Genomic DNA, 71857 nt, shown 5'->3' on the forward strand with positions numbered 1-71857 from the left:
AATTTGCTCTAAAACCTCCTCTAATGACACCACAGTTTGGGACAGTTCCTGAGATCTATCACCCAAAAAGAATGGTTCCGGTTGGGGAATCTCCCTCACATCCTCAACAGTGAAGACCAATGCAAAGAATTCATTTAGTTTCTCTGCAATGGCCTTATCGTCTCTGAGTGCTTCTTTAGCATCTCGATCATTTAGTGGCCCCAGTGGTTGTTTAGCAGGCTTTCTGCTTCTGATGTATTTGAAAGGTTTTTTTGCTATTGCTTTTGGAGTCTTTGGCTAGCTGTTCTTGAAATTCTTTTTTGGTCTTTCTAAATATATTTTTAAACTTCATTTGCCAGAGTTTATGCTCTTTTCTATTTTCCTCATTAGGATTTATCTTCCACTTTTTAAAGGATGCCTTTTTGCCTCTCACTGCCTCTTTTACTTTGTTGTTTAACCATGGTGGCTCTTTTTCAGTTCTCCTACTATATTTTTTAAATTGGGGTATACATTTCAGTTTAGCCTCTATTATGGTGTCTTTAAAAAGTTTCCACGCAGCTTGCAGGGATTTTACTTTTGATACTGTATCTTTTAATTTCTGTTTCACTAACCTCCTCATTTTTGTGTAGTTCCCCTTTCTGAAATTAACAGCTACAGTGTAGTCTGTCACACTTACCCCTTAGGCCAGAATTTTCAGAAGAACTCAGTTCCCATTTAGACACCAGACTAAATGGTGCCCAGTAAGAATTTCATCTGATAATAAAAAAAGCCTCATGATTCCCTCTAAGTGAGGGAACCAACATAACTCAACGCTAAAGATGACCAGAAAAAAAATTCACCATTAAATCTATCTAGAGTGTGTCTACTTGCCTGCCATGACTGCAGTATCTGAGCCAGAAGTGTTCAAAAATGTTCCATCAAAATGTTTTCCAATAGAAAATTGCAGGTTTCACTGAAAAAAAATTCAAAAAAGTCTCTACTGTTCTTGCAATTTTTCAGTTTTTTGTTAAAAAAATGAAATCTGGAAAAAGAAACATTTTGGCTGAAAATTGAATTTTTAAATGTAATTTAATAGTTTCTGGCAATTTTCAGACAAAAATGTCCAGCTTCAGAATTGTTTTGAGAAAAAGTCAAAATTTTCAGAAAGTACAAATATGTCCAACTACCTCTGTTTTAACCCCTACCTCTTTACTGTATTTATCCTCACCCCATCCTCATAAGGCAGGGCCGTGTTGTTATACCCATGTTACAGATGAGAACTGAGGCCCAGAGAGAGTGATTTCCCAAGATCACACAGGAAATCTGTGGCAAAGCAGGGATCTCAGCTGAGTCTTCCAGGTTAGAATCATAGAATATCAGGGTTGGAAGGGACCTCAGGAGGTCATCTAGTCCAACCCTCTGCTCAAAGCAGGACCACTTCCCAACTAAATCATCCCAGTCAAAGCTTTGTCAAGCCTGACCTTAAAAACCTCTAAGGAAGGAGATTCCATCACCTCCCTAGGTAACCCATTCCAGTGCTTCACAACCCTCCTAGTGAAAAAGTTTTTCCTAGTATCCAACCTAAACCTTCCCCACTGCAACTTAAGATCATCACTCCTTGTTCTGCCATCTGCTACCACTGAGAACAGTCCAGATCCATCCTCTTTGGAACCCCCTTTCAGGTAGTTGAAAGCAGCTATCAAATCCCTCCTCATTCTTCTCTTTGGCAGACTAAACAATCTCAGTTCCCTCAACCTCGCCTCATAAATCATGTGCTCCAGCCCCCTAGTCATTTTTGTTGCCTTCTGCTGGACTCTTTCCAATTTTTCCACATCCTTCTTGTAGTGTGGAGCCCAAAACTGGACATAATACTCCAGATGAGGCCTCGCCAATGTTGAATAGAGAGGAATGATCACATCTCTTGATCTGCTGGCAATGCTCCTGCTTCTACAGCCCAAATGCTGTTAGCCTTCTTGGAAACAAGGGCATACTGTTGACGGATATTCAGCTTCTCGTCCACTGTAACCCCTAGGTTCTTTTCTGCAAAACTGCTGCCTAGCCATTCAGTCCCTAATGTGCAGCAGTGCATGGGATTTGAATGACTGGCATATCCTTCCTCAGTCATTGCAACATGAGTAAGGGTCTAGGACTCAGTACACTTGAGTTCTGTTCCTCTGAGCAGCTGTGTGACCTCAGGCCAGTCATTTCCCCTCTCTGTGCAATCTGGAAAATGTGACTGATGATACTGACCCTGCTTGATAAATCACTTTGAAATCGACTGCTAAATTTTATTTTGTCTACATGTACATGGTGACCAGACAGAGAGCACAGAAGAATACTTGAAGATTAAAGTTGGGTGGAAAATTGGTATCCTGTCCTGCAAGACTTGTCAAGATTTTGAGAGAGACAAGGTAGGTGAGGTAACACCTGTTATTGGAGCAACTTCTGCTGGTGGAAACCACAAGCTTTTATACTTCTCAGAGCTCTTCCTTGGGTCTGGAGAAGAGAACCAGAGTGTCCAAGCTTAGTACAAGAGGGGACATATTGTTACACTAAGGAGAGCACACAAGTTGTAAGAGACCACTTAAAACGAAGTGGATAATTAACATGAAGTAGGTGATTATGGACGCAGACTCCAAAGGAGCTACAGCCAATTTACACATGCTGGGCAACTAATATGAATTACAGGTTTTCAAAATGTCATGCAACCTTGCATCTGCAGCCCAATGAGCCTTTTAGTTTAGTGCTGTTCACAGTAAGAGGAAAAACAATGTAAATATTGAGAAAGAAATAAAGGAAGAAAGGAACAAAGAAGGAAAGAAAGAAAGAAAGATTCTGGGCCGTTCATCCCAACAGAAGCTGAAGATCAGATACAGAAAATCTTAGCAATGCTGAATTCCTCCAAAATTCTATCCCGAGTAGAAATGAATCTCTCCATCACCATTAAAAGTTTCACTTGTAATTAATCCCAAGGGGCAAAGAGCTAAGAAAGTGCAGACAGGTTAAGAGCTTTGGAATCAGTTTCTGATCAGTTTCACAGGCAAAGAATATGGTTTTGAAACTATGTAGTGGGCCAGATCCCCAGCTGTTGTAAACGAGCATACCTCCATTCAAATCACAGGATCAGATTCCCAGTTGGAGTAAATAGTCCCAACTACTCTGAAGTCAATGGAACTGTATAATTTTCCACTGGATTTGTACCTGGCCCTTAGTTTTTAGTCTTTGCCTCTGGGTACCTCCTAGTGATCTGCTTGAAGCAACTGGGTCAGCCTGAGCAGCAGGTACCTCTGGTGGCTGCATCCCAGGAGATGCTGGTGCAATGCAAGAGACAAAAATATCTCTCTTCTCCCAGAGGTAATTATGTGGGGTTAATGAAGGAAGAGGGTATTTTAGGTATTGAGGCTCGGGTCCCACTGGCCTCTTAGCTATTACAAGTTACATGTCTGTGCTATATATTTTATTTCTGCAAACACCTTGAGGGTACCCTTTCAGACTCTGCCCTGCCTTGTTTTTAGTCAAGGGTTCTTCCAGGGTTGCTGACATCATGAGAGATCCAGGGTGGATGCTGTTTCACCTCTGTGGGGTTAGGATCAGCGAGTGCAGGTTGTCAGGGCGATTTGCTCCAGAGGTGAGATCAGAGCTGGGATCACAGCACTGGAGACCAGATTCAGCTATTTAGCCCCAGAGCAGGGACATTCTGGGCTGTGACCATGTCTGAAGCCTGCACAAGCTGGGATCATCTCTAGAGGTGGAAGGGGCTTTCAGTCCCTGATCCCATTTAGTCCATTGCCTCTCAGCCACGCCTACCTGGGGAGGGGAGTAGGGAGTGCCCATCTGTGGAATAGATCCTGATCTGCTAGGAACTGCAGAGAGAGCCAGCAACTCAGGACACACAGCAAGGGGACAGCAAAGGGCTGCTGGATAAGACAGTGATTGATAGATAGATAGATAGATAATGTTCAAACAATTCTGATGCCTGCGAATCGACCGCATCACAAGCTGAGTCAAATTCCACAACGACCAGCACAGTAAGTTTGCTATTTCAATTGCATATTTTGGGGCTATTAATATTTAAGAACATAAATGTGAAATTACAATCTGAACTGTTAAGTCTGTTCTACATTACCATGCTAAGTCAATCCGAGATACACTACTTATGTTACATAAACAATGTAACTTCAGTTGACGTAGCTTAAATCCACTTACCACGGTGTCCACACTAAGCTATGTCAAAGGGAGACATTCTCCCCTTGACGTATCTTCCACCTATCGTTGAGGTGGATTACCGATGTCGACGGGAAAGCGCTCTCCCATTGATGTAGTGTGTCTTCACCAGACCCGGTACATCGATGCCGCTGCATCACTTAAGAACTTTGATAAATTCTACTGGGTACCTGTGTCCATCTTTAGGTGCCTAAATCCTTTTGCAATCCTGCCCCACAGAACTTACAGAAGCTGGGCTGGAGTTAAGATACCCTGCAAGAGATCCTAGGGCCTGTGTTATGCAGATATCAGACTAGAGGATTATATTTATATTTTGGCTTGAAAATCCATGAATTCATGACATTTTGCCTCTGGACCTCTGCTTCTGAGCTGTTTAGGCCCCAGGGAGTGAGTCCCTGCAAGCCCTTAGAAAATAGACACAGATAGACAGCCTTCTACCGCGTCAGCCCTCTAATGTCAGGGAAGCTCAAAGTCAGCTACACACAGCACATCTACAGACAGCATCAGGTTTCAATCTAGTTCTCTCAGTTCATTCTCAGAGTGAGGGGTGAAAGGGCTCTTACATAGCTGTGTCTTTGGCTTCTAGATACTACAGTGGTAGGGAAATGGAGATAGAAAAATAATGATCAAAGAATCCTGGTGCTGGAAGATCGAATATATCTCAAGTTGGGGAAAAATCCACAGTGAGCAGCACAGTTAATTCACTATTTCAATTAAATATAGTTGTGGTTTAAGATACAGAGTAAGTGTAAGATACTAAACATAGATTATCATTTGGACCCTTTAAGGCTTTTGCCGTCAATTAAGTCAGAGAGCTAGAGCCAGTCAGAGAAAAAATCAGTGCAAAACTTTGACTTTGAATCAGATACCCCAAATCAGAAAAAAATCAGGATTTGGAAACCAAACATATATTTGTTTTTAGCAAAATACTAGTGTAAAGTGAAAATGTTACGTTGCCAACAAAAGAAAATTGTGGTTTTCAGTTTAAAAAAACTTGTTTCAAGTATAGCAGAAATTTTACCTGGACATTTTTAAAAAACAAAAATAGGCAGGAAATCTCCGACCGCCCCTATTTGGAAATTGGGCTTTAAACAAAGTTGGGAACCATTATTCTTATATTTAATAATACATCCATTTCAAACCTGTTTCTTCTATTGCAACTGTGTTTATTTCTGTTTCAAAGGAATAGTTATGGAAAGGTAAAAAATCCAGCACAGCAGCAAAAACAGGATAACAACAAAGCCTGCAGATTGTGTTTTGTACACTATAGCACCTGTAAACTGTAAACTCAGAGTCAGCTTTGCACCAGCCACCTGAAGCCTGTCTATCTCAACCCTGCCCAAGGACACAGAGGAAATGAAGGGGAGAGCATCAAGACCTCCTGCTCTAGCCTCAAATCCTCTGTCCCACACTGCTGCCACCTGAACACCAAAGCTGTAAACAGGTGCACAGAACATACACATAGTAAAACACAGCCCCTCCCTAACCAAGATCATAGTCCTAGTAGACAAGGCAGTGAAAGTGGGGGAGAGGAAACAGAGGCACGGAAAGGGGAAGCGACTTGCCCAAGGTCACCCAGAAGGTCAGTGGCAAAGACAAGAACATAACCCAGGTCTCCTGATTGCCACTGACCTGCACAGCGCAGATATGAAGGTAGAGAGGGAAACGATAAACTATAGCAGTAACAGAGGGATGCTCCTGTCCCATAATTACACAGAGACACAAGTGCAGCAGGTAACAGGGGCCATGAATTAGTTTGTAAGTAGGTAGCTGGACGTTTCTGCACAGAACTCAGTGTGGAATCATCACAGATGAGCTGGTGCTCGGGCCATTGGGTATATCTGTGTCGTGTTTCCCTGGGAAGAGCGGATCAGGCTGTGCTTCTGGTCTAGAAGCTTACTTTCCTGTCCAAGTTGTTAGCCTGCTGTTTGTCCTAAGAAGCAGGGACGGCTCCAGGCACCAGCACGCCAAGCACGTGCCTGGGGCGGCAAGCCACAGGGGGCACTCTGCCGGTCGCCGCAAGGGCGGCAGGAAGGTTGCCTTCGGCAGCATTCCTGCGGAGGGTCAGCTGGTCCTGCGGCTTCCTTGGACCTCCCGCAGGCGGGCTGCTGAATCCGTGGGACCGGGGACTTCCCGCAGGCAAGCCACCAAAGAGATCCCGCCTACCGTGCTTGGGGAGGCAAAATACCTAGAGCCACCCCTTCTAAGAAGATATGACTAGAAGGGACCTGGGTCACTGAGTCCAATCCCCTGCTCTCACTGGCAACCCAGTCATATAATCCCCATCCTAAACTGACACAGCTCAGTGTTAACACCAGTTAGGTTGTTTGTCCCCAATGGCTCCTATTGGGAGGCTGCTCTGTATCGTCCCTCCTCCAATGGGGACAAACCTTCTTCTCATTTCCAAGCTAAATTTACTCATGGACAATTTATCCCCATTACTTCTTGTGTTAACATCCTCTTTTAGCATCAATAGCTCTGCTCCCTTCTTCATGTTTATCCCCTCGATGTGTTTATAGAGACTGATCATAACCCCTCTCAGCCGGCATTTTGCTCAGTTAATTAGCCAAACACTTTTAGTCTACATCTACTCAGCAAGCTAGGGCTGTGATTCACCAGCTTGCATGGACGTGCTCGTGTGCTAGCTTTGTGAGCATAAATAGCAGTGTACCTGCGGTAGCCATGCAGAATACAAACCCACCTGAACTCTGGGGCTATGTACTGAATTCAGCACAGTTTCCCCTTCTGCCATGGCTATACTATTTTCAGACTTGTGCTAGCCACACTCAAGATATTGCAAGTAGCGTATATGATCTGGGAATCACTCCCCTAGCTTGTAGTTTAGTTGTAGCCTTCTTCTTCTTTCCTAAACTAGCTCTCTATTGTCGCAATAGGATGACCATCATTCCTAAGATTGTTGGGTTTGGGTTGTAACTTGTTCCATATTTACATTGCGTTTCATCAAGCCTCATCTTGGATCTCAGATGGAGGAAATGGACGCCATCTGTTGACTGTAAGGGAGCTGTGGCAATTTACAGTGGTGTGACAATGCTCCTCATTAGTGATGTGATTGTCAGAGATGAGGAGGTGGGAGGACATTAGCCTGACCACTGCCCTTGCCCTTCTTTCCACAGACAGTCCGTGATGTACTGAGAAAGAAAATGTCCAACCTAACTACTGTGACCGAGTCCTTCTCCTGGGGTTCTCTGAGGTTCGGGAGCTGCAGATTTTATACTCTGTGGTGTTTTAGGGATTTACCTGGCAGCCCTGGTGGGAAATCTCCTTGTTATCATCCTTGTAGTGGTCGACCACCACCTTCACACCCCCATGTACTTCTTCCTGATGAATTTGTCCATACTAGACCTCGGCTCCATCTCCGTCACAGTCCCCAAGTCCATGGCCAACTCCCTGTTGAACACCTGGTCAATTTCTTATTCTGGGTGTGTTGCTCAAATCTTTCTCTTCATTTTCTTCGCTGTTGTTGACTTTGCTTTTCTCACCATCATGGCATATGACCGGTACGTTGCCATCTGCCAACCACTGCACTATGAGACTATAATGAACAGGGGAGCTTGTGTCCAAATGGCAGCCAGTGCCTGGATCAGTGGAATTCCCATTTCTACTATGCAGACCGGGATCATATTTGCATTACCTTTTTGTGGTGGTAACAAAGTGGATCAGTTCTTCTGTGAAATTCCCCAACTGCTCAAGATCACTTGCAATGATGCATACCTCAGTGAAGTTGTTATTACTTCTTTTCTCTTGTTCTTAGGCTTAAGTTGCTTTGCTTTTATAATTGTGTCATATGTTCAGATCTTCAAAACTGTGCTGAGAATCCCCTCTGAGCAGGGCCGGAATAAAGCCTTCTCCACTTGCCTCCCTCACCTCACTGTGGTCTCCTTGTTAGTTTGCACTGCCACCTTTGCCTATGTGAAACCCACCTCCAGCTCAACATCAGGTCTGGATGTCATAGTGGCTGTTCTTTATTCTGTGATGCCTCCAGTTATGAATCCAGCCATCTACAGCATGAGGAACAAGGAGATAAAAGGTGCCCTGAGGAAACTAACTGAGGGGAAGTTATCCAAAAAGAATAAAAAAGACGGTTGCTCACCGTAGTAACTGTTGTTCTTCGAGATGTGTTGCTCCTATCCATTCCACTTAGGTGTGCGCGCCGCGCGTGCATAGCTCTTCGGAACATTTTTACCCTAGCAACTCCGGCGGGCCGGCTGGGCGCCCCCTGGAGTGGCGCCGCCATGGCGCTGGATATATACCCCAGCCGGCCCGTCCGCTCCTCAGTTCCTTCTTGCCGGCTACTCTGACAGTGGGGAAGGAGGGCGGGTCTGGAATGGATAGGAGCAACACATCTCGAAGAACAACAGTTACTACGGGGAGTAACCGTCTTTTCTTCTTCGAGTGATTGCTCCTATGCATTCCAGTTAGGTGATTCTCAAGCCTTACCTAGGCGGTGGGGTCGGAGTGAGACGTGGCAGAGTGTAGGACTGCTGAGCCGAAGTCTGCATCGTCTCTGGATTGCTGCACCAACGCTTAGTGGGAAGCGAAGGTGTGGACAGAAGACCAGGTGGCCGGTCGACAGATGTCCTGGATAGGAATATGGGCCAGGAAGGCGGCAGACGAGGCCTGCGCTCTCGTCGAGTGAGCAGTGAGGCGGCATGGAGGCACGCGAGCAAGCTCGTAGCATGTCCGGATACAGGCCGTCACCCAGGAGGAAATCCTTTGAAAGGAGACCGGCTCGCCTTTCATGCGATTGGCAACCGCTACGAACAGCTGGGTTGAACGCCGGAAGGGCTTCATCCGCTCGATATAAAAACTGAGAGCCCTGCGGACGTCCAGGGTATGAAGCTGTTGCTCCCAAGGGGAGGCGTGCGGCTTTGGGAGGAAGACCAGAAGGAAGATCTCCTGGTTGAGGTGGAAGGCCGACACCACCTTAGGGAGGAAGGCCGGGTGTGGTCGAAGCTGCACCTTGTCTGTGTGGAAGACAGTATATGGCGGACCAACCGTGAGGGCCCGGAGCTCGGACATCCATCTTGCCGACATTATAGCGACGAGGAAAGCTGTCTTCCACGAGAGGTAGAGCAGGGAGCACGTGGCCAAGGGCTCAAAGGGGGCTCCCATAAGCTTGGCCAGAACCAGGTTCAAATCCCAGGCCGGGGTAGGATGTCGTATCGGCGGGTACAACCGGTCCAGGCCATTAAGGAAGCGGGAAACCATCTGGTTCGAGAAGATGGATCGACCCTCTATGGATGGACGAAAGGCGGACACGGCTGCCAGGTGCACCTTCAAGGAGGAGACCGCGAGTCCTTGTTCCTTAAGGTACCAGAGGTAGTCCAGGATTGTAGAGATAGGGACTAGGAATGGATTAAGGCCGCGCTGGTCGCACCAGAGCGCAAAGCGCTTCCATTTCGCGAGATAGGTGGAGCGAGTGGAAGGCTTTCTGCTTTCAAGCAGGACTTGCTGTACTGCCGCCGAACAGCCTATCTCTGCGTGAGTCAGCCATGCAGGTACCAAGCTGTAAGATGGAGGAACTGTAGGTCCGGGTGGCGGAGTCTGCCGAAGTCCTGCGAGATGAGGTCCGGCCATGAAGGAAGGGGAATGGGATCCCGAGCGGAGAGCTCGAGCAGCAGGGTGTACCAGTGCTGCGTCGGCCAGGCCGGTGCGACGAGTATTAGGTGGGCCCTGTCCCTCCGAAGCTTGAGTAACACACGGTGTATGAGTGGGAACGGAGGGAAGGCGCAGAGGAGGTGATCCGTCGATGAGTAAAGGAATGCGTCCGACAGGGAGCCCGGAGAGCGACCCTGGTAGGAGCAGAACTGGTGGCACTTCCTGTTCTCCTTGGAGACGAACAGGTCTATCTGGGGAAATCCCCACCTCTGGAAAATCGGGTGTAACACATCTGGACGAAGGGACCACTCGTGGGAGAGGAACGACCTGCTGAAATGGTCGGCCAGCGTGTTCTGCACCACTGGAAAAAATGACACTTCCAGGTGAATTGAGTGGGTCACGCAGAAGTCCCACAGGAGCATCGCTTCCATGCAGAGGAGGGAGGAGTGGGCTCCGCCCTGCTTGTTCACGTAGAACATTGCCGTTGTGTTGTCTGTGAAGACTGCCACGCAGCGGCCTTGCAGACGGGCGCGGAAGGTGTGGCACGCCAAACGGATTGCTCACAGCTCCCAGACGTTGATGTGGAGAGCGAGCTCTTGGGGCGACCAGAGACCCTGGGTGTGAAGGTCGCCCAGGTGAGCCCCCCCATCCCAGCGCCGAGGCATCCGTGGTCAGGGTGACGAATGGGCGAGGAGGGCGGAACGGGACTCCTGCACACACCACCTCTGGGTTCAGCCACCAGCTGAGCGAAGCGAGTGTCAGTTTTGTGACGGTGACTACCATGTTTATCGAGTCCCGGTGCGGGCGGTATACCAACGCCAGCCAAGATTGGAAAGGGCGAAGGCGGAGCCTCGCGTACTAGGTGACAAATGTACAGGACGCCATGTGGCCCAGGAGGCGCAGGCAGGACCGAACCGTTGTCGTCGGAAAGGTGAGAAGGTCCTGGATGATGGAGACCATCGTCTGGTGCCGAGATCGAGGGAGGCAGGCCCTGGCCAAACTGGAGTCGAGGACCGCTCCGATGAACTCCACCCGCTGTGATGGAACTAGGGTGGACTTCTCGGCATTGATGAGAAGGCCGAGGAACCGAAACAGGGACAGTATCTCTGACATCTGGTCCTTTACCAGCTGTCGGGATGTCCCGCGAACCAGCCAGTCGTCGAGATACGGGTATACGTGTATGTGACGACGGCGGAGGGCTGCGGCAACCACTGCCATGCACTTGGTAAAGACCCTTGGCGCAGTGGACAGGCCAAATGGCAGCACTGCAAACTGGTAGTGCGTGTTGTTGACTACGAACCGCAGGTAACGTCGATGGGGAGAGTAGATTGCAATATGGAAGTACGCGTCCTTCATATCGAGGGCGGCAAACCAGTCTCCCAGATCCAAGGAGGAAATGATGGTCCCCAGGGTGACCATGCGAAACTTGAGCTTGAGCAGGTATCTGGTGAGCTCCCGGAGGTCCAGTATAGGGCGTAGACCTCCTTTCGCCTTGGGGATGAGAAAATATCGGGAATAGAATCCCCTGCCCCACATGTCGTGAGGCACCTCCTCTATGGCACCCAAGCTCAACAGAGTCTTGACCTCTTGTAGGAGGAATTGCTCGTGAGAGGGGTCCCTGAAGAGGGACGGGGAAGGCGGGTGGGAAGGAGGGGGCGAAACAAATTGAAGGCGGTAACCAGACTGGATTGTACGAAGCACCCAGTTGTCCGTTTTTATTTGGGACCATGCCGGAAGGAAGTGCGAAAGCCGGTTGTAAAATAAGCGGGAGGGATCCGGTACAGAGTCTGATGGGCCGTCCTTGGGCGTCCCATCAAAAGGCCTGTTTGGGCCCTTGAGGGGCCTTGGAAGGTGCCTGGGTCTGGTTGCGCCTGTTGCCCGACGGTCTACGGCGATTCATGCCGGGTCGCCGGCTATTATAGGGTCGCGACCTGGGCTGATTAAAGGGCCGGTAGGGTTGCTGCCGGAATGACCTTCGCTGGGTAGCCGGTGTGTGCATACCCAGAGTGCGAATGGCAATTCGACCGTCCTTGAGGGTCTGAATTCTGGAATCCGTCTTTTCCGAAAACAGACCCTGGGCGTTGAAGGGGAGGTCCTGCAAAGTGTACTGCACCTCCGGTGGCAGGGTGGAGGACTGCAGCCAGGAGATGGACCTCATGGTCACTCCTGAGGCCAGGGTTCTGGCACCCGAGTCCGCCGAGTCCAGGGCGGCCTGGATGGAGGACCTGGAGGATTTCTTTCCCTCTTCCAGGAGGGCCGAGAATTCCTGGCGTGAGGCTGTCGGGATCAGCTCCGAGAATTTCTCCAGGGACACCATGATGTCGAAGGTGTATCAGGCGAGGAGGGCCATCTGGTTGGCGATCCGGAGCTGGAGACCACCCGCTGAGTAGACCTTTCGGCCCAACAGATCCATGCGCCTAGCTTCCTTGGATTTCGGTGCTGGAGCTGGCTGGCCATGTCTCTCCCTGTCGTTGACCGACTGGACCACAAGTGAGTCTGGTGCAGGATGGGTATACAAATACTCGTACCCCGTGGGGGGAACGGAGTACTTCCTTTCTACACCGCGAGCGGTGGGAGGGACGGATGCCGGTGACTGCCAGATGGTAGTGGCGTTCTTTTGAATGGTGCGGATGAATGGTAAGGCCACCCGCACTGGGGCCTCAGCCCCAATTACATTAGTCACCGGGTCATCATCCTCCATGACCTCCGCCACGGGGAGGTCGATAGCCTTCGCCACCCAGCGAAGAAGGTCTTGGTGGAGGGTCCGCCGTAGACGCTCCCGCCACCGCCTCATCTGGCGAGGATGACGATAACTGACCTTGGACTACGGCCTCTGAAGGTGGTTCCTCTATGGGGTGAGCAGCTGTCTCGGAGCACGGATGCTCCGCAGGATCAGGAGGCGACTGGGCCTCACCTGGCGGTGATGGGGGCGGCCTGCTCACTGTGGCCTCCGGCACCTTGCGTTCAGAGGCGGGGGTCCGCGGGGGGCAAGGGAGTCCTTGAGCTTTGTACTGGGCCCAGGGGACCCAAAAGCCCCACTGCTGTGCACCGTGGACTTGTCCTTGCGGGGCAGCCTGAAGACGGCTATAGCTGTCTGCCTGCGAAGCGACCGAGGAGTGACGAGACGGCCACGGCGGGGCGGAGGCACTCACGGACTGTGCCGTCGATGCTGGCAATCTGTCCCCGGACGGTGCCGAGGATCGGTGCCGGTCGTCGCGGTGCCGAGATGGAGAGCGGGACCATCGACTGCCGCGGTGCTGGGAGCTCGACCGGTGCCGGGAGCTCAACCGGGACCTCGACCGTCGGTGCCGGGAGCGGCTTCGGGAGTCACGGTGCCGGGAATGGTGCCGGGAATCAGACCTTCTGCGGTGTCGACGGGCTGGTGACAGGGACCGGGAGCGTCTCCGGGAGTGCGACCGGTACCACGATGTTCAGCGGTACCGGGACTGCGACCGGCGCCGAGAAGGCGAACGGTACCGCGATGGTGAGCGGTGCCGGGACCTGGAGTGGCGTGACGGTGACCGTCTTCGGGACCGGGATCAAGACCGAGACCTGGAGCGCCATCTATTCTGTCCGTCAGGGGAAGGAGGCCGTATCATAGCCGGCTTACCCGCTGACTTAACAGCCCGCACCGGCGGTGCCGGGGGCCGGAGGCTTGGTGCCTCTGTGAGCTCGATGAGCTCTCTCGCCATCGAGAACGTCTCAGGCGTGGACGGGAGCTGCAGCTCGACCGCGGTTGGCACCGGGGAGCAGGGTGGTACCGGACTCAACGGCCCTTGTGGCGCCGGAGTCAACGGTACCGTGCACGGTCTGTGCCCCGCCACAGCCGGTACCGGAGGCATCGGTGGTGGCTGGGCTATTGGTCCCGGAGGATGCGGCTTCGAGGCCGTCTTCGCCGGCTTACGTTTCCTCGTTGGGGAGAGGGAACGGTGCCGGGTCGCCGGTGCCAGTTGCAGAGGTCGAGGAGCCTCGGTACCGGAGCGGCTCGGGGCCGCCGGTGCGCTGCATGCTGATGACGACTTCGGCGCCGCCGGGGTCGGTGCGGAAGGCTGGAGCGTTGCCTCCATAAGGAGCTGCTTTAAACGACTGTCCCACTCCTTTCTTGTTCTAGGCTTAAAGGCCGTGCAGATAGGACACTTATCTGGATGGTGGGTTTCCCCGAGGCAGCGCAGGCAGGAGTCGTGCGGGTCCCCGACAGGCATGTGCCGCTGGCAAGTCACACAGGGCTTAAACCCCGGTGCCTTGGGCATGAGCCCGCACCGGGTGCGGAAGAAGAGGGGTAAACCCCCCTTATTCCCTTATTCTATACTATAGCTAACTAAACTTATTCAACTAAACTAACTAAGTAAACTAAAGAACTATGTACCCTCAAGAGTAGAGAAACGCTAGGGCTGTGGAGGAAAAGGGAGCACTCCACTGTTCCAACTGGCCGTCACGGGCGGTAAGAAGGAACTGAGGAGCAGACGGGCCGGCTGGGGTATATATTCAGCGCCATGGAGGCGCCACTCCAGGGGGCGCCCAGCCGGCCCGCCGGAGTTGCTAGGGTAAAAATGTTCCGAAGAGCCGTGCACGCGCGGCGCGCACACCTAACTGGAATGCATAGGAGCAATCACTCGAAGAAGAATTTCCAGATTTCTCCCATGACCATGTTTTCATTCTGTGCTTCTTTAAAAATATAATCAACTGATGACATTATTGTCTCCATGGGAATGTGATGTTCAGGCCTTTTATGCAAAAATGTTGTGGTCACAATAGTAATAATGCAGACTAAATTCACTGAAGTCAGTGGAGTTACTCTACTGTGAATTAGATGAGAATCTATCTATCTATCTATCTATCTAAATTATGAGGGTATTTAATTCATTTCTGCATTTCCTTGTTAGAAGCGTGAGTTAGCTGAACTCGACCTTCTGGACAAGCACCAGCTGTCACTGGGAAATGTTAACTCTGTGTTAATAATGTTTTTTGCCATTTTATTTCCTAGTTTTTCAACAGAAAGGAAGCTTGTTGATTGGAGTTAGTGGTCATTGTGGCAGCTGTAGGTGGCCATGGATATGGATGATGAGTGAAGTAAAAGGCTCTTTTAAGAATCATCACATTTTTCTAGAAAGGAGCTGTATTCTGTGCACTACTTGGTCATTCTGGGTTCCCCTCAGCTTCACACCCTGAGCGGCTGCGCTTCCCCAGACCGTGGCACACATCGGGAGGGGTGATTAGGGAGAGGCTTAGTTCCCCCTCCTATCAAAAGGGAAGGAGAAAAGCCCCAAGATCACAAAAGAGGGAGAGGGAGGGGTATCCGACACCATAAATGCATCGCGAGCCCCCTGATACTGGCACACACAAGGGAGGTGAATGTGGGGCTGTCAGGCGCCCTGCCCCTCGTTCTAGTTCAGGATCCAGCAGCGTAGGAGATAGACACACAGGTGCAGAGAGCGCTGATGGAAACACAGCTCGGTGCTGTGCTCGCTTTATTGTTCACGCTGCAAAGCTGGACCCAACAGGAAAGTGAGGCTTTGCACTGGGGAGGGGAGAGAACATAGATCCCTCTGAACAATGAAAGAGACAGGACATCACACCCCTCTGTCTCCCAGTCCCCCATCACTCACCCTCATGTCCCCTCTTCCCAGTGTCCCACCCCCTCATCTCCTGACCCCCAACCCATCTCCTACCCACCCACCCTATTAGTCCCTTTCCCCATAACCTCCCTCCACTTGCTGCCCCCCAAACCCTACTCCTGCAATTCCCACCAGCTCTTCCACCCTCATCATCCTCCTCTCCCAGCAGGTAAGTGTATTTCAAAAATTGTTTCATTACCATCTAAATATCCTGCAGTGCCCAGGTGACATTTCCCTACAGTTAGAAACCCTCAGACAAAGCCAGGTGCCTCCTTATTCTTAGGTTCAGATTTCGGCTCAGGGTTAGAACTGAACTCAAAGTGCCCAGATAGCATGAGGGTTTGTCAGCCACTACTGGATATTCCCCCTTCAAGGACTCACAGCCTGTAAGCCAGAGGTAGCTTTGAACCTGTTCATCCTCTCTCCATGCACGTGCTCAGCGTAATCCATTTGGTGCGACTCCAAACCCTTTGAAGGCTGACAGGCCTAACTGAGAGCTAAACCCTTTACCTAACAACGCTGTCACTTTATTTCCTCCAAAGAGCTGGTGGGTGGCCCTTGAGCACTGGAAACGCTCCCTGCTGTGCAGATCTGAGCCCTGGTTTGTTCTCTGTCTGTGCACAATAAATCAGCACCAAAAAACACCAACGTTAAGAAAAGTTAGAAGTGACTCCTTTGGAGTCAATAGGGCTGATTCCCTCTCACTCACCCTGGTGTAAATCAGGAGTAACTCATTTGTACTGAATGAGGCTGATTTCCCCCTCACTCACCCCAGGGTGTTACAATGGAGTATGTCTGGTCTAAGGAAGAGGAGATTCAGGTCCTTTGACTCCAGTCCCTGCTGAGGTATGACCCTTCTGTGTGGTCCTGGGCCCTTCAACCCCAGAATCCCCTGGGGCATGGCCCTTCTCTATGAGGTGCTCTGTCCTTCAGCCCCCCACTAATCGCAGCATCTCCTACCTCATTTGACTATTCCTCTGACCCCACTCTGTAAACTCCCCATCTGGTGACTCTCAAGGAGCACCCACTGATATCAGAGTGCCTGCTGTACCACATCAAGGACAGCATGACTAGATACCAGGAACGGGTCATGCTGAGGTACGATGGGTGGGAGTGTCCAGTGCCCTTGGTCTGACTGGGGCCAGCAACAGATGCTGCACTATCCACAGCCTGGAACAATAGTGGTGGGATGGGGAGATCTGCCCCCAGTGCAGCAGCTGCCGCATTGTCTGCCTGAGTCTGAAGAGGGTCTGAGACAATGGCTCTGGGAGAAGGGAACTGCCCCAGGCATCTCCATGGCATTTGAATTCCCAGCACCAGTGCTCTGGAGCACTCCAACAACCCCACCAATGCAGGGGGCTCTCTGTGCAGGGGAGGGGAAGAGCACAGCAGTCCTGACCGCCTCACCCTAGCAGACACATCCTGGCTGGGGAGGTAAGGATTGTGGGGACCATGACTGCCCTCTGCCTGTCTGTGGGCACCTAGCTGATCCCAAGGGGTTGGGGGAAAGTCACCTGCTCCTCTTCTGGGACAGAGCAGGGTCCCATGCCATTGTCCCAGCCTTTCTTTGAAGCCCTCTCCACCTCCATGCATGGCCCTGGAGTGTCTGAATCCAGCCCTGGGAGTCAGCAGAGCTTTATGGGAGTAAATGTGCCTCTTTCCACAGGCTCCTGGGAACAGCCCAGCTCAGAGCTGTGACTCTTGGAGGGACCACCACAAGCTACTGAAAATAGAGGGACAGGGAGCGCCCCCCAGTGGACAATTCTGCACTGATCTCCATTCCAGGGAGGTTCCCTGTGAGTTAATGGCTGGTTGGAGACCTGCACCATGTCAATTTAATTCATTCTCTGATCTAATTTAACCATGAAGGCTCTCGTGATCCATGCCAATGTCTCACCCCACTGACCTTTTTGTCTCAGCAATACCTTGTGGAAGTGAGTTCCCCAGGTTAGCTGTGTGCTGGTTGGCAGTGGGCAGAGGCCACCCTGGAAATACTGTTCAGAAAAGGGGCTTCGCCAGGAAGAGGAAGCAGGAGAGTGGGGAAGGATGGAAGTGGTGGCCAGGGCTTGCCAATGGGGAGAAGGAGGAGAGAATTGGCAGGTGTTTGGAGCCAGGGGTGAGTGGCTGTTCCCTGGACCTGGGGCCATGTCAGGGGAGTGGGGCTAAGCAGAGGAGAGAACTGGTGGGCAGAAGAGGGGACTGGTGGGCAGAGGGGTTAAGAGGGATCTCTGAGGAAGCTGAGTCAGGAACTCTGGTCGGGAATTGGCTCTTGGCCATGGGAGGGGGGACTCTCAAAGAACAGGGGCTGACAGGGTCTGTGGGGTGGGGTTTTTGAGAGGGGTGGGAGAAGATTAAGGGCTGTGGATGTTTGCTTGGGGGTCTGGGTTAGGTGAGGGAGAGGGAGAGAAACACTCAGAGTCTAGGGTAAGATGGGTTCAGTGGGTGAATGATGGATCATCTCCAAATAAATGTTTCTTTATAAAATTTTCATCCAGTCTCAATTATTATCCCCCAGATTTTGGTAAAGTGAGGCACAGAGAGTTGAGGTAACATAGCTGCATAGCTGGGCTTCCATCACAGGAGTTCTTAGCATCTCGACCTTCTTTCTCTAGACACCAGGCTCTTCCTAGTTATCATTACAGGCTGGGATTCTCAAGGGTGTCTAAGGGATTTACGAGCCCAAGATGTACACGCCTTACTGCCATAGGCTCCTTTGCAAATCCCAGGCACCATTTTCAGCAATTCAGGAGAAGCCCAGGCCTTGGACGTTAACGAGAGACACAGGGCCAGGATTACAAAGGGGTCTAGGGACATAAAGGAGGAGATAGCTGCCTATTGGGATTGACAATAGCATCTAAGCAGGTTAAGCTCCTCACTCCCACTGAATGACCATGGGACTTAGGGCTAGTCTACACTTACCAGCCGGGTCGACGCGGTGAGTTCGACTTCTCGGAGTTCGAACTATCGCGTCTAATCTGGACGCGATAGTTCGAACTCCGGAAGCGCCGCGGTCGACTCCGGTACTCCACCACTGCAAAAGGCGGTGGCGGAGTCGACCTTGGAGCCGCGGACTTCGATTCCGCGGCGTCTGGACGGGTGAGTAGTTCGAACTAGGGTACTTCGAATTCAGCTACGCTATTCACGTAGCTGAACTTGCGTACCCTAGTTCGACCCCCGCCCTTAGTGTAGACCTGCCCTTTGTCACCTTGCTCATTTAGGAACATTGATAAATCCCCGTAGGTGCCTGTCTTCATCTTTGTGATTCTGGCCCACAGGTAACACAGAAGCTGGGCTGAAATCATTGAACACTGGGGGAGATCATAGGCCTGTGCTATGTTAGGGGCAGACTAGAGGATCAGAATGGCTCTTTTGGCTTTATCACCTAGGCACCTATGCACTTGCCTGTGGGCCTGTGCTGCTGAGCTGTGCAGGGCTCCAGGGAGTGAGTCCCGCTAGCCCTTAGGAAATAGACATGAATAAATCACCTTCCCGCAGCATCTGTCCTTTAATGCCGATGATGCTCAGCACCAGCTACACACAGCTCATCTGCAGAGCCAAGAGGTTTGAGTCAAGTTCTAGCTGAGCAGTCTCAAAATTGAAGGGGGAAAGGATTCTCAGATGCCTGTGCCTTTAGCTTCTAGATTCTGGTCGATATTGACCAAGGAATCCTGGTGCTGGATGGCTGAATGGATCATACGTTGGGAAAAAAATCCACAAAGATCAGCACAGTAAGTTTTCTATTTCAATTAAATATGTTGGGGGATCAACATACAAGGGAAAATTAAGATGATAAATATGAATTACAATATGAACTTGTTAAGACTTTTACTCTCAATTTAATCAAATACCTGCTGCTGATTGGAATTTTTCCATCCTTCAGGAAAATTTTGACTTTTAACTGAAAAACTCAAATCCATTTTTTTTTCAGTTTTTGGCAAATGAAAACTTTTTGCTGAAAATTGGATTATTTTTATCACAAAACCAAAAATGTTTGGATTTTGAGTTTTCAATTTCTTTACAAATCAATCGCAAAATGTTTGGAGAAAAGCAGACAGATTCTGAGATTTGTTGTTGTTTAGCTGAAAACCCGCTTTCCATTGAAATTTCCAACCTGCCTTAAACTTCAAATAAATTGGGGAACATTAATATTGCCTGATAAGACCTTAATTTCAAACCATTTATTCTACTGCATCTATGTAATTTCTCTTCCAAAGGAATAGTTGTCCTAGTAGACAGAGCAGAGAAAGGGAGGTAGGGAGGGGAAACAGAGGCAGAAAAGGGGGAAATGACTGGCCTAAGCTCACACAGCAGGTCACTGGCAGAGACAAGAGTAGAGCCCAAGTGTCCTGACAACCCCTGCACGGCACAGCACAGAGTAAATGATACAACATAGTGGTGACAGAGGGATGCCGCTAGTCCATTGTTACACGCAGGCCAAAGTGCAGCTGGGAGTTGGTGCCATAAATCAGTTTGGAAGCAGGCAGCAGGCCGTCTAGGCATAGAGTTTGGGGTAGAAAAAAATCACAGATGAGCTGCTACTTATGATGCTGGGTGAGTCTACTTGAGAATCAGGCTGTGTTGGCATTTTAGTCTATTTCACGGCCAACCTTTGAGCTTGGTGATGGTCGCAGCAGAGGGACCTTCTTTGGAAGAATTGTTGGGTTTGGATTGTACTTTGTTCCATCCTTCATAGTGCATTTTAACAGGGCACAACTTGGCCCAAATCCTCGAAAGGAGTAAAGTAACGAAGCTCCATTGACTTTAAATGAGCCGACCCAATTTACACGAATGTGATAACATTACTGATTGATTGTCAGAGGTGAGGAGCACTAACAACACCTCATCTTTGCAAGTGACGAGTGCTGTGCACCTTTGACATTCATATAATGAGATATTACATGAAAGGGAATCAGGGCCGTTCCCACTGTCGCTCTAACTCTGATCATTGTCCTTCTCATTCCCCCTACAGCCATCACACAGTATACTGAGGAAGAAAATGTCCAACCAAACCACCATTACCGAATTCCTTCTCCTGGGATTCTCTGATATTCCAGAACTGCAGATTTTACACTTTGTGGTGTTTCTAGTGCTTTACCTGGCATCCCTACTGGGGAACCTTCTCATCATCACAGCCATAGCCCTCAACCACCAACTTCACACCCCCATGTACTTCTTCCTGATGAATCTGTCCATCCTAGACCTCGGATCCATCTCTGTCACCATCCCCAAATCCATGGCCAACTCCCTCATGAACACACGAATGATTTCTTATTCTGGATGTGTTGCCCAAGTCTTTCTTGTCTTCTTCTTCGCTTCAGCAGATTTTGCCATACTGACCATCATGGCGTACGACCGATATGTCGCCATCTGCCAACCACTGCACTATCAGACAGTGATGAACAGAAGAGCTTGTGTCCAAATGGCAGCCAGTGCCTGGATCAGTGTTATTCTCTATTCTGCAGTGCACACTGGAAACACGTTTGCAATATCCTTCTGTGGAGGCAACATGGTGGATCAGTTCTTCTGTGAAGTCCCCCAGCTCCTCAAGCTTGCTTGCTCTAACTCAGACCTCAGTGAAGTCGGGTTTCTCATCTTTAGTGTGTGCTTAGCCTCAAGCTGCTTTCTTTTCATAATTGTGTCATATGTTCAGATCTTCACCACAGTGTTGAGAATCCCCTCTGAGCAGGGCCGGCATAAAGCCTTCTCCACCTGCCTCCCTCACCTCATTGTGGTCTCCTTGTTTATTTGCACTGGGACCTTTGCCTACTTGAAACCCACCTCCAGCTCAACCTCAGGTCTGGATCTCATGGTGGCTGTTCTCTATTCTGTGTTGCCACCAATGACGAATCCGATCATCTACAGCATGAGAAACAAGGAGCTCAAAGGTGCACTGAGTAAACTGATAGGTTGGAGGTTATTCTCTAAGAATAAATTGTCCATATTTCTCCATCAGTAACAATTTCATTCTGTCTTTCTTTATATAATCAGCTAATGACATTATTGCCTCCCGGAGAAAATACTATTCAATCTGTTTATGCAGAATTGGTTATTTACACTAGGAAAAATCCAGACAAACATGACTCAAGAAAAAAGGAGTTATTATAGGTTTACACCAATGTAAATAAGATTGGAATCTATCTTCATATACTGGTATCCACCACCATACTATCTGAGCACCTTGCCCATAAAATCAGTAGCGATAGCAAAGTCCCTAGTGAGGTCTCTGGCTCTTCTTATTTTTGGGGGATAATCTCTGATTGAGGTATCAATGCAATTGTTCTTTGTGTTTTTTGTTTACTTGTTTGTCAGATTTTTATTTATTTATTTATTTTGCTTAACTTGTTGGCTGGTTTGGTTTGTTTCTTTGGAGGTGGGAAAGCCTGGGGAGGTAGTGAGTGTTTGGTTAGACAGGATTTTGGATGTTTGCCCTCTCTTGGAAATGCCATTATGTCATCTCTCTGATGGGGTTTTCTGAGCGAGCTGAAGGTTTCCTCCCCACAGTGACAACCTCATTAATCATAATGATCAATTTCTATTTGATTGTGAATTATGTTAGCTAGCTAGCTAGATAATGAATAATCTATGGAGATTATTGTGCAAATTATTGTGCTTCTTTTCCTGTTAATGATTGTCTTTGTCCAGATCATGATTTTCCTATAAATACTCCTTATTAAACATTATTTAACAAAGATTTTTATGGCTATATCTTACCCTATCTGTCATTTACAAACAATTCATCCTAAAATACTAGGTGTTTGAACTTTGAGCTGTTTTGACAGGATACATTTTTAACATGCTTTCTTTCATTTCTCTGAACAAATGGAAGTGTCACACTCGGGATCCTCAAAAATCAAGGAGGCAGTCCTCAGCTGGTTTAAATTGACATGGCTCCATTGTAGTCAACAGATCTTGGAGACTTTTTACCACCTGAGGGTCTGCTCCAAACACTCATTTTTATGAATTTCAAACTCACTCCCTTGGAATACTCTGTACAAAGGCCCTGATTCCACAGCCACTTCAGCACATTCTTTACTTTAATTGTAGGTTTAAAGGGAAACTCATGCTTAATTCTCTGTTGGATATGGGTTAAGTATATGGATAGGGCTCAAGGCTAACACCAAACTGGTGTCAGACCCTGACACTGTCTCCATTTCTCTCCTTTCCCAGTCAAATAAAGCCTTACAATTGGTGCATTGGAATTACTCTCCCCTTCTTGAGTTTGAATTATTAACATAAAATAATTTTTTTATCTCAAAGCTAGAATCACTGGGCCTTCTTCTCTAGACTTACCAGTCCATTATGACTCTTCATCATCAACCTCTCCCACCTGGAAATCCTGCTCACCAGCATGCTCATCACCAAGGTGTTGACCAACATGGTGTGCAGTTGGAAGACCAGTTTCTTCCCTTGCTTCCATACAAGTTCAATTGCATGTACTGACCAACCCCCCATCCCATTTGCCTAAATGTCACTGTTTCCATAAATGTTCCTGTCTTCATGGCTGGAACGTTCAGCTGAATCACATTCCCTGAAAAAGCAAAATTATTATTCATGCAAAAAGAGTTAACTGTATTCATTCCGTTTTGCCAGTGATACAGAGTAGTAGCTCACTTCAGCTTCTGGCAGAGATAAATCACAGGGTAGCACACAAGTAGAGCTGGATGGAAAATTTCTGATTGAAACAGAGTTTTGTCCAAAAATGCTGATTCATAGAACCCAAAATGATTCACAGAAACGTCTCAGGTTTGATGAACTTTCAGGGAAGCGAGGTCAGATTGGCAATGGATTGCCTGCCTGCCAAGCTGAGCTGCTAAGGAGCAGGAAGTTTGAAGACCTTGGTATGGGCTCTCAGGGGCCGTGGCTCTAGGGCAATCTCAGCATGCAGACGACCCTGGCCCAGGAGCACCAGGGCTTCCAGACTTACAGGCCAGCTGGCTTCCCAAAATGGCCACTGAGTCACATAATATGGACAACCAGCTGGCCTTGGAGCCTGGAATCAGCTCTTGAGTGAAACTCACATTCTGCTCCTATTAGCAGCCATGAAAGTGACAAGAATGTCCATTTCACTCAGCAGATGCTGGGGTCCTGTGGAGAACATTTTGTTTCTGAAGCACCATGTGTTGGTGTGTTTAAACACCCCCCTCCTCCAGTTTTCAGTTAGAGGGAAATTTTGAAATAGCAACATTTCCCACAAAGTGGAAATTCCATGTTTTGGCCAGCTCTGCTTTCAAGCTTTGTTTGTTCTTATGGCCTCATTAGAAAACATCAAGGTACAGTGTCCCTCCTCTCATCCTAAGGTAGATACCAGGGCAACAGTAATCTGCTGAGGCACTTGAATAAACCAGTGGTGCGTCATTGACAGTGGAATTGTCTTCTGAAGCTACAAACCAAGTCTGTTAACCTTCAGGATGGGCTGCTGGCTTACCTGTTCTCCCAAGCTTTCCTTGAGGGCTTGGCTGGGTTGATGAGAAAATTATATGGAAGTTTCATTGGTTGAGGAGGGAGAATGTTAAAGTCAATGAATGGGGAATGATCTTCTGGCCAGTGAAAAGGGAAGAAGTCTAGTTTGGTTAAGGGAAATTGTACGGATTGTGAATAGGGAATAAGGAGGAGGGAAGGTCAGTGATTGTTGTCAAGTGTAGAAGACTCTGTGTGGTGAAGGGCAAAGAGGTCTATGGCTGGTTCTGCTGGAGAATGTTTTGGTGGGTGAATGGAGGATAATCTTATCATTAGTAGAGAGTAGACAAGTCTACGGGTGGCGAAGGACAGATTTGTAAGGTTAGTGGAGAGCAGAGGAGTCTATGGGTGGTTGAAGGAGGCGAAAGTTCTAGTTGACTTATGGGGGCAATTTTGCCATTGGTTAATGGCGAAAAATTACAGTCGGTTAATGGGAGAGTTTAATGCTGAAGGAAGGACAATGTTACCCACGATTTGGTGGACCAAGTCAGTGTATTTTGCATATATTCTTACAATACAGAGCAGAGGTCTAGCGTTGGGGCTTTCTTACCAGTCCAAATGAACAAATAATACAAATATTGCTGTCACTTGATTTTACGGCATTTCACATCTGAGAACTTGCAAGAAGTCTCCAGACTTGGAGCTGTGGGTCTCGCGAGGAACAGCACAAATTCAGCTCTTATGTAAACTGTCAGGGCAAGGTTATCTACATTAATGCTGCGCCCTCTGACACCGTTCTGCCATTTTTGCTGTCTTCTTTCAATAATTAGGATTCTGGGACCTGGTGTGTCAGTGACTTTAGACACCACACTGATGAATGGAATAGAGAGAGAGATCATAATTGACAAGGGCTTGCATAGAGAAAGGATCCAGTGTCCCATCCATGTATCAGTGTTAGGGGTATTCTGATGTGAGGCTCCCACAATCACTCCATTTGAAGCTGTTCCACTCTGGTTAAATAATTGTTAGTTTTTTCTGATTTCTTTATGGTAGCCTGTATGAAATGCACTGCGGATCTTTGTCCAATTCCCAGAAGATGTCTCCCCATCACACTAATATCAACATTATTGGCAATAATTTGCCACAATAATTCTTGTGGTCCATTACTAAGGAAACATGCAGGGATATGGAGAAGAGAATCTCCTTTTATGTACAGAAAGGGTCCTTCCAGGGCAGGGTAGAGGGGGAAGATTCCACAGCTGCCACTTTGGCTTCTGTGTGCTTTGTTTTGTTCTATGACTGGAGGAGTGTTAACGGGACACTTCATCTTGAATAGTCTCTTGGAATAGGTGTGAACTACTTATGCTAAACTATGTTTTCTACCTCATCTTTAGCTGTGACACTGTGGCCTTGTCTACACTACACAGTTTTGTCGACAAAAGGCAGCTTCTGTTGACAAAACAGTGGCAGTGTACACACTGCAATGCTCCCCCCGCCGATTTAACTCTCCTGCTATGCTGACGTAATAAAACCACCTTGGCAAGAGGCGTAGAGCTTTTTGCAACATAGATAGCGCGACACAACATCAGTGTACACACTGTGTTCCTCACATCGCTGTAACGGGCCTGCAGGAGGTACTCCACAATGCCCACCGTTACTGCTCTGGTCACCATTTTTGAACTCAGCTGCCCTACTTCCAGCTACACAGGCATGCTCCCCCCCTCTTTCAAAGTCACAGGAAGATTTAAATTGTTCTTCCTGTTTGCTTGATGTGGAGAGCTGATATAGCTGAGCCTGCTGGCTTCCTGCAGCAAACAGGCACCTGCCTGGACTGCATGGGAGCGGGTGGATCTCCTAGATCTGTGGGGAGAGGAGGCTGTGGGTTTCCCTAACTGTGGTGGGGCGACAGACGGAATGCATATCCCTATCTTGTCACCGAAGCACCAAGGCAGTGAGTACATAAACCGCAAGGGGTACTTTTCAATGGTGCTCGAAGCACTGGTGGATCACAAGGGACATTTAACCGACATCAACGTGGGATGGCTGGGAAGGGTTCATGACACTCGCATCTTTAGGAACTCCAGTCTGTTTGAACAGTTGCAGGAAGGAAGTTACTTCCCAGACCAGAAACTTACCGTTGGGGATGTTGAAATGCCTATAGTTATCCTTGGGGACCCAGCCTACCCCTTAATGCCATGGCTCATGAAGCCATACACAGGCAACCTGGACAGTAGTAAGGAGTAGTTCAACTATAGGCTGAGCAAGTGCAGAATGGTGGTAGAATGTGCATTTGGACGTTTAAAAGGGGGAGTGAAGGACAAGGCCACACTGCACTTCAAAACTTATTGAATGCCAGCCTTCTGTTGCTTGGGCAGTCCTCTGGGGTGGAGAGATTGGGTCGCCCGGAGCCCCCCAGCACGTTCTTGGGCATTTGGGTGAGGAGGCTATGGAACATGGGGAGGAGGGAGGGCAGTTACACAGGGGCTGCAGCAGTGGTCTGTGCTCCGGTTGCCTTTCCTGCAGCTCCACCACATGCCAGAGCATGTCAGTTTGACTCCCCCAGTAGCCTGAGCACTGGATCCTGCCTCCTTTCATCGCGCTGCCGCCACCTCTCATCTTGCTCCCTCCACCTCTTATCTCACTTGTTCCTCCTGTCCTTGTGTTCATTATCTGCTTTCCTGCCTCCACGCATTCTGCTGAGGTCTTTCAGTGCGGGAGGACTGCATGAGCTCAGAGAAAATTTAGTGAGGGCCATGTTTTACATCGGGTAAAACTCAACAGCTTGAGACCATTTTGTCCTGCATCACATCAGTAGTTTGAGCTCTAGCTCTGAGCAAAATAAACAAATCTAGAAACTTGTAACTGGGCTTATATCTACACAACCCTTAGCTCAAATGACCCCAAATTTAGATCACTAACCCTACCCTGCCCTACCCTGCACCCTCCAAAGGCATATTAAATATCAAAGAAATTTGACTAAGCGTATCATTTTTTTTAAAGAGAGGTGGAACTTTAAACAGAAGTCATGGCACAATCTTCACTATCGGGGTGTTCCTGTGTAGTTATAATATTCATCGGTTCATTTACTGGCTGGGTACCCATCTCATAGGTTTCTATTAACCATGTTATTGGAATATTCCATGAGCATTGAGATGGGATTGTGATGTCCACAATGAGAAGCTAGACATCAGGGCACAGATATTCAGCTCATGTCACCTGGCCTGGTTCCATAGCACTATACCAATTTACAGCCGCTGAGGAACTAATCGACTTCAGTGGGGCTGGGACTGATTTACAGAAGAGCTGTTTGGGGATCTGGACCCTTTGACTCCAAGGCAGCTAGAGGTGATTTACAAAAACTGGGGCTCTGACCCATTCACTCCAGCGATGCTACCCTGGTTTGAACTAGCTGAGGATCTGAACCATTGATTCCAATAGATCTAGGGCTGATTTATACCCACTGGAGATCTGGCCCTTCATCTTTCATTCTCTGACACGAATGTCTAGTATACATTTCACATTTTTAAACAGGGCATCTGCAGCCAAAGGAGCCTTTTATTTTAGTGTTTTCTGCAGAAAGGATAAATATTACTACTGAGGAAGAAAGAAAGAAAGAAAGAAAGAAAAGCTGGGCCATTCATCCCAGTAGAAGTTGAAGATCAGATACAGAAAATCTCCGCAACGCAGAATTCCTCCAAAGTTCTGTCCCCAGGGGCAGTGATGAGCTTCTAAAATCTTAACAACCGGTTCCCTATAAAAAGTTCTGATTTAAGGGATGTGCCACAATGTGTATTTTTTGTACCATTAGGGTTACCATACGTCCGTATTTTCCTGGGAGGAATTTCTAAGAACTGAAAAGCGATATAAGAACTGAAAAGCATGACATGTCCAGGAAAATACAGATGTATGTTAACCCTACCTAAAGTTCTTTTTTAAAAAGATGGGCCTGAACTAGAAATGAACTCCTTTTCACATGTGTGGGTCCCCGCCACTCCCTTGGGGTGTGCTAGGGTGACCAGATATCCCAATTTTATAGGGACAGTCTCAATTTTTGGGTCTTTTTCTTATATAGGCTCCTATTACCCCTCACCCTCTGTCCCGATTTGTCACACTTGCTGTCTGGTCACCCTAGGGTGTGCACATGTGTGGATCCCAGCTGCTCCCTGCCACCCCTCATTGAAGCAGGTGTACAGGGTTACTGCCCTGGGAACTGCAGGGCACCAGTGGACATGGGGCTGGCTGCAGACAGGGGCATGGGGCAGGGCTAGCTGGAGGCAGGGAGTGTGACACGGGCTGGCTGCAACAGGGGCTGGCTGTGGGCAGGTGAGGCAGACAGGGGCTGGCTGCGGGTGGCTGCGGGCAAGGGGTGGCTGCAGGAGGCTGTGGGCAGGGGCTGGCTGCTGTGGGCAGGGGCTGGCTGCGGGCGATTGTGGGCAGGGGGTGGCTGTGGCAGGGGGCAGCTGCGGGCAGTGGGTGGCTGTGGGAGGCTGTGGGCAGGGGCTGGCTGCGGGCAGGGGGTGGCTGTGGGTGGCTGCAGGCAGGGGGTGGCTGCAGGCAGGGGGCGGCTGTGGGTGGCTGCAGGCAGGGGGTGGCAGTGGGTGGCTGTGGGCAGAGGGTGGCTGTGGGCAGGGAAGGCGGGGTGGGGGCAGGTACTCACACAGGGGTTGCGGCTGGGAGCAGCCCGAGCAGCGGGACGCAGCCGGGGACTCACCAGGCAGCAGCAGGAGCCCCAGGGCCAGAGGTCCAAGGAGCAGCAGCAACAGGGCCAGGAGGCAGCCCACATGGCTCCTGCAATGCAACACAGCACCCCCGGGGGGCCGGGAGGAAGAATTACAGGCTTCCGGGCCAGAGCCCATCAAAGCTTCTGTCATAGGTTTGTTCCCCACTTTGAAATTTAGCGTCCAAAAGATGGGGACCTGCATGGATCCTTCTAACCTTAAATCCTAGCTTAGATCTGGTAACACTGCCACCAGCCAAAAATATAGTGTTTTGGCACACTCTCTGTTCCCCCAAACCTTTCCCGGGGGGAACCCAGATCCAAACTCCTGGGATCTTAACACAAAGGGAAATAAACCATTCCCCCTCCCAGACTTTCCTTCCCTCGGTTGTCAGAGAAGACTACCTTGATTCAAACTCCTTGAATCTAAAACAAAGAGGGATTCACCTTTCCCCTCCTCTTCCCCCACTCCCACCTATCCCTGGTGAGTCAGACTAATCCCCTGAGGTCTTAAACAAGGGAAAAATCAATCAGGTTCTTAAAAAGAAAAGCTTTTAATTAAAGAAAAAGATAAAAACTATCTCTGTAAAATCAGGATGGAAGTTTACAGGGTACAGCTTATGAAACTAGAGAGCTAGCATCAGTACAAATACAGCAAACAGAGGTAAAAACCCTACCAGCAAAATATACAGTTGCAAATACAGAAATTAATCAAAAGACTAATCCGCCTTTCTAATACTCACTATACTGAATAGAAAATAATATTTCAGGAAGCTTGGAGAGCCTGGATATACGTCTGGCCCTTCTTAGATTCAAAGAGAGAACACCCCCCAAAACAATGAACCCAAACAAAGGCTTCCCTCCACCGAAGTCTGAAAGTATCTTGTCTCCTGATTGGTCCTCTGGTCAGCTGTTAGCCAGGTTCACTGAGCTTGTTAACCCTTTACAGGTTAAAAAGACCTTAACCCTTAACTATCTGTTTATGACAGCTTCCCTTGCAGGGAAGCCAGTTAACAAGCAGTTCTAAAACCGCTTCTAAATTTAACAACCGGTTTCTGCGAACCGGTGGAACCATCTCCAGCTCACCCCTGCCCAGGGAGAATGAATGACTCTGTCACCCTTACAAATTACATTTGTAACTAATCTCAGTGGACAAAGCACTAGGAAAGAGCAGACTGCTTACAAACTTTTGGCTCTTCTTTGGTTCAGTTTCACAGGCAAAGAATATGGATTGGAAACTGCCTCATGGGTCAGATCCCCAAATGGTGTAAATGGATGTAGCTTCATGGCAGCCAGTGATCCAGATCCCAAATGGTGTAAACAGCCCTTGCTACTCTGAAGTCAATGGAACTTTACACCATCAATTTACACCAGCTCAGGACGTGGTCCTTAGTTTTTAGCGTTTGCCTCTTGGGACCTCCTAGTTACCAACTTCATGCAGCCAGGACAGCCTGAGCTCTGGGTTCCTCTGCTAAATGCATCCCAAGAGTGGCTGGTGCAATGCAGGAGAAGACCATCTCTGCTCACTCAGAGGTGATTATGTGGAGTTAATGAAGGAACAGGCCATTTCAGGCCAGCTGAGACTCTGGTGCCACTAGGCTCTCAGCTATAGTAGGTCAAATGTCTGTGCTACTAATTTATATTTTATTTTGCCATCCTGTGGGGACCCCCCTTGTGACTCAGCCCTGTCTTGTTTTTAGCCAAGGGTCCTTCCAGGGATGCTGCCATCGTGTGGGATCCAGGGCAGGTGCTGTTCCCCCTCTGGGGGGGTTAGGATAAGCTAGTGCAGGTTGTCAGGGTGATTTGCTCCAGAGGTGAGATCAGAGCTAGGCTCACATCCCTAGGGACAAGATTCAGCTATTTAGCCCCAGAGCAGGGACATCCTGGGCTGTGACTATGTTTGAAGCCTGAACAAGGTGGGATCAGCTCTAGACCTGGGAGGGGCTTTCAGTCCCTGATCCCAATTAGTCCATCACCTCTCACCCAAGCCTGCCCTAGGAGGAAAGCAGGGAGCACCCGTCTGTGCTAGGAACTGCAGAGAGATGCTGCAACGCAGAACATGCAGTGAAGGGGCACAACAACAGCTGTTGGATAATACAGTGATGGGGGCATAGGAGAGAGAGAAAACCAAACAATCGTGGCAGTGGGTGGATAGATAGATAGATAGATAGATAGATAGATAGATAGATAGATAGATAGATAGATAGATAGATAGATAGATAGATAGATAGATAGATAGATAACAACCAATGATTCTTAACACTGCAAGATCAAATGCACTGCAAATTGGGATAAAGAAGAAGGGCAAGAGCATATTTGGATACAGACTGGCTAACCTAGTGAGGAGGGCTTTAAACTAGGTTCAACGGTGCCAAGTGACCAAAGCCCACAGGTAAGTCAAAAACATGGAGACCTGGGAGAAGGACTGTAATCTGGGGGGAGCATGGGCTGCTATAGCAGAAATAAGGGAGAGACAAGACCGAACTGCGGGGATGAGAGGGGGATCAAGTCAGTATCTTAGATGTCTGTATACTAATGTGAGAAGTATGGGGAATAATCAGGAAGAACTCGAAATGCTAGTAAATAAACACAACTGTGACATAGTTGGCATCATGGAGACTTGGTGGGATAATACACATGACTGGAATTTTGGTATAGAAGGGTACAGTTTAGTCAGGAAGGACAGAAAAAATGGAGGAGGTGTTGCCTTATATATTAAAAATGTATACACTTGGACTGAGGTTGAGCTAGAAATAGGAGACTGACTTGTTGAAAGTCTCTGGGTAAGGATAAAAGGTGTAAAAAAAAGGGTGATATCATGGTAGGGGTTTACTGCAGACCACCTAACCAGATGAAGAAAGGGGTAAACAGTGAGGTGGCAAAGTTTGCAGATGATACTAAACTGATCAAGATAGTTAAGACCAAAGCAGACTGTGACGAACTTCAAAAAGATCTCACAAAACTAACTGATTGGGCAACAAAATGGCAAATGCAATTTAATGTGGATAAATGTAAAGTAATGTACATTGGAAAAAATAACCCCAACTATACATACAATATGATGGGGGCTAATTTAGCTACAACATGTCAGGAAAAAGATCTTGGAGTCATTTGAAGATGTCCACGCAGTGTGCAGAGGCGGTGAAAAAAGCAAACAAGATGTTAGGAATTATTAAGAAGGGGATAGAGAATACGACTGAGAAAATATTATCGTCGTTATATAAATCGATGGTACGCCTACATCTCGAATACTGCGTACAGATGTGGTCTCCTCATCTCAAAAAAGATTTACTAGCACTAGAAAAGGTTCAGAAAAGGGCAACAAAAATGATTAGGGGTTTGGAACAGGTTCCATATGAGGAGAGATTAAAGAGGCTAAGACTCTTCAGCTTGGAAAAGAGGAGACTAAGTGGGGCTATGATAGAGGTATATAAAATCATGAGTGATGTGGAGAAAGTGGATAAGGAAAAGTTATTTACTTATTCCCATAAAACAAGAACTAGGGGTCACCAAATGAAATTAATAGGCAGCAGGTTTAAAACAAATACAAGGAAGTTCTTCTTCACGCAGCACACAGTCAACTTGTAGAACTCTTTACCTGAGGAGGTTGTGAAGGCTGTTCCAGATTTTATTTGACAAATAGGGAGGAACTGGTTGAGAATTTGAAAGTGGAATGTGGCTTGGATGAAAATGATCACAAAATGATAAGAGTTCATGATTCTAAGCAATGGTGGGAGGGAAAACAGCACAATAAAGATAATGGATTTCAGGAAGGCAGCCTTTTAACTAACTCGGAGTTGGCAGGCAAAATCCCGTGGGAAGCAAGCCTAAGGGGAAAAACGATTGAAGATGTTGGTAGTTTTTCAAAGAGACATTACCAAGGGCACAAGAGTAAACTATCCTACTGCGTAAAAATGATAGGAAGTATGGCAAGGGACCACTCTGGCTTAACCAGGAGATCTTCAGTGATCTAAAAATAAAAAAAGAGTCTTACAAAACGTGGAAACTAGGTCAAATTACAAAGGATGAATATGAAGAAATATCACAAGTGTGTAGGGACAAAATTAGAAAAGTCAAGGCACAAAAGGAGGTCAAACTAGCTGGGACATAGAGGGTAACAAGAAAACATTCTACAAATACATTAGAAGGAAGAGGAAAACTAAGGACAGGGTAGGACCATTACTAATGAGGGGTGGGGGAAACAATAACAGAAAATGTGGAAATGGCAAATGTGCTTAATGACTTATTTGTTTCAGTTTTCACCAAGAAGATGGGTGGTGATTGAACGTCTAACATAGTGAATGCCAGTGAAAATGAGGTAGGATCAGAGGCTAAGATAGGGAAAGAATTACTTAAACATGTTAGATGTCTTCAAGTGACCAGGGCCTGACGAAATACATTCTAGAATACTCAAGGAGCTGACTGAGGAGATATCTGAGCCATTAGCGATTATCTTTGAAAAGTCATGGAAGATGGGAGAGATTCCAGATGAATCCAGAAGAAGGGCAAATATAGTGCCAATCCATAAAAAGGGAAATAAGGACAACCCAGGAAATTACAGACAAGTCATCTTAACTTCTGTACCCGGAAAGATAATGGAGCAAATAATTAAGAAATCAATTTGCAAACATCTAGAAGCAAATGAGGTGATAAGTAACAGTCAGCATGGATTTGTCAAGAACAAATAATGTCAAACCAACCTGATAGCTTCCTTTGACAGGGTAAAAAGCCGTGTGGATAGGAAAGAAGTGATAGATGTGGTATATCTTGACTTTAGTAAGGCTTTTGATACTGTCTGGCATGACCTTCTCGTAAACAAACTTGGGAACTACAACCTAGATGGAGCTACTATAAGGTGGATGCATAACTGGGTGGAAAATTGTTCCCAGAGAGTAGTTGTTATCAGTGGTTCACACTCATGCTGGAGGGACATAACAGGGATAGGTTCTGGGTCCAGTTCTGTTCAATATCTTTGTCAATGATTTAGATAATGGCATAGAGAGTACACTTTTAAAGTTTGCAGATGATATCAAGCTGGCAGGGGTTGCAAGTGCTTTGGAGGATAGGATTATCATTCAAAATGTTCTGGACAAATTGGAGAAATGGTCAGATGTAAATAGGATGAAATTCAATGAGAATAAATGCAAAGTACTCCACTTAGGAAGGAACAATTAGTTGCACACATACAAAATGGAAAAAGACACCCTAGGAAAGTTTACTGCAGAAAGAGAGCTGGGGGTCATAGTGGATCACAAGCTAAATATTAGTCAACAGTGCAACACTGTTGCAAAAAAAGCAAACCTCATTCTGGGACATGTTAGTAGGAGTGTTGTAAGCAAGAAACGAGAAGTAATTCTTCCACTCTACCCTGCGCTGATTAGACCTCAACTGGAGTGTTGTGTCCAGTTCTGGGAACCACATTTCAGGGAAGATGGTGACAAACTGGAGAAAGTCCACAGAAAAGCAACAAAAATGATTAAAGGTCGAGAAAACATGACCTAGGAGGGAAGATTGAAAAAATTGGGTTTGTTTAGTTTGGAGAAGAGAAGACTGAGAGGGGACATGATAACAGTTTTCATGTATATAAAAGGTTGTTACAAGGTCGGTGGAGAAAAACTGTTCTTAACCTATGAGGACAGAAAAAGAAGCAAGGGGTTTAAACCTCAACCAGGAAGGTTTAGGTTGGACATTAGGAAAAACTTCCTAACTGTCAGACTGGTTAAGCACTGGAATAAATTGCCTAGGGAGGTTGTGGAATCTCCATCATTGGAGATTTTTAAGAGCAGGTTAGACAAACACCTGTGAGGGATAGTCTAGATAATACTTAGTCCTGCCAGGAGTGCAGGGGACTGGACTAGATGACCTCTCGAGGTCCCTTCCAGTCCTGTGATTCTAAAGTCTGAGAAAGTAAGTTTTCTATTTCAATTAAATATGTGAGAGTATTAATGTACAGGGAAAATTTAATATCAGAAATATGAATTGCCATTAGAACTCTTTAAGACTTTAACTATCAAATTATGCAGACATCTAGAGATGATCAGATTTAAAAAAAAATCATCAGCAAAAATTGACTTTTCATTGAGGTTGTGAGATCCAAACAATTTCATTCTAAAACTGTTGGAAACTGAAAAATTTTAGTCATAATAAAAATGTTTTCATTCTTACAGCTAGCAGAGCCTTTCCATGAAACTCAATTTTCCTTTGAAATAAAGCAGAAAATATCTAACTTAGCTTTAAGCCAGCATGGGGAACATTAATATTGTCCAATGACACCACAGTTTCCAGCCCATTCCCTCTACTGCAACCTATTCAAAGGGGTAGCTGGAGGATGGTGAAACTAAGTAAGTAGCGAAGTTGGTATCCCAAAGAATATGTTTTAAACATAGTAACCTCTCTAAACTGAAGCCCAGACAGTTGAAGCCCCCAGACAAAGCTTGTCTATCTTGATCCTACCCAAGGACATATAGGAGGTTGATGGAACTAGAACCCAGCTCTCCTCTTCTACCATCACTGTCTCTGTCCCACACTGCTGCCCGCTAAACAAAAATACTGTCCACACGTGCACAGAACATACACCAGGGAAGAAACAGTCCATCCCGAAAACAGTTTACATTCAAAGTAGACAAGACAGATAAATTGAGGGAGGGGAAAGAGAGGCAGAAGTGACTGCCCCAAGGTCACGGTGAAGGTCAGTGACAGAGCCAAGTGTAGAACCCAAGTCTCCTGACTGCCACTGACCTGCACAGTACAGACTTAAAGTTGCAGAGGGAAACAATATAACCTATCAGTAACTGAACAATGCTACTAGCCCATCATCACCCAGAGATGGAAATGCAGGTACGATTTGGTGCCATAAATCAATATGTAAACAGGCAGCAGGCCATCTGTGTGGTGTCGGGATGAAATAATCACAGATGAGCTGCCATGTGGGACTCCAGATAAGTCTTTGCTTCATTTCCCAGGAAAGTGGGAATCAGGCTGTGTGGGCATTTTAGATTCATGTCCAAATTATGAGCCCGGTCTCTATAGCAAAAGGGGCAAAATATTGGCTAACATTGTTGGATTTGAGTTGTACTTTGTTCCATCCTCCATGTTGCATTTGATCAAACCACATATTGGGCCAGATCCTCAGATGGTGTAAACTGACCAAGCTACATTGACTTTAATAGAGCGATGCCAATTTACAGTCCTCTGATAACACACCAGAGTAGTGCTCTGTTTGTGAGCGGTGAGGAACACTAGCTACTCCAGTCAATAGAAGTGATGAATGCTGTGCACCTTTGACATTCACATCATGAGAGATTATGGAGAGGGGAATCAGGGTCACTCTGTCTCTCACTATAATCCTGACCATTGCCCTTGTCTTTCCCTCCACAGGCAGGACATGATGAACAAAGAAAGAAAATGTCCAACCAAACCAACATAACAGAGTTCCTTCTCCTGGGATTCTCTGACATTCGGGAGCTGCAGATATTGCACTTTGTGGTGTTTCTAGTGATTTACCTGGCAGCCATGATGGGGAATCTTCTCATCATCATGGTTGTAGCTCTAGACCACCACCTTCACAGCCCCATGTACTTCTTCCTGATGAATTTGTCCATCCTAGACCTTGGCACCATTTCTGTCACTGTCCCCAAATCCATGGCTAATTCCCTCATGAACACCAGGTCCATTTCCTATTCTGAATGTGTGGCCCAAGTCTTTTTCTTCATCTTCTTTGCTGTATCTGACTTCGCCTTACTCACCGTCATGGCATACGATCGATATGTTGCCATCTGCAAACCACTGCACTATGAGACTGTAATGAACAGGAGAGCTTGTGTCCAAATGGAAGCCAGTGCCTGGATCAGTGTTATTCTCTACTCTGCAGTGCACACCGGAAACACGTTTGCAATATCTTTCTGTGGAGGCAACATGGTGGATCAGTTCTTCTGTGAAGTCCCCCAGCTCCTCAAGCTCGCCTGCTCTGACTCAGACCTCAGTGAAGTCGGGTTTCTCATCTTTAGTGTGTGCTTAGCCTCAAACTGCTTTCTTTTCATAATTGTGTCATATGTTCAGATCTTCACCACAGTGTTGAGAATCCCCTCTGAGCAGGGCCGGCATAAAGCCTTCTCCACCTGCCTCCCTCACCTCATTGTGGTCTCCTTGTTTATTTGCACTGGGACCTTTGCCTACTTGAAACCCACCTCCAGCTCAACCTCAAGTCTGGATCTCATGGTGGCTGTTCTCTATTCTGTGTTGCCACCAGTGACGAATCCGATCATCTACAGCATGAGAAACAAAGAGCTCAAAGGTGCACTGAGTAAACTGATACGTTGGAGGTTATTCTCTAAGAATAAAAAGTCCATATTTCTCCATCGGTAACAATTTCATTCTGTCTTTCTTTATATAATCAGCTGATGACATTATTGCCTCCTGGAGAAAATACTGTTCAATCTGTTTATGCAGAATTGGCTGTTTACACTAGGAATAATCCAGACAAACATTACTCAAGAAAAAAGGAGTTATTATAGGTTTACACCAATGTAAATATGATTGGAATCTATGTTCATATACTGCTATCCACCCCATACTATCTGAGCACCTTGCCCATAAAATCAGTACCCATAGCAAAGTCCTTAATGAGGTCTCTGGCTCTTCTTATTTTGGGGGGATAATCTCTGATTGAGGTATCAATGCAATTGTTCTTTGTGTTTTTTGTTTACTTGTTTGTCAGATTTTTATTTATTTATTTATTTATTTATTTATTTTGTTTAACTTGTTGGCTGGTTTGTTTTGTTTCTTTGGAGGTGGGAAAGCCTGGGGAGGTGGTGAGTGTTTGGTTAGACATGATTTTGGATGTTTGCCCTCTCTTGGAAGTGCGATTATGTCATCTCTGATGGGGTTTTCTGAGCGAGCTGAAGGTTTGCTCCCCACAGTGACAACCTCATTAATCATAAAGATCGATTTCTATTTGATTGTGAATTATGTTAGTTAGCTTGCTAGATAATGAATAATCTATGGAGATTATTGTGCAAATTATTTTGCTTCTTTTCCTGTTAATGATTGTCTGTGTCCAGATCATGATTTTCTTATAAATACTCCTTATTAAACATTATTTAACAAAGATTTTTATGGCTATATCTTACCCTATCTGTCATTTACAAACAATTCATCCTAAAATACTAGGTGTTTGAACTTTGAGCTGTTTTGACAGGATACATTTTTAACACGCTCTTTCATTTCTCTGAACAAATGCAAGTGTCACACTCGGGATCCTTAAAAATCAAGGAGGCAGTCCTCAGCTGGTTTAAATTGTCATAGCTCCATTGGAGTCAATAGATCTCAGAGATTTTTCACCACCTGAGGATCTGCTCCAAACACTCATGATTATGAATTTCAAACTCACTCCCTTGGAATACTCTGTACAAAGGCCCTGATTCCACAGCCACTTCAGCACATTCTTTACTTTAATTGTAGGTTTAAAGGGAAACTCATGCTTAATTCTCTGTTGGATATGGGTTAAGGATAAGGATAGGGCTCAAGGCTAACACCAAACTGGTGACAGATCCTGACACTGTCTCCAGTTCTCTCCTTTCCCAGTCAAATAAAGCCTTACAATTGGTGCATTGGAATTATTGGTGCAGTTTGAATTATTAACGTAAAATAATTTTTTTATCTCAAAGCTAGAATCACTGGGCCTTCTTCTCTAGACTTACCAGTCCATTATGACTCTTCATCATCAACCTCTCCCTCCTGGACATCCTGCTCACCAGCATGCTCATCACCAAGGTGTTGACCAACATGGTGTGCAGTTGGAAGACCAGTTTCTTCCCTAGCTTCCATGCAAGTTCCATTGCATGCACTGACCAACCCCCCATCCCATTTGCCTAAATGTCACTGTTTCCATAAATGTTCCTGTCTTCATGGCTGGAACGTTCAGCTGAATCACATTCCCTGAAAAAGCAAAATTATTATTCATGCAAAAAGAGTTAACTGTATTCATTCCGTTTTGCCAGTGATACAGAGTAGTAGCTCACTTCAGCTTCTGGCAGAGATAAATCACAGGGTAGCACACAAGTAGAGCTGGATGGAAAATTTCTGATTGAAACAGAGTTTTGTCCAAAAATGCTGATTCATAGAACCCAAAATGATTCACAGAAACATCTCAGGTTTGGTGAACTTTCAGGGAAGCGAGGTCAGATTGGCAATGGATTGCCTGCCTGCCAAGCTGAGCTACTAAGGAGCAGGAAGTTTGAAGACCTTGGTATGGGCTCTCAGGGGCCGTGGCTCTAGGGCAATCTCAGCATGCAGACGACCCTGGCCCAGGAGCACCAGGGCTTCCAGACTTCCAGGCCAGCTGGCTTCCCAAAATGGCCACTGAATCACATAATATGGACAACCAGCTGGCCTTGGAGTTTGGAATCAGCTCTTGAGTGAAACTCACATTCTGCTCCTATTAGCAGCCATGAAAGTGACAAGAATGTCCATTTCACTCAGCAGATGCTGGGGTCCTGTGGAGAACATTTTGTTTCTGAAGCACCATGTGTTGGTGTGTTTAAACACCCCCTCCTCCAGTTTTCAGTTAGAGGGAAATTTTGAAATAGCAACATTTCCCACAAAGCGGAAATTCCATGTTTTGGCCATGTCATGAATAATTAGTAAAGGTTTAAAGCATAGTACCTGGTGGGCACCTGACCTGAGGACCAATCAGGGAAGAGATTTTGAAACTCCTAGGAGGGAACTTTTTCTCTCTGTTTGGGGGGGTCTTTGTCTTTGGCCGTTTGGAGTTCAAGAGACCAGACGAGTTAATCAAGTCCCTACAAGTTCCACCTTTCTGAACTAATTTCTTCTAGTCAAGATAGTGAGTATTAGAAAGATACTTTGTGTCCTTATCTAATAATCCTATGTTTGCAATTCTGTGTGTTTGTTATTGATTATTCTTAATTCTGCTTGTACTGGTTGTACTGAGAAAGAGAGAGGATTCTCTCCAGAACTTAGCAAGGTTATACCCTATGAGTGCCCAGCTTGGATTCATAGAGATTCTGTATTTTCTTTTGTTCTCTTAATAAATTCTTTCCTTTTCTTTGGACTTGGTTAATTCCTTCCCTTGGGGAAATTCAGGGGAAGGGGAGGGGGAAGTGGGCTGCTTCCCTGTGTGTAGAGATTCAAGGCGTTTGAATCCAGGCATCTCTGTCTCCGGAGCAGGCTGGAGAGAGGGAAGAGGGGGGAGGGGGAAGGTTCCTCCTCTGTGAATTGATCTGTGTTCCCAAGGGGGGAAACAGGGGTGTCCCGGCCCACGGAATTGACCGGGTGGTGGCAGCCGAAGGGGAGACCTACCCTAGGATTTTGGGGTGGGGGGAAGACATGCTGGTCCTCACTTTGAAACCCCCCAGTTTCAAGTGAGGGTTCAGACCAGGACATGGTGGCAGCGGAGTTTCGAACCCATTGTTACAAGGAGTTTTTTCAGCTGGGCTACGCTGAAGGGAGCTATTCTCTTTTTCTTTCTTGTTGCTTGGACAGGCAGCTTAAAAAAGACAGTTTGAAGCAGTTTCAGGGTTAGAAGATTTCAGTTTCTTCCACGGCTTTCTGTTACAAAGCCCCCCTGTGGAGCGGTGTTTTTGTCCATTGTGAGACGAGATACCACTCAGGATTCCTAAGGTGGGGGGAAGTGCTCGCCAAAGTACATTCCCATCCAGCAGGAAAAACAGGTTTGGGGGGGGAGATAACCCTCCAGCCAGGTTTTTTTTTCTCCCTGTGTCTTTTGAAAGGATCAGGAGACAGGAGAACAGAGGAAATAGACCAGATTTTTCTCAGGGGTATTGTTAGCAGCAGCCTTTCAGCTGGGCTGCTGAGTACAGCAACTCAGAGCAGAGGGAGACAGAGGAATTTTTTTTACTCTTTCCCTCTTTCTCAGTACAAAACAGTAACATTACACAAACCACAGTTTGCTATACAGAGGATTGCTTTATCTTTCTGTACTCAAGTTATCATAGCCAGGGTTAGGGACTGTCAAACACCACAAACAGTTCACTGACTGCAGAGGGGTGTGGCCAGCACCAGGACACAGACACAATGAGTGCCAAGGCCGCATCTAAACTGGAAACAAGACACAAAGAACTGCAATTACAAGACATGGAATTACAATTAAAACTCAAGGAGATTGAAATGAAAGAAAAAGCCAAAGAGGCTGATCACAAGAGAGAAATGGAGATAATACAAGCCAAAGAGGCTGAGCACAAAAGACAACTGGAGTTGAAAGACAAAGAACTGGAATTAGAAAGGCTTAAGCAGAATCACCCAACCAATCCACTCCATCTTCAACGTACTGATCAACCTTCTCGGAGAAAATTTCCCGCCTACAGGGCAGGTGAAGATGTTGAGGCCTTCTTAGAAAACTTTGAAAGGGTCTGCCTCGGGTACAAGATCCCTGAAGACCAATACATGGTAGAGCTGAGGTCACAGCTCTGCGGAGACTTGTTACAGGTGGCAACTGAAATGCCTAGGGACAACATGAACGACTATAACCTGTTTTTAACCAAAGCCAAATACAGGATGGGCATAACCCCTGATCACACCCGTCAGCGTTTCAGAGACCAGAAATGGACACCAGAGGAGTCATTTCCAAAACACGCCTCCTACATTGACAAACATTATTCTTCCTGGTTATCAGGAGCCAATGTTACAACCATGGACGAGCTAAGCCTCCTGATAATGATGGAGCAGTTCTTGGATGGTGTTCCTGAGGACATTACACGCTACATACGAGATGGAAAACCAAAAAATATCACTGAGGCAGGGGAGATTGGAGCCCAATGGATGGCAGTTACACTGAACAAGAAAACTGCTGCCAAGGGGAGCGAATCCCACAAGGTACACACCGACACTAAACCCTACCGTCGAGGACCAATCAAACCCACACCTACAACCCAAGGACAGTCACACTCTACCTCACCAGTCTCCAGTAGACCAACACAAACCGGTGACCCATCAAGTGGGCGATGTTTTCAATGCAATGAATTGGGGCATATCAAAGCCAAATGCCCAAAGAACCTGAACCGGGTCCAACTCCTTGCACCTGCACACCAAGGAAACCCGGAATTAGATATCTCTCAAATACCCGTATGCTTTAGGGAAACTTTGAGAGTGGACGGAAAGGAAGTTATCGCATGGAGAGACAGTGCAGCACATGTGTCAGCTATCCACCGAACCTTCGTGGACCCCAAATTCATCAACCCGAAAACCAAAGTGACAGTTCGCCCCTTCATGTCAAAACCTGTAACATTACCTACAGTGCGTTTACCTGTCCAGTACAAGGGCTGGTCAGGGACGTGGACTTTTGCTGTCTATGACAATTATTCTGTCCCCATGATTCTGGGCAACCACTTGGCCCATCACGTTGAGCCGCCAGAAACAGAGGGAGTGGTTACACGAAGCCAAGCCAGACGAGCTGCTGCACCTATCCCTGTACCTGAGCCATCCACCAAGACCCCGTCTGTGTTACCAGAGACCCAGACAGAGGTGGTGGAACCGGATCCCAGGCCAACACCGACAGCAGCCATAGTTCATCCAGTCCCAGAACCGGAACTGGAAGGGCACCCAGCGCCAGCACCGGCGCCAGCTATTACAACTCCACCGCCAGAGGGCGACAACGGGCCTGAACTGGAAAAACCAGCAGACAACCCTACCCAAGAGGCTCAGCCGGAGCCTGAAATGACACCTTGTGCACCAGCGGAGAGCGGTTCACAGTCAACGGAAACAACCTCATCACCTACATCGCTCCCAGAGGAACTGGTGTCTCCCGCCTCAAGGGAACAGTTCCAAGCAGAGCAGGAAGCCGATGACAGCCTCAAGAAAGCATGGGCGGCGGCACGCAGCAACCCACCGCCTCTCAGCTCTACTAACCGATCCCGGTTTGTTGTGGAGCAAGGACTGTTATACAAGGAATTTCTTTCTGGTGGACACCAGGAGGGCTGGCATCCTCAAAAACGGTTGCTAGTTCCGACCAAGTACCGGGAAAAGCTCTTAAGCTTAGCCCATGATCACCCTAGTGGCCATTCTGGGGTGAAGCGAAGCAAAGACAGGTTGGGAAGGTCCTTTGACTGGGAGGGGATGGGCAAGGCGGTAGCCACTTACGTCCGGTCTTGTAAGGTATGCCAAATGGTAGGAAAACCCCAAGACCAGGTCAAGGCCCCTCTCCAACCACTTCCCATAATGGAGGTCCCATTTCAGCGAGTAGCTGTGGATATTATGGGTCCTTTCCCAAAGAAGACCCCCAGAGGAAAGCAGTACATACTGACTTTTGTGGACTTTGCTACCAGATGGCCGGAAGCAGCAGCTCTAGGCAACACCAGGGCTAACACTGTGTGCCAGGCCTTGACTGACATTTTTACCAGGGTGGGTTGGCCCTCTGAAATTCTTACAGATTCGGGAATAAATTTCCTATCAGGGACCAGGAAAGACCTGTGGGAAACTCATGGGGTGCATCACTTGGTTGCCACCCCGTACCATCACCAAACTAATGGCCTAGTGGAAAGGTTCAATGGAACTTTGGGGGCCATGATCCGTAAATTCGTACATGAACATTCCAATAATTGGGATCTAGTGTTACAGCAGTTGCTGTTTGCCTACAGGGCTGTTCCACATCCCAGTTTAGGTTTCTCACCATTCGAGCTGGTGTATGGCCATGAGGTTAAGGGGCCATTACAGCTGGTGAAACAGCAATGGGAGGGGTTTACGCCTCCTCCAGGGACTAACATTCTGGACTTTGTAAGCAACCTTCAAAACACCCTCCGAGACTCTTGGGCCCTTGCTCGAGAGTGCTTAAAGGATGCTCAAGCGGAGCAAAAGGTCTGGTATGATAGACACACCAGAGAGCGTTCCTTCAAGGTTGGAGACCAGGTCATGGTCTTGAAGGCGCAACAGGCCCATAAGATGGAAGCATCCTGGGAAGGACCATACGTGGTCCAGGAGCGCCTGGGAGCTGTTAACTACCTCATAGCATTCCCGGATTCCTCTTTAAAGCCTAAAGTGTTTCATGTTAACTCTCTAAAGCCCTTTTATCCCAGAGAATTACAGGTCTGTCACTTTACAGTTCAGGAAGGAGATGACACCGAGTGGCCTGCAGGTGTCTACTACGAAGGTACAAGAAATGGTGGTGTGGAAGAGGTGACCCTCTCCACAACCCTGCAATGTCAACAGCAGCAACAGATCAAGGAGCTGTACACTCACTTCGACACCTTGTTCTCAGCCAACCCAGGACTGACTGAGCAAACCTGCCACTCCATTGACATAGGTAATGCTCACCCAATTAGAACACCACCCTACAGGGTGTCACCTCATGCCAAAGTTGCTATTAAACAGGAGATTGACAACATGTTGGAGATGGGTATCATCTGCCCTTCTACCAGTGCATGGGCATCTCCAGTGGTTCTGGTTCCCAAGCCAGATGGGGAAATACGCTTTTGTGTGGACTACCGTAAGCTAAATGCTGTAACTCGTCCAGACAACTATCCAATGCCACGCACTGATGAGCTATTGGAAAAGTTGGGACGTGCCCAGTTCATCTCTACCATTGATTTAACCAAGGGATACTGGCAGGTACCACTGGATGAACCTGCCAAGGAAAAATCTGCCTTCATCACCCATGCAGGGGTGTATGAATTTAATGTGCTTCCATTCGGACTGCGGAATGCACCGGCCACCTTCCAAAGGCTGGTGGATGGTCTACTAGCGGGATTGGGAGACTGTGCAGTTGCATACCTCGATGATGTGGCCTTTTTTTCTGATTCATGGCCCGAACACCTAGAACATTTGAAAATGGTTTTTGAGCGCATCAAGCAGGCAGGACTTACTGTTAAGGCCAGAAAGTGTCAAATAGGCCAAAACAGAGTGACTTACCTAGGACACCAGGTGGGTCAAGGAACCATCAACCCCCTACAGGCCAAGGTGGAGGCTATCCAACAGTGGCCTGTCCCAAGGTCAAAGAAGCAGGTCCAATCCTTCTTAGGTTTGGCCGGATATTACAGGCGATTTGTACCACACTACAGCCAAATCGCTGCCCCACTAACTGATCTGACCAGGAAAACCCAGCCAAATGCAGTTAAATGGACTGATGAGTGTCAGAACGCCTTTACCCAGCTTAAGGCGATGCTCATGTCGGACCCTGTATTAAGGGCCCCAGACTTTGACAAACCCTTCCTAGTTACCACTGATGCATCTGAACGTGGGGTAGGAGCGGTACTAATGCAGGAAGGACCGGATCACAACTTCCATCCTGTCGTGTTTCTCAGCAAGAAACTGTCTGAGAGGGAAAGCCACTGGTCCATCAGTGAAAAAGAATGTTACGCCATTGTGTATGCCTTGGAAAAGCTACGCCCATACGTTTGGGGCCGGCAGTTCCAGCTACAAACTGACCATGCTGCGCTAAAGTGGCTTCACACCAACAAGGGAAACAACAAGAAACTTCTCCGCTGGAGCTTAGCTCTCCAAGACTTTGACTTTGACATTCAACACATTTCAGGAGCTTCCAACAAAGTTGCTGATGCACTCTCTCGTGAAAGTTTCCCAGAATCAAGTGGTTAAACACTGTTCTTAATATGTTTTCATGCTTAGTAGTCGATGTAATAGTACATGTGTTTTATCACTCTGGTTGTTTTACAGTTCTAGGAAGAAATCGCCGCCAGTGGATCCCACTGTGACGATTTGGGGGGCGTGTCATGAATAGTTAGTAAAGGGTTAAAGCATAGTACCTGGTGGGCACCTGACCTGAGGACCAATCAGGGAAGAGATTTTGAAACTCCTAGGAGGGAAGTTTTTCTCTCTGTTTGGGGGGGTCTTTGTCTTTGGCCGTTTGGAGTTCAAGAGACCAGACGAGTTAATCAAGTCCCTACAAGTTCCACCTTTCTGAACTAATTTCTTCTAGTCAAGATAGTGAGTATTAGAAAGATACTTTGTGTCCTTATCTAATAATCCTATGTTTGCAATTCTGTGTGTTTGTTATTGATTATTCTTAATTCTGCTTGTACTGGTTGTACTGAGAAAGAGAGAGGATTCTCTCCAGAACTTAGCAAGGTTATACCCTATGAGTGCCCAGCTTGGATTCATAGAGATTCTGTATTTTCTTTTGTTCTCTTAATAAATTCTTTCCTTTTCTTTGGACTTGGTTAATTCCTTCCCTTGGGGAAATTCAGGGGAAGGGGAGGGGGAAGTGGGCTGCTTCCCTGTGTGTAGAGATTCAAGGCGTTTGAATCCAGGCATCTCTGTCTCCGGAGCAGGCTGGAGAGAGGGAAGAGGGGGGAGGGGGAAGGTTCCTCCTCTGTGAATTGATCTGTGTTCCCAAGGGGGGAAACAGGGGTGTCCCGGCCCACGGAATTGACCGGGTGGTGGCAGCCGAAGGGGAGACCTACACTAGGATTTTGGGGTGGAGGGAAGACATGCTGGTCCTCACTTTGAAACCCCCCAGTTTCAAGTGAGGGTTCAGACCAGGACAGGCCAGCTCTGCTTTCAAGCTTTGTTTGTTCTTATGGCCTCATTAGAAAACATCAAGGTACAGTGTCCCTCCTCTCATCCTAAGGTAGACACCAGGGCAACAGTAATCTGCTGAGGCACTTGAATAAACCAGTGGTGCGTCATTGACAGTGGAATTGTCTTCTGAAGCTGCAAACCAAGTCTGTTAACCTTCAGGATGGGCTGCTGGCTTACCTGTTCTCCCAAGCTTTCCTTGAGGGCTTGGCTGGGTTGATGAGAAAATTATATGGAAGTTTCATTGGTTGAGGAGGGAGAATGTTAAAGTCAATGAATGGGGAATTATCTCCTGGTCAGTGAAAAGGGAAGAAGTCTAGTTTGGTTAAGGCAAATTGTACGGATTGTGAATAGGGAATAAGGAGGAGGGAAGGTCTGTGATAGTTGTCAAGTGCAGAAGACTCTGTGTGGTGAAGGGCAAAGAGGTCTATGGCTGGTTCTGCTGGAGAATGTTTTGGTGGGTGAATGGAGGATAATCTTATCATTAGTAGAGAGTAGACGAATCTACGTGTGGAGAAGGACAGATTTGTCTGGTTAGTTGAGAGCAGAGGAGTCTATGGGTGGTTGAAGGAGGCGAAAGTTCTAGTTGACTTATGGGGGAAATTTTGCCATTGGTTAATGGCGAAAAATTACAGTCGGTTAATGGGAGAGTTTAATGCTCAAGGAAGGACAATGTTACCCACGATTTGGTGGACCAAGTCAGTGTATTTTGCATATATTCTTACAGTACAGAGCAGAGGTCTAGTGTTTGGGCTTTCTTACCAGTCCAAATGAACAAATAATACAAATATTGCTGTCACTTGATTTTATGGCATTTCACGTCTGAGAACTTGCAAGAAGTCTCCAGACTTGGAGCTGTGGGTCTCGCGAGGAACAGCACAAATTCAGCTCTTATGTAAACTGTCAGGGCAATGTTATCTACATTAATGTTGTGCCCTCTGACACCATTCTGCCACTCTTGCCGCCTTCTTTCAATAATTAGGATTCTGGGACTTGGTGTGTCAGTGACTTTATACACCACACTGATGAATGGAGTAGAGAGAGAGATCATAACTGACAAGAGCTTGCATAGAGAAACAATCCAGTGTCCCGTCCATGTCACCAGTGTTAGGGGTATTCTGATGTGAGGCTCCCACAATCACTCCTTTTGAAGCTGTTCCACTCTGGTTAAATAATTGTTAGTTTTTTCTGATTTCTTTATGGTAGCCTGTATGAAATGCACTGCGGATCTTTGTCCAATTCCCAGAAGATGTCTCCCCATCACACTAATATCAACATGACTGGCAATAATTTGCCACAATAATTCTTGTGGTCCATTACTAAGGAAGCATGCAGGGATATGTAGAAGAGAATCTCCTTTTATGTACAGAAAGGGTCCTTCCAGGGCAGGGTAGAGGGGGAAGATTCCACAGCTGCCACTTTGGCTTCTGTGTGCTCTGTTTTGTTCTATGACTGGAGGAGTGTTAACGGGACACTTCATCTTGAATAGTCTCTTGGAATAGGTGTGAACTACTTATGCTAAACTATGTTTTCTACCTCATCTTTAGCTGTGACACTGTGGCCTTGTCTACACTACACAGTTTTGTCAACAAAAGGCAGCTTCTGTTGAAAAAACAGTGGCAGTGTACACACTGCAATGCTCCGCCCGCCGATTTAACTCTCCTGCTACGCTGACAAAATAAAACCACCTTGGCAAGAGGCGTAGAGATTTTTGCAACATAGATAGCGCGACACAACATCAGTGTAGACACTATGTTCCTCACATCGCTGTAATGGGCCTCCAGGAGGTACCCCACAATGCCCACCGTTACTGCTCTGGTCACCGTTTTGAACTCAGCCGCCCTGCATCCAGCTACACAGGCATGCACCCCTCCTCTTTCAAAGCCACAGGAAGTTTTAAATTGTTCTTCCTGTTTGCTTAGTGTGGAGAGCTCACATAGCTGAGCATGCTGGCTTCCTGCAGCAAAGAGGCACCTGCCTGGACTACATGGGAGGGGGTGGATCTCCTAGATCTGTGGGGAGAGGAGGCTGTGGGTTTCCCTAACTGTGGTGGGGCGAGAGACGGAACGCATATCCCTATCTTGGCACCGGAGCACCAAGGCAACGAGTACATAAACCGCAAGGGGTACTTTTCAATTGTGCTGCAAGCACTGGTGGATCACAAGGGACGTTTCACCAACCTCAACATGGGATGGTTGGGAAGGGTTCATGATGCTCGCATCTTTAGCAACTCCGGTCTGTTTGAACAGCTGCAGGAAAGAAGTTACTTCCCAGACCAGAAACCAATATTCCCATTTTTATTGTTGCTTGCTGTGTGCACCACAATATCTGTGAGGGTAAGGGGGAGATGTTTATCATGGGTTGGGAGGTTGAGGCAAATCACTTGGCCACTGATTTTGCGCAGCCAAACACAGCTGGGCATGCTGCGCATCAGAGAAGCTTTGAAAATCAGTTTCATGGCTGGCCAGGTTACACTGTGACAGTTCTATTTTTTTTTCTTGATGAAAATCCACCCCCCTTGGTTGACTCTACATTCCTGTAAGCCAACCAACCTCCCCCCTTTGATCACTGCTTTCAGAAGCAATAAAGTTATTATTATTTCAAAATCATGCATTCTTTATTAATTCATCAGACAAATAGGGGGAAAAGTCGCAAGATAGTTTGGGAAGGGTGGGTGAGGAGGGAAGGACCAGGTGGGGTGGTGGATGAGGGGAGGAGGGAAGGACAAGGCCACACTCGACTTCAAAACTTATTGAATGCCAGCCTTGTGTTGCTTGGGCAATCCTCTGGGGTGGAGAGGTTGGGTCCCCGGAGCCCTCCCCCATGTTCTTGGGCATCTGGGTGAGGAGGCTATGGAACATGGGGAGGAGGGAGGGCAGTTACACAGGGGCTGCAGTAGTGGTCTGTGCTCCGGCTGCCTTTCCTGCAGCTCTACCACATGTCAGAACATATCAGTTTGATTCCCCCAGTAGCCTCAGCATTGGATCCTGTCTCCTTTCATCGCGCTGCCTCCACCTCTCCTCTTGCTCCTGCCACGTCTCATCTTGCTCGTCCCTCCTGTCCTTGCGTTCATTATCTGCTTTCCTGGACTCTGACACTGTTTGCCTCCATGCATTCTGCTGAGCTCTTTCAGTGCGGGAGGACTGCATGAGCTCAGAGAACATTTAATGCGGGCCATGGACTACATTGGGTAAAACTCAACAACTTGAGACCATTTTGTCCTGCATCACATCAGTAGTTTGAGCTCTAGCTCTGAGCAAAATAAACAAATCTAGAAACTTGTAACTGGGCTTATATCTACACAACCCTTAGCTCAAATGACCCCAAATTTAGATCACTAACCCTACCCTGCACCCTCCAAAGGCATATTAAATATCAAAGGAATTTGACTAAGCGTATCATTTTTTTAAAGAGAGGTGGAACTTTAAACAGAAGTCATGGCACAATCTTCACTATCGGGGTGTTGCTCTGTAGTTATAATCGTAATATGTTCATTTACTGGCTGGGTACCCATCTCATAGGTTTCTATTAACCATGTTATTGGAATATTCCATGAGCATTGAGATGGGATTGTGATGTCCAGCAATGAGAATCTCAGATACAGGAACAATATCTATGACCTAGACATTAGGTCATAGATATTCAGCTAATGTCACTTGGCCTGGTTCCATAGCACTATGCCAATTTACAGCCGCTGAGGAACTAATCGACTTCAGTGGGGCTGGGACTGATTTACACAAGAGCTGTTTGGGAATCTGGACCCTTTGACTCCAAGGCAGCTAGAGATTTACAAAAACTGGGGCTCTGACCCATTCACTCCAGCAGTACTACCCTGATTTGAACTTGCTAAGGATCTGAACCATTGATTCCTATAGATCTAGGGCTAATTTATACCCACTGGGGATCTGGCCCTTCGTATTTCATTCTCTGACATGAATGTCTAGTGTGAATGTAACACTTTTAAACAGTGCATCTGCAGCGAAAGGAGCCTTTTATTTTAGTGTTGTCTGCAGAAAGGATAACTGTTACTAGTGAGAAAGAAAGAAAGAAAGAAAGAAAGAAAGAAAGAAAGAAAGAAAGAAAGAAAGAAAGAAAGAAAGAAAGAAAGAAAGAAAGAAAAGCTGGGCCATTCATCCTAGTAGAAGTTGAAGATCAGATACAGAAAATCTCCACAACACGGAATTCCTCCAAAGTTCTGTACCCAGGGGGAATGAATCACTCTGTCACCAGTGGACAAAGCACTAGGAAAGAGCAGATTGATTACAAACTTTTGACTCTTCTTTGGTTCAGTTTCACAGGCAAAGAATATGGATTGGAAACTGCCTCATGGGCCAGATCCCCAGATGGTGTAAATGGATGTAGCTCCATGGCAGCCAGTGAGCCAGATCCCCACTGGTGTAGACAGCCCTTGTTACTCTGAAGTCCATGGAACGTTACACCATCAATTTACACCAGCTCAGGGCCTGGTCCTTAGTTTTTAGCGTTTGCCTCTGGGTACCTCCTAGTTACCAGCTTCATGCAGCCAGGATAGCCTGAGCTGTGGGTTCCTCTGGTGGCTGCATCCCAAGACTGGCTGGTGCAATGCAGGAGAAGATGATCTCTCCTCACTTATAGGTAATTATGTGGAGTTAATGAAGGAACAGGCCATTCCAGGCCAGCTGAGACTCTGGTGCCACTAGGCTCTCAGCTATAGTAGGTCACATATCTGTGCTACTAATTTATATTTTATTTTGCCATCCTGTGGGGACCCCCTTTGGGACTCAGCCCTGTCTTGTTTTTAGCCAAGGGTCCTTCGAGGGATGCTGCCATCATGTGAGATCCAGGGCAGGTGCTGTTCCCCCTCTGGGGGTTAGGATCAGCTACTGCAGATTGTCAGGGTGATCAGCTCTAGAGCTGGGAGGGGCTTTCAGTCCCTGATCCCAATTAGTCCATCGCCTCTCACCCAAGCCTGCCCTAGGAGGAAAGCAGGGAGCACCCGTCTGTGTTAGGAACTGCAGAGAGACGCTGCAACTCAGAACATGCAGTGAAGGGGCACAACAACAGCTGTTGGATAATACAGTGATGGAGGCATGGGAGAGAGAGAGAAGCAAACAATCCTGGCAGTGGGCACATAGATAGATAGATAGATAGATAGATAGATAGATAGATAGATAGATAGATAGATAGATAGATAGATAATGACCAATGATTCTTAACACTGCAAGATCAAATGCACTGCAAATTGGGATAAAGAAGAAGGGCAAGAGCATATTTGGATACAGACTGGCTAACCTAGTGAGGAGGGCTTTAAACTAGCTTCAATGGGGGCAGGTGACCAAAGCCCACAGGTAAGTCAAAAACATGGAGACCTGGGAGAAGGATTGTAATCTGGGGGGAGCATGGGCTGCTATAGCAGAAATAAGGGAGAGACAAGACCGAACTGCGGGGATGAGAGTGGGATCAAGTCAGTATCTTAGATGTCTGTATACTAATGTGAGAAGTATGGGGAAAAACTCGAAATGCTAGTAAATAAACACAACTGTGACATAGTTGGCATCATGGAGACTTGGTGGGATAATACACATGACTGGAATTTTGGTATAGAAGGGTACAGTTTAATCAGGAAGGACAGGCAGGGAAAAAATGGAGGAGGTGTTGCCTTATATATTAAAAATGTATACACTTGGACTGACGTTGAGATAGAAATAGGAGACAGACTTGTTGAAAGTCTCTGGGTAAGCATAAAATGGGTAAAAAAAAAGGGTGATGTCATGGTAGGGGTTTACTGCAGACCACCTAACGAGGTGAAGAAAGGGGTAAACAGTGAGGTAGCAAAGTTTGCAGATGATAGTAAAATGCTCAAGATAGTTAAGACCAAAGCAGTTTGTGACAAACTTCAAAAAGATCTCACAAAACTAACTGATTGGGCAACAAAATGCCATATACAATTTAATGTGGATAAATGTAAAGTAATGTACATTGGAAAAAATAACCCCAACCTTACATACAATATGATGGGGGCTAATTTAGCTACAACAAGTCAGGAAAAAATCTTGGTGTCACCCGAAGATGTCCACGCAGTGTGCAGAGGCGGTGAAAAAAGCAAACAGGATGTTAGGAATCATTAAGAAGGGGATAGAGAATAAGACTGAGAATATATTATTATCCTTATATAAATCGATGGTATGCCGAATACTGCGTACAGATGTGGTCTCCTCATCTCAAAAAAGATATACTGGCACTAGAAAAGGTTCAGAAAAGGGCAACTAAAATGATTAGGGGTTTGGAATGGGTCCCATATGAGGAGAGATTAAAGAGGCTAGGACTCTTGAGCTTGGAATAGAGGAGACTAAGGGGGGCTATGATAGAGGTATATAAAAGCATGAGTGATGTGGAGAAAGTGGATAAGGAAAAGTTATTTACTTATTCCCGTAATACAAGAACTAGGGGTCACCAAATGAAATGAATAGGCAGCAGGTTTAAAACAAATACAAGGAAGTTCTTCATGCAGCGCACAGTCAACTTGTGGAACTCATTACCTGATAAGGTTGTGAAGGCTAGGAGTATAACAGCGTTTAAAGAGAACAGGATAAATTCATGGTGGTTAAGTCCATAAATAGCTACTAGTGAGGATGGGTAAGGAATGGCTTCCCTAGCCTCTGTTTGTGAGAGGATGGAGATGGATGGCAGGAGAGAGATCACTTGATCAATACCTGTTTGTACACTCCCTCTGGGGCACCTGGCATTGGCCACTGTCGGTAGACAGGATACTGGGCTAGATGGACCTTTGGTCTGACCCGGTACGGACGTTCTTATTTTCTTATGTTATGTTATGTTCAGGTAGAAGTGGATGAAGCTTTTTTTAAACAACTAACAAAATCATCCAAAGCACAGGACTTGATGATGATGGGGGACTTCCCAGACAGCTGTTGGGAAAATAACACTGCAGAGCACAGATTATCCAACAAGTTCTTGGAATGCATTGGAAACATTTTTTTTTATTTCAAAAGGTGGAGAAAGCTACTAGGGGAGAGGCTGTTCCAGATTTTATTTGACAAATAGGGAGGAACTGGTTGAGAATTTGAAAGCGGAAGGTGGCTTGGGTGAAAGTGATCAGGAAATGATAGAGTTCATGATTTGAAGCAATGGTAGGAGGGAAAACAGCACAAGAAAGACAATGGATTTCAGGAAGGCAGACTTTTTAGCAAACTCAGGGAGTTGGTAGGCAAAATCCCATGGGAAGCAAGCCTAAGGGGAAAAACAATTGAAGATGTTGGTAGTTTTTCAAAGAGACATTACCAAGGGCAGAAGAGCAAATTATCCCACTGCATAAAAAAGATAGGAAGTATGGCAAGAGACCACTCTGGCTTAACCAGGAGATCTTCAGTGATCTAAAACTCAAAAAAGAGTCCTACAGAAAGTGGAAACTAGGTCAAATTACAAAGGATGAATATGAAGAAATATCACAAGTGTGTAGGGACAAAATTAGAAAGGTCAAGGCACGAAATGAGGTCAAACTAGCTGGGGACATAAAGGGTAACAAGAAAACATTCTACAAATACATTAGAAGCAAGAGGAAGACAGGGTAGGCCCGTTACTCAATGGGGGAGGAAAAACAATAACATAAAATGTGGAAATGGCAAAGGTGCTTAATGACTTCTTTGTTTTGGTTTTCATCAAGAAGATAAATGGCGATTGAGAGTCTAACTTAGTGAATGCCAGTGAAAATGAGGTAGGATCAGAGGCTGAGACAGGGAAAGAATTACTTAAACATGTTAGATGTCTTCAAGTAACCAGGGCCTGATGAAATGCATTCTAGAGTACTCAAGGAGCTGACTGAGGAGATATCTGAGCCATTAGCAATTATCTTTGAAAAGTCATGGAAGATGGGAGAGATTCCAGACGAATCCAGAAGAAGGGCAAATATAGTGCCAATCTATAAAAAGGGAAATAAGGACAACCCAGGAAATTACAGACAAGTCATCTTAACTTCTGTACCCGGAAAGATAATGGAGCAAATAATTAAGCAATCAATTTGCAAACATCTAGAAGCTAATGAGGTGATAAGTAACAGTCAGCATGGATTTGTCAAGAACAAATCATGTCAAACCAACCTGATAGCTTCCTTTGACAGGGTAAAAAGCCTTGTGGATAGGAAAGAAGTGATAGATGTGGTATATCTTGACTTTAGTAAGGCTTTTGATACTGTCTGGCATGACCTTCTCATAAACAAACTAGGGAAATACAACCTAGATGGAGCTACTATAAGGTGGATGCATAACTGGGTGAAAAACTGTTCCCAGAGAGTAGTTGTTATCAGTGGTTCACACTCACGCTGGAGGGACATAACAGGGATCGGTTCTGGGTCCAGTACTATTCAATATCTTCATCAATGATTTAGGTAATGGCATAGAGAGTACACTTATAAAGTTTGCAGATGATATCAAGCTGGCAGGGGTTGCAAGTGCTTTGGAGGATAGGATTATCATTCAAAATGATCTGGACAAATTGGAGAAATAGTCAGATGTAAATAGGATGAAATTGAATGAGGATAAATGCAAAGTACTCCACTTAGGAAGGAACAATCAGTTGCACACATACAAAATGGGAAATGACATCCTAGGAAAGTTTACTGCGGAAAGGGATCTGGGGGTCATAGTGGATCACAAGCTAAATATTAGTCAACAGTGTAACGCTGTTGCAAAAAAAGCAAACCTCATTCTGGGATGTGTTAGTAGGAGTGTTGTAAGCAAGAAATGAGAAGTAATTCTTCCGTCTACTCTGCGCTGATTAGACCTCAACTGGAGTGTTGTGTCCAGTTCTGGGAACCACATTTCAGGGAAGATGTGGACAAACTGGAGAAAGTCCAGAGAAAAGCAACAAAAATGATTAAAGGTCGAGAAAACATGACCTATGAGGGAAGATTGAAAAAATTGGGTTTGTTTAGTCTGGAGAAGAGAAGACTGAGTGGGGACATGATAACAGTTTTCAAGTATATAAATGGTTGTTACAAGGCGGGGGGAGAAAAACTGTTCTTAACCTATGAGGATAGAACAAGAAGCAAAGGGTTTAAACTACAAGGAAGGTTTAGTTTGGACATTAGGAAAAACTTCTGAACTGTCAGGCTAGTTAAGCACTGGAATAAATTGCCTAGGGAGGTTGGAGATTTTTAAGAGCAGGTTAGACAAACACCTGTGAGGGATAGTCTAGTTAATACTTAGTCCTGCCAAGAGTGCAGGGGACTGGACTAGATAATTACAGGAGATAAACCAATCTCCTAGAACTGGAAGGGACCTTGAAAGGTCATTGAGTCCAACCCCCTGCCTTCACTAGCAGGACCAATTTTTGCCCCAGATCTCTAAATGTCCTCCTCAAGGATTAAACTTGCCACCCTGGGTTTAGCAGGCCAATGCTCAAACCACTGAGCTATCCCTCCCCCTCTTGAGGTCCCTTTCAGTCCTCTGATTCTATGATTCTATGAAAGTAAGTTTTCTATTTCAATTAAATATGTTAGCGTATTAATGTACAGGGAAATTTTAATATCAGAAATATGAATTGCCATTAGTCTTTAAGACTTTAAGTATCAAATTATGCAGACATCTAAAGATGATCAGATTTTTTAAAAAAAAATTCATCAGCAAAAATTGACTTTTCATTGAGGTTGTGAGATCCAAACAATTTCATCCTAAAACTGTTGGAAACTGAAAAATTTTAGTCATCACAAAAAACTGTTTTCATTTTTACAGCTAGCAGAGACTTTCCATGAAAATGTATTCAACTGAAAACTCAATTTTCCTTTGAAATAAAACAGAAATTGTCTATATACTCCAAACTGGAAACTTAGCTTTAAGCCAGGGTGGGGAACATGAATATTGTCCAATGACACCACAGTTTCCAACTCATTCCCTCTATTGCAACTGTGTTTATGTCTTTCAAAGGGGTAGCTGCAGGATGGTGAAACTAAGTAAGTAGCGAAGTTGGTATCCCACAGAATACATTTTAAACATACTAACCTCTCTAAACTGAAGCCTAGAGAGTTGAAGCCCCCAGACAAAGATTGTCTATCTTGATCCTACTCAAGGACATATAGCAGGTTGATGGAACTAGAACTCAGCTCTCCTCTTCTACCATCACTGTCTCTGTCCCACACTGCTGCCCGCTAAACAAAAATACTGTCCACACATGCACAGAATATACACCAGGGAAGAACCAGTCCATCCCCAAAAGAGTTTACATTCAAAGTAGACAAGACAGACAAATGGAGGGAGGGGAAAGAGAGGCAGAAGTGACTGCCCCAAGGTCACAGTGAAGGTCAGTGGCACAGCCAAGAGTAGAACTCAAGTCGCCTGACTGCCACTGACCCGCACAGTACAGACATAAAGTCACAGAGGGAAACAATACAACCTAGCAGTAACTGAACAATGCTATGAGCCCATCATCGCCCAGAGATGGAAATGCAGCTACGATTTGGTGCCATAAATCAATGTTTAAACAGGCATCTGGCTGTCTGCGTGCTGTCGGGATGAAAGAATCATAGATGAGCTGCCATGTGGGACTCCGGAGAAGTCTTCGCTGCATTTCCCAGGAAAGTGGGAATCAGGCTGTGCGGGCATTTTAGATTCATGGCCAAGTTATGAGCCTGGTCTCTGTAGCAAAAGGGGCAAAACATTGGCTAACATTGTTGGATTTGGGTTGTACTTTGTTCCATCCTCTATGCTGCATTTGATCAAGCCACATATTGAGCCAGATCCTCAGATGGTGTAAACTGACCAAGCTACATTGACTTTAATCGAGCGATGCCAATTTACACTCCTGTGATAACACACCAGAGTAGTGCTCTGTTTGTGAGCGTTGAGGAACACTAGCTACTCCAGCCAATGGATGTGACGAATGCTGTGCACCTTTGACATTCACATCATGAGAGATTATGCAGAGGGGAATCAGGGTCACTCTCTCTCTCACTATAATCCTGACCATTGCCATTGTCTTTCCCTCCACAGGCAGGACATGATGAACAAAGAAAGAAAATGTCCAACCAAACCAACATAACTGAGTTCCTTCTCCTGGGATTCTCTGACATTCGGGAGCTGCAGATTTTGCACTTTGTGGTGTTTCTAGTGATTTACCTGGCAGCCATGATGGGGAATCTTCTCATCATCATGGTTATAGCCCTAGACCACCACCTTCACAGCCCCATGTACTTCTTCCTGATGAATTTGTCCATCCTAGACCTCGGCACCATCTCTGTCACTGTCCCCAAATCCATGGCTAATTCGCTCATGAACACCAGGTCCATTTCCTATTCTGGATGTGTGGCCCAAGTCTTTTTCCTTGTCTTCTTTGCTGTATCTGACTTCGCCTTACTCACCATCATGGCGTACGATCGATATGTCGCCATCTGCAAACCACTGCACTATGAGACTATAATGAACAGGAGAGCTTGTGTCCAAATGGCAGCCAGTGCCTGGATTAGTGTTATTCTCTACTCTGCAGTGCACACCGGAAACACATTTGCAATATCTTTCTGTGGATGCAACATGGTGGATCAGTTCTTCTGTGAAGTCTCCCAGCTCCTCAAGCTCGCCTGCTCTGACACGTACCTTGGTGAAGTTGAGCTACTCATCTTTAGTGCATGCTTATTCTTAAGCTGTTTTGTTTTTATAATTCTGTCATACACTCAGATCTTCCAAACAGTGCTGAGAATCCCCACTGAGCAGGGTCGGCATAAAGCCCTATCCACCTGCCTCCCGCACCTCATTGTTGTCTCCTTGTTTGTTTCCACTGTCACCTTCGCCTACTTGAAACCCAGCTCCAGCTCAACATCAGGTCTGGATCTCATGGTGGCTGTTCTTTATTCCGTGCTGCCACCAGTGATGAATCCGATCATCTACAGCATGAGGAACAAGGAAATCAAAGCTTCCCTGAGGAAACTCATGGGGTGGAGGTTATTCAGCAAGAATAAAATGTCTATATTTCTCTTATGAACATGGATTTTATCTGTGTTTCTTTACAAACACAATCCATTGAAGATACTTTGTTATTGTTATTATCGTCAACAGGCCAATTCAACTTGAATGGTCCCTTGAAATATGTGTTAACTATTTACACCAAACAATCTGATCCAATTTGTATTTAGCTGTAACACTCTATTTGCATTTCCTAGACCTGAAGAAGAGCTCTGTGTAAGCTCAAAAGCTTTTCTCTCTCTTACCAACAGAAGTTGAGGAATAAAAGATCTTACCTCATTCACCTTGTCTCTCTAATATCCTGGGACCAACATGGTGACAACATCACTGCATAAATCAGTGTTGTGTTATTCTTGATGTTGTTGAAAGGCTTATTTAAGAGGAAGCTTTTGCAATGTTTCCTAAAGACAATCAGACTCTGAATAATGAGGCCAAATTTTGATCCCATTTGTAACTGGAATTTAGCCACTCACTTCAAAGGAATCATGATTTGATCAGTGGCCAATACACACAAGGATCCAAGTGTGGGTAAAGGCAGCCTGGAGAAAATGAATGCAACAGAGATATAAGGGTGAGATTCCCATCTCAGCTAAACCAGAGCGGATGCAGAGTAGCTCCATTGACACCACCAGTTTAATACTGACAAGGTCTTGGACCAAAGACACGGATTAAGTTCATTAGTAACATAAGCTCTGGTGCAAGTTATTTGTCAGGGGTCATTGTGTTACAATATTGGTGTGAATGGGAAAATGCCATCACATGCACTGATCTGGTATTCCATATGCCGTCCAGTGTAAATCTAGTCACATCCAAACTGAGAGAGGATCTAAGAAATTGGCCTGTTATTAGTATTAGAATGCTATCTTTATGCATGGTTGTGTACACTTCATATATGACAGACAAAGGTAGAGTCTGAAATTAGATAGACAGAGAGAGAGGACCATTCTTTGGCCTAACACACAGCCTAATTGTGTCATAATGATATATTTCTATTTGATTGTGAATTGTTAGATAGATAGATAGATAGATAGATAGATAGATAGATAGATGACTAGTTTATGCAAATTATTGAGACTCATTTCCTATCCAAGACTATGCCCAGATCATGATTTTCTTATAAAAATTAATTATTAAACATTATTTTCCAAAGAATTTCCCTCACAATACCTTACTCCACAGCTCATCTACAAACATCCTAAGTACTTGGTGTTGAACTTTAAGCTGTTTCAGTTGGATACATTTTTAACGTGCTCTGTTTCCCTTCCCTGAGTGGATCAGTTCATAGAATCGTAGAATATCAGGGTTGGAAGGGACCTCAGGAGGTCATCTAGTCAAGCCCCCTGCTCAAAACAGGACCAATCCCAACTAAATCGTCCCAGTCAGGGCTTTGTCAAGCCTGACCTTAAAAACCTCTAATGAAGGAGATTCCACCACCTCCTTAGGGAACATATTCCAGTGCTTCACCACCCTCCTCGTGAAAAAGTTTTTCCTAATATCCAACCTAAACCTCCCCCTCTACAACTTGAGACCATTACTCCTTGTTCTGTCATCTGGTACCACTCAGAACAGTCTAGATCCATTCTCTATGGAACCCCCTTTCAGATAGTTGAAAGCAGCTGTCAAATCCGCCCTCATTCCTCTCTTCTGCAGACTAAACAATCCCAGTTCCCTCAGCCTCTCCTCATAAGTCATGTGCTCCAGCCCCCTAATCATTTTTCTTGCACTCCGCTGGAATCTTTCCAATTTTTCCACATCCTTCTTGTAGTGTGGAAGAAGGTCTATTTTATAGAAGTCAATTTTTAGAAATAGATTTTATAAAGTCGATTGAGTATGTTCACACTAAGCACATTAAGTCGATGGAGTGTGTCCTCACTACCGTGGCTAGCGCCGAATTTCAGAGTGTTGCACTGTGGGTAGCTATCCCACAGTTCCCACAGTCTCTGCTGCCCATTGGAATTCTGGGTTGAGCTCCCAATGCCTGATGGGGCAAAACATTGTCGCGGGCGGTTTTGGGTACATGTCATCAGTCACCCCTCCCTCCGTGAAAGCAGTGGCAGACAATCGTTTTGCACCTTTTTCCCATGCAGACGCCATACTGCTGTCAGCAGATGGCGGAGTAGGACTGCTAACCATCGTCATCCACCTCTTCCACTGCAACTCTGCTCTCCTGCAGATGCCATACCACAACAAACATGAAGTCCGCTCAGCTCACCGCTGCTGTTGTGAGCATTGCAAACACCTCACATATTATCCTGCAGTATGTGCAGAACCTGCAACAGGAGACAAGGAGGAAACAACAGCATGATCACGATAGTGATGAGGACATGGACACAGACTTCCCTCAAAGCATGAGCCCTGGCAATTTGGACATCATGGTGGTAATGGGGCAGGTTCATGCCCTGGAATGCCGATTCTGGGCCTGGGAAACAAGCACAGACTGGTGGGACCGCATAGTGTTGCAGGTCTGGCTATCAAGGGTAGTGACTCTGGGAAATGTGCAGGTCATAGTGGATGGCTTTACTGCAATGGGATTCCCTAACTGTGGTGGGGTGATAGACGGAACGCATATCCCTATCTTGGGACTGGACCACCTTGGCAGCCAGTATGTAAACTGCAAGGGGTACTTTTCAATGGTGCTGCAAGCACTGGTGGATCACAAGGAACATTTCACCGACATCAGCGTGGGATGGCTGGGAAAGGTGCATGACGTGCGCATCTTCAGGAACTCTGATCTGTTTGAACAGCTGCAGGAAGGAAGTTACTTCCCAGACCAGAAACTTACCATTGGGGATGTAGAAATGCCAATAATTATCCTTGGGGACGCAGCCTTCCCCTTAATGCCATGGCTCATGAAGGCATACATAGGCAACCTGGACAGTAGTAAGGATCAGTTCAACTATAGGCTGAGCAAGTGCAGAATGGTGGTAGAATGTGCATTTGGACGTTTAAAAGCTCGCTGGGGCAGTTTACTGACTCAGTTAGACCTCAGCGAAAACATTATTCCCATTTTCATTGCTGTTTGCTCTGTGCTCCTCAATATCTGTGAGAGTAAGGGGGAGATGTTTATGGTCGGGTGGGAGATTGAGGCAAATTGTCTGGCCACTGATTACACTCAGCCAGACACCGGGGCGATTAGAAGAGCACAGCTGGGCACACTGTGCATCAGAGAAGCTTTGAATACCAGTTTCATGGCTGGCCAGGCTACACTGTGACAGTGCTGTTTGTTTTTACTTGATGAAAACCCACCCCTCTTGGTTGACTCTATTTCTCTGTACAGTCCAACCGACCTCCCCCCTTCGATCACTGCTTGCAGAGGCAATAAAGTCATTATTGTTTCAAAATCATTCATTCTTTATTAATTCATCACACAAATAGGGGGAAAACTCGCAAGGTATCCTGGGAAGGGTAAGTGAGGAGGGAAGCAGCAGTTGGGGTGGCGGATGAGGGAAGGAGGGAAGGACAAAGCACACTGCACTTCAAAACTGATTAAAATCCAGCCTTCTGTTGCTTGGGCAGTCCTCTGGGGCAGAGTGGTTGGGTCCCCGGAGGGCCCCTCCCCACTTTCTTGGGCATCTGGGTGAGGAGGCTATGGAACATGGGGAGGGGGGAGGGCAGTTACACAGGGGCTGCAGTGGTGGTCTGTGCTCCAGCTGCCTTTTCCTGCAGCTCCACCAGATACCGGAGAGTATCAGTTTGATCCCCCAGTAGCCTCAGCATTGGATCCTGCCTCCTTTCATCACACTGCTGCCACCTCTCATCTTGCTCATCCCTCCTGTCCTTGCGTTCATTCTCTGCTTTCCTGGACTCTGACACTGTTTGCCTCCATGCATTCTGCTAAGCTCTTTCAGTGTGGTAGGACTGCATGAGCTCAGAGAACATTTAGTGGGGGCCATGTACTACATTGGGTAAAACTCAACAGCTTGAGACCATTTTGTCCCACATCACATCAGTAGTTTGAGCTCTAGCTCTGAGCAAAATAAACAAACCTAGAAACTTGTAACTGGGCTCATATCTCCACAACCCTTAGCTCAAATGACCCCAAATTTAGGTCACTAACCCTACCCTGCACCCTCCTAAGGCACATTAAAAACACTGGTCTACAATTTTTGAGAAGTCATCTGCTTCAGAGATAAAATGTGCTATTTATTTTGTATTTGATGTGCTGAATTCAAATATGACAATTAAAACAACTGATTGGCTACTGTTTCTAAGATATTTAAGTTATTACATTTTATGTCTATGTATATTGTGCATTATGTCTATGTATATTGTTACCTTGGGGTAACTACAGTTTGGGGTGCTCCAACATAACCTGTTGCTCGTGTGTGTACATGCTGGAGACTAAAAAAGTAAAAGCTTTAAGTGAAAGCACTCTTGTTTGCACTGTTTATATCAACCACTTATCAGATGGGTGTGCTGTGTCCCCATTGATTTATTTCCTGACACTGCCTCATAAGGAGTAAAGTTATTGAGAGCTTTGGGTTCAGAAAGCCGGCGGGTAACACCCTCTCCCATTGTTCCCCCCCATCCTCTCTAAGCAGCAGGAATGTGCATGTGTAACCTATTTTCATTCCAAAAATAGTTTCAGCACCTTCCAAATTTTCTGCTGTCCCCGGGTGACATTACCAAAAATTAAAAACCCCTGGACAGAGGCAGATGCCACCTTCTTTTAGTTTCAGACTTTGGCCCACTTTTAGAGTCAAACTCAGTGCCCGAGTGGGGCTCAGGTTTGATGGCCAGACCATTCCTCCTTCAGAAGCTTAGGTCCTGTGATCCAGAGGTAGCGTTCAACCAGCTCATGCTCTCTCCATGCACATGCATTGTGTAATCTGTTTAGCACCACACCAACCACTTCAAAGGCTGGCGTGCCTAACTGGAGAGCTACACACTATGGCTAATAGTACTGTAACTTGATTTCCCCCAAAGACCTGGTATCTGGCCTGCACTCTCGTGCAGTAACCATCAAGCACTGGAGAACCTGCTTCTGTGAGGATCTGAGCCCCGGTTTGATCTCTCTGTATGTGAAAAAAAATCAGCACCAAAATACCCTAACTTTAAGAAAAGTTAGAAGTAACTCCATTGCAGTCAATGGGGCTGACACGACCTACACTTAGTCTGGAGTAATTCAATGAGGCTGACTCCCCTCTGACCCCAGGGTAACTTAGTGGAGTTGTGATGCAGTACAGCTGGTTTAAGGAAGAGGAGATTCAGGCTTTGTGCCTCCAGCCCCCACCATGTCCTCCATCCACTGAACCCCTCTTACCCTAGTCCCTGAGTATCTCCCTCCCTCTTTCTCACACAGCCCTGACCCCCCAAAAAAACACCCACAGCCCCAACCCCTCATTCCTCACTCATAACCTTCCACCCCACAGACACTTCCAGCCCTTGTCTGTTGAGGTTTCCCCCTCCCACCGGCCAGAGCCAATTTCCCCACCCAGAGTTTGTGACTCAGCTTCCTCAGAGATCCCTACTTAACCCCTCTGCCCATCTGTCCCCTCCTCTGCTCAGCCCCATTCTCCTGACGTGGCCCCAGTCCCAGGGAACAGCCCCCCACCCCTGCTTCCTTCCACCTCCCTCCAAACACCAGCCCATTCTCTACTCCATCTACCCATTGGCAAACCCAGGCCACCACTTTCTTCGTTCCCCACTCTCCTCCTTCCTCTGCCTGGACCAGCTCCGCTTTTCTGAACAGTGACTCCAGGGTGGGCTCCGCCCAACCCCGCCCAATACACAGTTAAGCTGGGGAACAAGGTATCACTCAGACAAAGCGCCCAGCAAAGTGAATCATTGACAGGGATCACAAGAGCCCTCACATTTACATCAGATCAGAGAATGAATTAAACCACCATGATGTAGGACTCCAGCCAGCCACTAACTCACAGGGAACCTCCCTGACACAGAGGTCAGTGAAGAATTGTTCATTGGGGGCATTACCCCTCCCTCTACAGCAGCTGGTGCTGGTCCGTCCAGGAGTCACTGCTCTGAGTAGGGCTGTTCCCAGGAGAATGTGGAAAGAGGCACTTATAGTCCCATAAACTGACTCTCAGGGCTGGATTCATACACTTCAGGGCCATGCATGGGGCTCTGACCCCTTGACCCTGTACCCCACATGGAGAGGGAGTGGTAGGGGCCCCTCAAAGAGAGGCTGAGACAGTGGCATGGCCTGCTCCCTCCCAGAAGATCATTAGGTCAGCCAGGGTCCGCAGCATTTGGGTTTGCTGCTCGAGACAGGGCCGGCTCTAGGGCTTTTGCCTCCCCAAGTGGCAAAAAAAAAAAAAAAATCTGTGATCGCAATCGGCAGCAGCTCCACCCACGCCACTTTCTTCTTCGGCGGCAATTTGGTGGCTGTTCCTTGCCTCTGAGAGGGACCGAGGGACCCGCCACCGAATTGCTGCCGAAGAGCCCAACGTGCCGCCCCTTCCCCTTGGCCGCCCCAAGCACCTGCTTGTTCAGCTGGGGCCTGGAGCCGTCCCTGGCCTGAGAAGGCCCATTGTGTCCTGGGGCATCTCGGTCTCCTTTTCCTGCTGGAATTCCTGGGCCATTCTCCTGTTCACTCCACCTTTCTCCATGCCATCTGCCATGTCGGCACTCCGGGCCCTCAGTTTGTGCTCCAGTGGAGCACTGGCTTGCAGGATCTCACTGAATATGTCCTCCCTTGTCCTCTTCTTTCACCTCCTCATCAGGGTCAGGCCTTCTGTGAGTGCAGAGGGGGCACACCTCAAAGGCCACCATGCTAGAAGCTGCTGATAAAAGAGACAGATGTATCATTTACAGTCACGGTGGAAAGAAAAAGGAAAGTTTCAAAACTACTTTCCCTTATTCCCATCAACACTTTTAAGATGACCTGCTTCATGACACTGGCAGCTTTGGAGCACCTTGGTACCACACCGCTCTCCAGCTCCAGCCATGAGGAGGAGTATGGCCTTCTGGGGTGGTGGGGGGGGGGAGGATTTATCATTGCCTGAAGCTATAATATTTCAGGCCCCATTCCAGGGATATGATTCTAGGGCAACGGCACTGATTATTGGCACTATTTGCCACAGGCAGTAGTAGAGTGACCACCTTCTCAAAAGGCAAAAGTGGGACACATGCATGAGTCCAGCCCCCTCCTTGGCCCCACCCCTTCTTTTCCCCCCAAGCCTCCACCCCCTGCTCCTCCTCTTCCCCCAAGGCCAGCAGCTGCACACAACGAGGCAGAGCTCCTAGGTGGGTAATCAGGAAAAGGCATTTAAAAATATGCAGGGATTTGAAAAGGGTGTGTGACTTCTGGTCTCCACAAGCCCGAGGCAGTTGAGTTCACCATTGTAACCAGCAGAGTCATTGTTGCATGGAATGGGGCGTTGTGGGACAGCTGCTGGAGGATTGTTAGGGTTGACACAGGTCATGCACTGTCTACACTCATGCAGCATCAACCTCTGTAGGTCGACCAGGGCTCAATGCCACTCAGGGAGGTGGTTTTACTGCATCACCTTCACGGGGTGCTTACATCAGCCAGAGACAAATGTGTAGACGCGGGCACAAATAGATCAATGCAAGTTGATTATGTCGACCTAACTTTCTAATGTAGACCAGGCCTTAGACACACCCATGATCCATAGAACCCTCCACTCAGGGGCGGCTCTTTGTATTTTGCTGCCCCAAGCACACAATCAGGCTGACTTCAGTGGCATGCCTGCGGGAGGTCCGTTGGTAAGTCGGATTTGGCGTACCCGCAGCTGAATTGCCATTGAAGCCGCGGGACCAGCGGACCTCCCGCAGGCATGCCACCGAAGGCAGCCTGACTGCCGCCCTCACGGCGACCGGCAGGCTGTCCCCTGTGGCTTGCTGCCCCAGGCACGTGCTTGGTGCACTGGTGTCTGGAGACGCCCCTGCCTCCGCTCAGCTGCTGAATAACCCTGTCGGCACCTAAGTTTCTGCCTCAGGCAGGCACCCAGATGCCTAGCTCACTGCTAAGCCCCAGAGGGAACCTCAAAGCAGGTGAAGATGGACGTTTCCCCACCAAGCTCACCTGCAGGGCCCGATCCGGTAGGTGTCCTGAGAGCACACGTCACTCCACCCAACACAGCTGGTGGGGTGGGGAGGCAAAAGTCACCTTCAAGCCATTGGTTAAGGCACTCAGCTGGGATATGAGAGTAGCCACTTCAAGTCCCTCCTCTGCCTGAGGAGAAGGGGCCTGAATAGGGATCTGCCCCCTCTCAGGGGAGCACCCAAACCACTGGGCTATGGGATAGCCTGACATGAGGCTCCCTCCAGCTCTTCCGCTCCAGATGTTTGACGCTGCATCCATAATTAAACATGCCTTGGTCTGGATAGAATGTGGGACCCGCTCCACAGCCCAGTGGTGGGGGCATCCCGCTGAGGGGGGAACACCTGTTCAAACCCTGCTCCATACCACGCAGAGGGGGAGTTGAGCTGAGGTCTCCATGGGACATCTCTAAGTCCTGGCCTAGTCCTTTGTCCTACTCCCATGGGTGCAGTCCTTTCTCTCCCTCGCCCTCCCACCCCTTGACCATCTGCTATGCGGTTAGGTATGTCCCACCTCCAATCTTGCAAGAAACAGCTTAGACGCCTGGCTCCAGAAGGGCTCCCGGCAGTGAATTGCTGGAAGAGCTAGTCACCTCCTTTCTGCCTGGACTTAAGCACAAAACTCTCTGCTAGAACACATCCCTCCCCTTGGCATCTGCTACTGGCTGGCTTAGGCAGCTTCCCACCTAGTGTGCTGGCTTTGTGCACTCTCCCTCAGGCATCGACCTCTTCCCAGGCATTGTATGGAGATCTGGGGCACCAAACAGAGGATCTGTGATTTCCCCTGGGTGGCAGGTGACCTAAAAGTTAGGCATTGCAATACAGGGCATTGCAATGGCTAAGTGGATCCCCGCCCACTAGGCCATCCTTCCACCCCATGTGGTTATAAATCCTCTCCATTCTCATTCGTGAACCTCCTATGACTGCTTCTGCCCTGATAATACAGAAGGTGCAAGCAACAGGTAAGGCTTGACAAGGGGGTATTTATTTCCTATGATAGCCATTGGCTGGCAGAAAAAGACACCTGATGACAAAGACCTCTGATAATTTTACTGTTAATGAGCACTAGGGGCAGCAAAGGGTGGGGGCAAGGAAGGGGCAGCTATACTGTATAATGGGCACTAAGGGCAACAGAGGGTGGGATGAGAAGGAGTTGCTATATCTGATGAACAGGGCTCCAGGGTCTGACTCACCAACCGCCCTTAGAGAACAGACATGGATAAATCTTCTACCCACAGCGCCAACTCTTTGCTGCCAGAGAAGCCCAGAGTCAGCCACGCAGCTGATAGGCAGCGAGCAAGAGGTCTGAGTTTATTGATATTCAGTCTCACTAAATTCATTGGGATTGGGCTGTCGTCTGCGAGGTCAGAGTCAGGTCTTCTACACTCTCTTAGACACTTGGGGCCAGATTTTTAAAGATGCCTAGCGGGATTCTGAGATAAACCTAGACATGTCCAAACCAATGGATGTTAAACATCTAGATGCTTTTGAAAATCCAACTGGGCACCTAAACACCTTTAAAAACCTGACCCTTCATTCTTGATCCACTGTGTGATACAGTGGCAGGAAGAACTTAGCTCCAATTAGAGCTGGCCAGGAATTTTTCAATTAACTTTGTTTTTTTGTCAGAAAACACCGATTGTCAAAACCTAACCGTTTGCCTAAAATGTACCAGTTTCAATGAGACACCGTCAGGAAGGCATCTTTATACTTTTGAAAATCCTACCCTATGCCTCAACACCTTTAACAATCTGGCCATCTATGGGGTAAGGCAGCAGCTGAGCGGGGGGTTTGTGACTGTCTGTGGGGCATAAATGTTGGACTGAGGTGCCTAAAATGGCATTTAGGGGCCTAAGCCCCTTTGTGAATCAAGACCTTAATCAGCAAAGTGACTGGACAGGGCTTAAAATAAACACAAGCAGCAGGTCTTTTGAATAAAAAGATGCCATTAAAGTAGCACCTCATGAACCTGTATTGTAAACCTTGTAATTACATGGTCATGGGCGGCGAGTTCTATGGGCCTGTGGTGGTGGACCACCATTCACCACTGGCAGGGCAGGGAAGCTGAGTGGCTTCCTGCCTGCTCCCTCCACATGGCTGCCGGCCCCTCCCTGCAGCCCCTGGACAGGTGGGTCTGTGTCCTGCCCCAAGTGCCCCTGGAGATAATGGGAAGCTGTGGGGGCAGTGCCTGGGGGTAGCAGTGCACGGAGACTCCTGGCCTGCCCTGCCTAGGAGCCCCAGGTAAGCGCTGCAACTCCCCACCCCCACTCCCACCCCAGACTCTGCAAATACTCTTCAGTCCTCAAACTCCCTCCCAGAGCCTGCACTCCCTCCCTCCGCATGCCCTCCCGCCCCCAAACTCGCTCCAAGAGCCTGCACCCAGCCCAGAGCCTGTACCCCTCACCCCCTCCTGCACCCCCAGCCCCTGTCCCATCCCAGAGCCTGCACACAGCACCCAAACTCCATTCCAGAGCCTGCACCCCCACCCCCTTCTCCCACACCCTCTCCTGCCCCCAAACACCCTCCCAGAGCCTGCACCCCTCACCCCCACCCCTTGTCCCAGCCCAGAGCCTACAGCCAAACTCCATTCCAGAGCCTGCACCCCCATCCCTCCACGCACCCTCCCGTTCCCAAACTCAGTCCCAGAGCCAGCACCCCTCATCCCCTCCTGCATCCCCAGCCCCTTTCCCAGCCTGGAGCCTGCAAACAGCACCCAAACTCCATCCCAGAGCCTGCACTCCCACCCCTCCATACTCCCTCCCACAGCCTACATACCTCACCCCCTCCTGCACCCCCACCTCCTGCCGCAGCCCAGCACCTGCACTCAGCACCCAAACTCCATTCCAGAGCTTGCACCCCAGACCCTCTCCTCCACACAAACTCCCTCCCAGAGTCCACATCTCACCTATCCTGCACCCCACTCTCCTGCCCCAGCCCAGGGCTTGCACCACAGACCTCCTTCCCCGACCCAAACTCCCTCCCAGAGACTTAGGCAGGTGTGGGGGGGTGGAGTTTGGGGGGGGCAGAGCGTGGGGGGTGGGTTCTGGGCACCACCAAAAATTCTACAAACCTTCCACCCCTGTACATGGTGATGGAGAAGAAAAGGAAGAGTCTTGTTATTTTCCTGAGCTGCAATATATGCCCTGCAGCATAATATGTAAAACCAGTCTCTGTCTACCTTCTGTTTCTTGTTCCATTACCATCTCCCATTGGCCTTCCCTCTGCAGTGTATCGCTACACAAGAAATGTCCAACAGAACTACCGTGACTGAGTTCCTTCTCTTGGGATTCTCTGATGTGCGGGAACAGCAGATTTTACACTTCCTGATGTTTCTAATGATTTACCTGGCAGCCGTGGTGGGGAATCGTCTCAATATCACAGTCGTAGCCCTCGACCACAACCTTCACACCCCTATGTCCTTTTTCCTGGGAAACTTATCCTTCCTAGACCTCTGCTACATCTCAGTCACCATCCCCAAGTCCATGGCTGACTCCCTAATCAACAACAGACTCATCTCTTTCTCTGGATGTGTCACCCAAGTCTTTTTGGTCGTATCTTTTGCAGTAGCCGAGCTGGCCTTTCTCACAGTGATGGCATATGACCACTACATTACAATCTGCCACCCTCTGCATTACAGGGTTACTATGAACAGAGGAGCATGTGCCCAGATGGCAGCTGGCTCATGGATCAGCAGCATGATCTCCTCTGTACTACACACAGCTAATACTTTTAGGTTACATTTCTGTGAGTCCAATGTTATCACTCAGTTTTTCTGTGATATCCCACAGTTGCTAAAGATCTCTTGCTCTGATACACATGCTAATGTAATAGTCATGACTGCCCTTGGATCACTTCTAGATGTGGTCTGCTTTGTGTTGATAATTGTGTCCTACATTCACAACTTCTCCACGGTGATGAGAATCTCCTCTGAGCAAGGCAGGTACAAAGCCTTCTCCACCTGCATCCCTCACCTGGTTGTTTTTGTTTATTTATCAGTACAGCATCATTTACGTACATGAGGCCCAGGTCAATGTCTTCAACATCTCTGGACCTGACGGCTGCTGTATTGTATTCTGTGGTGCCACCACTAATGAATCCAATCATTTACAGTCTAAGAAACAAAGAGATAAAAAGTTCTCTGTGGAAAATGATAGGCAGGATATTTTTTCCCAACAAAAGCAAATTCCTCACACTGAATTCTTAGCGTCCGACTGGAATAAAGTTTGCTACTGGGGAGCTGCTGGAGCCCCGAGGAGGAGGAGGGGGAGGAGAAGGAGAGGACCATCTGCTGCTGGAGGACCTCATAGCGGCTCTGAAGACCACTGTGGAGGGGGCACTTGAGGACTGAGTATTTTTTGGACTGTGTTCTTGTGGTGGGGGTTTGGACTGTGTCTGTTGGGACTCTGGGGGTGTGGGGTGGAGCCTGCCTCCGGTCCATCCGTGTCCCCCTTCGCCCCCACCACCATCGTTGCCCCCTCCACCACCCCCCGCTGACTGTTTTCTCTCTACCTCAATCTCCTGCCTCTGGGACTGAGCTGCTCACCTGCCTTGCCACGCCCACTTCCGCCATTTGGGCCTGCAGCAGCAGCCAGCTACAATTGACTTTTTGCACAAGTGCTAGTGGGCGCACCCCCCACTCCCACCCCCTTGGCCTGGCCTCCTCTCCTTTGCCACATTTGTCTGCCCCACTCATTTCCCTCTGTGGCCCTGATTGTCCTGCCCCAGCCCTGCAGCTAGCCCCGTCGTCCCTCTGCCCCGCTCCAGCTCAACTTTTTCCCCCACTCCCTGTGCTTCCCCTCGTGCGCCCATGCCCCTTCCATGCGCTTGTGCTCTTCCCCCATTTGAGTTTGCCCTTGTTCACTGCACCCCCCAATGCTGTTAGCCCCCCTGATCCCCTAGTGCAACTAGAGGAGCCGGAATTCCCCTCTGGGTCGGTGACCTGCCACCCTCCCGCCCCTGGGTCCTTGATTGCTCCCCACGCCCCTTTAGCCTTTCCTTTCTGGCACCCTCCTCCCCTGCCTGCAGCCTAGCGGGGAGGGGTGGTCGCCTCCTTTCCCTCCCCTCCCCTCGCTGTTTGTCCCCCTCCCCGCTCTCGTTATGGCGGGGGACGCGGCGGGGGAGACCCCTCGCGATGCTCCCTCCGCACCTCCTCCAGAAGCCCCCATGTCCATTCCCCTAGCCTCTACCTCGACCGCTGCTGCCGGTCTATCTGCCACCGCCCCCGCTGGGGCACCTGCTGGGGCAAGTACCGGGGAGACGTCTGCTGCTGCCACGTCCCTCGCCCCTTCCGATTCTTGGGGAGCCCCCCCAGCTGGTGGGAAAGGTTGGGGTGGGAAGAAGGGTAAGGGCCCCGCTAAAAAGACCAAGCCCTCCATGGCGGGGACTACCCCCGCTGCCGCAGCCCCGCTACCGGCCGCGGAATCCCTCCCCACTGTTCCCTCTACCAGCTCCACAGGTGTCCCTCCCCCGGCCCCCAGGGCGTATGTCAAGGTGGCGGCGGCCCCCCCACCTGCCGCTGCTCCTCCAACCGCCGCTTCCACTTCCATCTATAGCGGCCAGGGCCCCTTCCCCACCTTGACCAGGAAGCACAGCGTCCGTTGCCTCCTGGTGCCCGCCTCGCCCCATGTGGAGACCTACGTGCGGGCGTTGGCGAGGGTGGTGGGCCCCACGGCCATCATGGCAGCCTCCAAAATGTATGGGAGGGTAGTCTTCTTCCTGGCATCTGAGGCCACTGCCCAGGAGGCGGTAGAGATGGGTCTGGTGGTGGGGGGTGTTTTCGTCCCCCTGGAGCCGTTGGAAGACCTGGGGGTCCGTTTGATTCTGACCTCTGTCCCTCCCTTCCTGCCCAATGCCAC

The 71857-nt window shown here is 47.6% G+C and overlaps 3 protein-coding genes and 1 pseudogene across 3 annotated transcripts; all 4 read left to right on the forward strand.

Annotated features, from left to right (window-relative positions):
• The first annotated feature begins 20412 nt into the window (after positions 1-20412).
• On the forward strand, positions 20413-21372 carry LOC120383398 (olfactory receptor 14A16-like). Its single transcript, XM_039501495.1, has one exon. The coding sequence runs from the start codon at positions 20413-20415 to the stop codon at positions 21370-21372; it is 960 nt and encodes a 319-aa protein (XP_039357429.1).
• Positions 21373-35934: 14562 nt separating this feature from the next.
• Positions 35935-36894, forward strand: LOC120384074 (olfactory receptor 14A16-like). The gene has a single exon (XM_039502430.1). The coding sequence runs from the start codon at positions 35935-35937 to the stop codon at positions 36892-36894; it is 960 nt and encodes a 319-aa protein (XP_039358364.1).
• Positions 36895-57038: 20144 nt separating this feature from the next.
• Positions 57039-57995, forward strand: LOC120384075 (olfactory receptor 14A16-like). The gene has a single exon (XM_039502431.1). The coding sequence runs from the start codon at positions 57039-57041 to the stop codon at positions 57993-57995; it is 957 nt and encodes a 318-aa protein (XP_039358365.1).
• An 11252-nt stretch (positions 57996-69247) lies between these two features.
• On the forward strand, positions 69248-70206 carry LOC120383544 (annotated as a pseudogene).
• Positions 70207-71857: the final 1651 nt, after the last annotated feature.

The sequence above is a fragment of the Mauremys reevesii genome, linkage group 15 (assembly GCF_016161935.1).
Source record: "Mauremys reevesii isolate NIE-2019 linkage group 15, ASM1616193v1, whole genome shotgun sequence".
NCBI classification, from domain to species: Eukaryota; Metazoa; Chordata; order Testudines; family Geoemydidae; genus Mauremys; species Mauremys reevesii.

Coding starts and splice junctions, on each gene's coding strand:
- LOC120384075 (XM_039502431.1), top strand. CDS start 57,039: ATGTCCAACCAAACCAACATAACTGAGTTCCTTCTCCTGGGATTCTCT.
- LOC120384074 (XM_039502430.1), top strand. CDS start 35,935: ATGTCCAACCAAACCAACATAACAGAGTTCCTTCTCCTGGGATTCTCT.
- LOC120383398 (XM_039501495.1), top strand. CDS start 20,413: ATGTCCAACCAAACCACCATTACCGAATTCCTTCTCCTGGGATTCTCT.